The sequence below is a fragment of the Argiope bruennichi genome, chromosome 4 (assembly GCF_947563725.1).
Source record: "Argiope bruennichi chromosome 4, qqArgBrue1.1, whole genome shotgun sequence".
In the NCBI taxonomy this organism is placed as follows: domain Eukaryota; kingdom Metazoa; phylum Arthropoda; class Arachnida; order Araneae; family Araneidae; genus Argiope; species Argiope bruennichi.
This window is the reverse complement of record NC_079154.1, coordinates 63,204,515-63,276,603: the sequence shown is the minus strand read 5'-3', so window position 1 is coordinate 63,276,603 and position 72,089 is coordinate 63,204,515. Positions and strand designations below refer to the sequence as shown.

General features: G+C 28.7%; 5 protein-coding genes across 6 annotated transcripts; all 5 read left to right on the top strand.

Annotated features, from left to right (window-relative positions):
* Window positions 1–4,965: 4,965 nt before the first annotated feature.
* LOC129966688 (uncharacterized) lies at window positions 4,966–11,471 on the top strand. Its single transcript, XM_056081202.1, has 4 exons — window positions 4,966–5,051; window positions 7,689–7,958; window positions 9,228–9,543; window positions 10,524–11,471. Exons 1-4 carry the CDS (start codon window positions 5,037–5,039, stop codon window positions 10,766–10,768), a joined length of 846 nt encoding a protein of 281 aa, XP_055937177.1. The 5' UTR covers window positions 4,966–5,036; the 3' UTR covers window positions 10,769–11,471.
* A 12,752-nt stretch (window positions 11,472–24,223) lies between these two features.
* LOC129966327 (uncharacterized) lies at window positions 24,224–27,095 on the top strand (the record flags this gene model as incomplete). The annotated part of the gene is made up of 3 exons (XM_056080746.1): window positions 24,224–24,370; window positions 25,314–25,629; window positions 26,634–27,095. Coding segments are annotated over 3 exons (696 nt in total), but the record flags the coding sequence as incomplete, so codon positions are not given.
* A 9,925-nt stretch (window positions 27,096–37,020) lies between these two features.
* Window positions 37,021–43,858, top strand: LOC129966622 (uncharacterized). 2 transcript variants are annotated; one of them, XM_056081122.1, is made up of 5 exons: window positions 37,021–37,101; window positions 40,327–40,941; window positions 41,768–42,086; window positions 42,478–42,618; window positions 42,655–43,858. In XM_056081122.1, the coding sequence occupies exons 1-5, from the start codon at window positions 37,087–37,089 to the stop codon at window positions 43,203–43,205; spliced, it is 1,641 nt and encodes a 546-aa protein (XP_055937097.1). In that variant the 5' UTR covers window positions 37,021–37,086; the 3' UTR covers window positions 43,206–43,858. The 2 variants fall into 2 exon arrangements, with proteins under 2 accessions (XP_055937097.1, XP_055937096.1); XM_056081121.1 differs by having other exon boundaries at window positions 42,478–43,858.
* A 9,413-nt stretch (window positions 43,859–53,271) lies between these two features.
* On the top strand, window positions 53,272–59,021 carry LOC129966326 (cuticle protein 10.9-like). The gene is made up of 4 exons (XM_056080745.1): window positions 53,272–53,286; window positions 55,287–55,358; window positions 56,942–57,203; window positions 58,945–59,021. The coding sequence occupies exons 1-4, from the start codon at window positions 53,272–53,274 to the stop codon at window positions 59,019–59,021; spliced, it is 426 nt and encodes a 141-aa protein (XP_055936720.1).
* Window positions 59,022–61,470: 2,449 nt separating this feature from the next.
* Window positions 61,471–69,306, top strand: LOC129966325 (N66 matrix protein-like). Its single transcript, XM_056080744.1, has 4 exons — window positions 61,471–61,485; window positions 63,796–64,242; window positions 66,583–66,724; window positions 69,227–69,306. Exons 1-4 carry the CDS (start codon window positions 61,471–61,473, stop codon window positions 69,304–69,306), a joined length of 684 nt encoding a protein of 227 aa, XP_055936719.1.
* The last annotated feature ends 2,783 nt before the right edge of the window (window positions 69,307–72,089 follow it).

The following is a 72,089-nucleotide window of genomic DNA, read 5'->3' as shown; positions in this document are numbered from 1 at the left end:
CCCCTTAGGCTTAAATCGGCTGTCTTCGAACAGCGGGTTTGTCCGTGCCAAGTGCCATAAGAAATAACAACAGCAATTATGTTCTTCAGAGTCGTTCTTAAAAATAAATAATTTTTTAAAAAAATATACAAGCTCTAGGAAAGAGTGGAGGGATCATATGGTACATTTCTTTCTTTTTCTTAACCAATTTTTGCCACTGTGCCAATTTTTTTTCTTTAATGCTTTTCTGTCATTTAATCAATACAAAGCCAATTTTCATTACTTAATATATTACTAACAAACCGTCATCGCACAAATGTCTTAAGCACCTTGCATAAGACATGTGTATGGTGTTTGTACGATTACTTGCAAATGTCTTATGGTTTCAATGTCTTACGATTATTGCATACCAATGCCGTGTAAGACCATACTCTGGCACAACAAGTTTATTAGAGAATATACGAGAAAGTTTTGGGGCGACCATCCTACTGGTTTAAAAACTAAACTCAGTGCCACGACAGCCCATGTGAGCCAAGGCCTAAAGTGCTCATATCCTGCTGGTTTAATTATCGTTTATCAAATGCTCTCAAATGGATAGACAGATGGATTTTTCGATTTCATCAAAGCAATTTATGAATTAAAAGTACAAACTAAATTATGGCTGAGTAGTTTCTTGTATTTTGGGGTTATATAGTTCAAAGATATACATATAAGCATATATAATTACAAAAATATTTCATTCGGTTTTTAGGTCTGAAGCATGCAGATTTAACAATATTTCAAAGTCGAAATTTTGAATGTTTATAGTAATTAATTAAAAAAGAATTTAAAAGCCCCAATGTATATGTATTGCTAATTACACTCACATTTAATTTTATTCAATAAATTATGTTTTAGCATTTATCTTTCTAGAATTTAAAAGCTTCAATGTATATGTATTGCTTATTACACTCAAATTTAATTTTATTCAATTGATACAATCTGTAGTTTTAAGATCACGTTTATTACAAAAAAACCCACATGTTTATTATAAAAAACCGCACGTATAGTTTGCACATAAATACAAATAAATCAGTAATAACTATGAAGAAGCGATTTAATTTCCGTCAGTTGTGATGTCTTATTGCTGCCACGGGTCAGTAAGTTACATTTTGAATCAAATCAAATCTAATGCGTTTTAAGTAGGACAACCATTCCAATTATTTCTCTTGAAATGTTTCGTCGCGATGTGACATATTTATTACTCAACATTCACGAGAAGGTTCTTATTGTTATTTACTACTTCATTAAAAATCAGCAAAACTCATCACGTCTGTCCATTATAGAGCCATCACATGACTCAGAAAAGGCATTACTAATCAGCATAATTTTATAAAGCATGAACTAAGCCAAAAAAGTTGATTTTATATGCATATGAAACCGACAAATTTATTAGGATTATAATGAAAAAAAAAAAATGAAAGACGCAGAAAATTTTTTGTATTATTTTATAAACTTCAGAATCTACATTAATTGAAATTTAAGCATATAATTGATAATCTAGGTTTTCAATTTCAAAACAGGTATAACGCTGTTAGTTAAATTAATTTATCATACTGTAGAGATCGTAATATTAATATTTTAAAGTTTGTTTTTATTCGCTGATAGTTATGAATTTTTCATTAGCCTAAATGAAAAGATTTTACTGTTGTTTATTCTTTATAGCTAATTAATTCTATTTAAAATTTAAAACAAAGAAAGGTAAAAGTGATACGTCGCCGACAATAGAACACATTCATGTATGAATTCCTTTTTTTTTTTAAATCTTATATACGAAATACACAAAAACAACAATGTACTATCATTGAAAAATAAAATGAAAAATATTCATTTTCTGAGATTACTAAATCATTACGTTTTAAATTGTTCTATGTAAAAAAGGCCCATTTTTAGGAATGTCTCTCTATCTGCTTGTGAGCGATGTCTCGAAAACACAAATAACTAGAACGATGAAATTTGGTTTGCGGCTCTTAAGCAAAATTTCAAGATTTCTAACAAATTGGAACTGATGCATACAGATAGCAAATAAGCCTTTACATTTGTCTGTTCGAACTGCTATGTGAATAGGGTAATTCACAAATGAAACTATCTAGATGAATAAAATTCAGTATAGAGATTTTCTGCTTGCTTTATAGATTTGCGGCGAACTATGAATCATATCCAGAAATGGAATAAGTGATTTTCGGTCATTCCATTCATGTACATGTGAAAACAATTGTTCAGAAAAGAACGAAAAAACAAAACATATCCTTAAATGAATTGATTGAGTGCTGGCCCATTCTCTAGATTGCAAACCAACACAATTGTCCAAGAAGTACGTAATTATGTCCACTAACGGACTGGATATCTGCTGTTTTCCATGTGTATACGAATTCATGCGCATAAAATTAAAAAAAAAACCCATATCCATCAATGGATTATGGCATATTTTCTATCCATTCCAGGGCAAGTGAGCACAATAATTCAGAAATGAAAAAAAAAATGAATATTTTAAAATGAGTATTCACTTGTGACGCAACATTAATAGACTCACATTAAAATCTAGGCCCAATTGATCAGTGAGAAAAGATATAAAATATTTACTTGATTTTAGATATTATGCTACTTAACAAAATGAAAAAAGAACCATTCTGTAAAAACACTGGTATCATTTTAGATTATTTAACGAAAACCGCTTTAACATATCTATCTAAATGTGTACTTCAAAAATTTTTGGTAAAAAGAAAGTACCATTTTCTCTTGGTCAAAGCAACTATCGAATATCCAGGATACATAAGAAACCTAATTAAGTTGTGAAATATGGACATTGCTTGTCTTTTTGAATGTGTTTCAAGGAAAATATTCATCCACATTTGGGTTTCATTTGTAAAAAAGCCTATAATCCTTGAAACTCATTCATTTCTATGCATTGAATCAGTAAGCAATAGATATTTTTATCCATTTATATGTTTTTCTTAAATGCATAATTTTTTTCGGAATTACAATAAAAAATGAATTTGAACTACGATTCCAAAATGATATCATTTCTCGATCTTCTATAAATATTAATAATACTGAATTATCTGATTTTATAAAAAAAATATTATAATATGATTATGAATTTCATGAATGGAAAATGAGCAAAATAAGATGAATGCATGTATTTTTAAATTCCACGCAACTTTCGGTTTTAAAGAATATCTATATTTTTTGAAAACAAAAGTAAATTAAATCATGATCATTTTTGCAGAATTATTAGGTGTTACCATATAATTAAAAGGACTACAGTTTCTGAAATTTTTATGAAAGAAAGGGAAAATTTAAATTAAAATAACCTAAAAGAATTTCTTAAGAAATTTTATACAGTTTGAGAGACAAATAAAACTGTTCTTATTTACTTAATTACTGGGCGGTTATTGAATTGTATAGAACATAATTAATTTTATTATTATTTATAAAAACTTAAAGTCTTAATTCGTCGAATTGTTCATCAAAATGCATTATAAGCAGTATAAGAACTAAACATTTTGTTGAATGAATTATCAATAACCTTAAAATTGATTATAAAGAAAAAAATCTTCAAAAAATTAAAGAAAACAGACAATATTATTTTTTATAATTATTTTTAATGCCACCTGTGTTTTGAAGATATGAAAGATAATAAATATCACTAACTATTCATTTATACATAATTAATACCCTTTCATTTACTTGATAAGAATTATATAATTATTATTTCGTTACATTATTAACATTCAACGTATTATTACTTTTTTTTTTTTTTTGAAATTTCCTTCAGAAAATGATATGGGAAAATGTTTCAAATGTTAAATTTTAAAACAATGAAGATCAATGAATAAAAGGTAATTTCAGATTCTAAATTTTATTTATTAGTTTCAAATTTTCTCTTCATTTCAGTCAAGTAGGTAAACTTTATAGATATAATAAACAATATAATTTATCGAAATGCATATTTGCATTTTACGATGTTTTGTTATAGAAAGTATTTCAACTTGATGCACGTTTAGTATTTGCCAAAAAAAGAATAGTTAAATTATTATAAAAATATTATTAAATTAATATTTATAATGTTTCTTTTCCGCATTCCTTAGTTGTATTCTACTTAATAATCGGTTTATCACACATATGTTGTCTTCATGAAAATAATATTATTTTTAAACTTAATTGTTCTAACGTGTGTTTACAATAACCTGTTTTAAAAATCAAATGCTTATACTTAGCTTAAACTTATCAAAATTCTCGAATTTCGACATGATTTATGATTGATAGCTTTCAAATTAAACTTTTCCACAAAAGTTCACCCAAAATTGACGAGTGTCGAATATTGATTGATCAGAAAATTACCCACAATCCAGTTTTTCATGTTCGGAATGCTCCAAAAAAGAAGAAACCCACCGTTTAACCGAACGCCTCCACACGCTCTGGCCTTACAAGGAAGAACGTACGTAACCCTTTAATTTTCCAAAAATGCCATCCTCCAAAACCTCTTCCGCCAAAAAACAAGTCGTAAATAACCTATTACACGCCGACCACGACAAGGCATGCAAATTCAATCGCTCAAAGAAAAACGAACAAGAAAAATCACTTTCCGTTTTAGCCGTCTCAATCTAGATGAAAAAGAAGAGAGAAATCGAAAGTGAAATTAAGAGCGTCTTCAGCCGCGAGCCATCCGCTCACCTATTTCTTTATCTTGCGCCTTTCCTTTTACCCTAACGAGCGGTCAAGGAAGAAACAAAAGAAAATAAAAAAGAAGATCCGTAGAGAGAAAAGGGTGAACAAAACAGAAATAAAACAAATAGAGCCCTTTAGAAAGTGCAAATTAATGAGTAGGAACTGATGAGGTCAGGTGAGAGGGGATCAGTACGGCCCTCTATCGTGAGTAACTGGATTGGGGATGTGTATAAAAGCATGTTCGGCAGTCGGAGAATCATCAATCGAAGAGTCATCTTCAGTTATCGAAGCATCTTCTTCTCTCTCTTCTTGGATTCAGTGTCCATTTGATCTCATACTTCTTCAGCATGTACTTCGCTAAGGTAACGAAAGCTCTTTCAAATTTTCCTATATTACTACTAATACAAAACTTATACGTATAGGAAATGAATAGTTGACTTATGCTTAAAAGTAAAATATTCAAAAATCTAAAGCAAATATTTGTGAAGCGTGATTTTTTCTGAATATTTTCAATATTCAATATTTATATATTTTCAATTTATAAATATCTAATTTCTTAAAAGAAATCTTCTTCTTAATCTTCTTATTTATTTCAATAAATTCTAAAAATCTAATTTCTTAAAAGAAAATTTTTATTTCAATAAATTCTAAATATATAATTTTTTAAAAGAAAATTTATATTTTCAGCTTATTTTATATTCTCTAATTGCCAAGTTCTATTTAACTAAACTTTCCACTCTGATAAATAAATGTTTAATAACTTATTAATTTTTAAATTTGTAAGAATAGATAATTAACCTTTTAAAATGAATAATTTATTAAGAGTTTTAATAAAAATTTAATTAAACTTGATTTTTTATAAATTTACTTTAAAATAAAAATTATCTTTAAATTTGGCTTAAAAATAAAATTATTATTGAAGAGTGATTAATTTCTTTATAAATTGCAATTTCCCTGCAACTTCATTAAAATTTATTTAGCCTTTATTAAGACAAGCTTAATTTGAAATACACAAATAAATGTTTATTAAATTTATTAAGGAGACGAAATTTTGTTTGCATTGTTTCCTAATTAAAAGCATCTAAATTTTAAAATTATTCAAATTCCTTTCGGTTTTTATATTTTACTATTCTGGTATATAAGGCTTTCAAAAATATAGTACGGTCTCTTTTTAATTAGATACAAATTTAATTCATATACAAAATTGATAAAATCCCACATTTTTATATGAAACGGTTGGTTATATCACAGGAAAATAAATAAAAGAATTATTTATTAAAAATATTGATCTTTTTGTCTTTCATAAATGTTTGAAAAGCAGAACTAGAAAATTATTCCATAATAGTGTGATTTAGACAAAAAAAATATTAATATAATATTACAAGACATCTCCAGATTTAAAAAAATAGCCATGTTGAAAATATTTAAAAATTTAACTACAGACAATAATTATTGAATGTATTCTGACGAAAGAGTTAAAATATATATAAAAAAATTGCTCCAAAAATTGACTTAAATAACAAAATGGACAGTTCAAATTAAAACTCAAATACAGTATATGATATTACTGTTTGGAATGTTTTTTGCTTTTCCTATATCTTTCATTTCAGAAGTTAATATTGTTTAATAGTTTTATAATTTCATTGTATCATTCAACATTAATATAAAGATTAATTTTCTCCTTGGGAAATTCATTGATTTAAAAGTTTAAATTATCAATGATTGTGCTTATTATATTTTTGAATTTCAAGGGCCAGCATGTAAAATTAATCCTTCTTATGGTTGAAAAATCAGTAAAAAGCATTCTAAATCTTTAAAATGTTTTGTACAATTTCCTATTTTTATAATTTATTAATTGATTTTCCAAAATCTAGTAATTGAACTAATCCTACATCCGAAAATTTTTTTTAAATAATAAATATCTTGATTTTTTTTCATATATCTAAAATTTCAAATATTACTATTAAAAGTTTGAAAAATTATTTCTGGGTAACAATGCTGAAAACATATTAAAAATTTGAGAAATCTTTAGAGAACATTCCTTATTTTAATTGAAATCCATGAGAAATTTTGTTTCTTAAATAAAACGCCAAGAAAGCCAAAATTTTAAGAAAATTAACGTAGGACATACATTCAGATTTTTCCTTTCGGACTTAGTAGCCTTGCCTTAATGCCACTGTTATATTATCAAATAATTTAAAATGTTCTTTTAAATATTTTCTTCTAATTTAAATCCTTGAAAAATTTTGTTTCCTCAAGAAAACTGAAAGAAAGCCAAATTTTTAAGAAAACTAATGTAATAATTCAAAATATTCTTTTTTTTTTAAATTTAAATCCTTGAAAAATTTTGTTTCTTCAAGAAAACCGAAAGAAAGCCAAATTTTTAAGAAAACTAATGTAATAATTCAAAATATTCTTTTTTTTTAAAATTTAAATCCTTGAAAAATTTTGTTTCTTCAAGAAAACCGAAAGAAAGCCAAATTTTTAAGAAAACTAATGTAATAATTCAAAACATTCATTTTTTTAAATTTAAATTCTTGAAAAATTTTGTTTCTTCAAGCTAAATCTTTCAGAAAACTAATGTAGGACACACATTCATATTTTGCCTTTAGGATTTATATAACTTTATATAACTGTTTTCCTTAATACCACTATTTTAATACCAAATAATCCAAAATGTTCCTTTAAAGTTCTTAAGCCTTCTTTTAGTTTAAATCCTTGAAAAATTTTGTTTCTTCAAGAAGAAAGCAAGAAAGTCAGATTTTTAAGAAAATTAACGTAGGACAGACATTCATGGTTTACCTTAAGCCTTAGCTTTGTTTTAATACTACTATTTTATTAAAAAATAATTCAAAATGTTCTTTTAAACATTTTATTTCTATTGGCAACATATACTTTCAAACTGCCTAAAACTCAGAATTTCTATATTTTGGATAATGTATTGAGTAACATTTTTAATAGAAGTCACTAACTCCTAAAAAATATCTTAAATTATATAGGTATCCGTTGTTATGATGGCCGTTGTTGGCTACGCTTTGGCCACAGGAGGAGGCTATGGAGGTGGAGCAGGTAGCGGAGGTTACGGAGGTGGAGCTGGTGCCGGTGGATACGGTGGTGGAGCTGGAGCTGGTGCTGGTGGATTTGGAGGTGGAGCAGGAGCTGGTGGATACGGTGGCGGAGCAGGAGCTGGAGCAGGTAGCTATGGAGGAGGAGCTGGAGCTCGAGGAGGATACGGAGGTGGATCAACTGGTGGATTTGGAGGACAAAACGTAAGAATTTTTAATATTTGATAGAAAACTTTATTCTTAAATTTCACTAGCTTCATATATGTCTCGAAAATTTAAAGCTAAATTTTATAACAGAATTAGAATCCTTAAATTATTACATTTCAAGATTGTTGGGCTTTTAGAAAAGAAACTCCTTTGAATTGGAAAGCTAGCAGGGTTCCATCTTCGAGAATCGAAGGTTCCAGGTTCGAAATCTGATTCCACTGAAGAACAATCATGCACGTTAAATCCGTTGGGTCCAAACGTCCTGCCACTGGTGTGGTGTGGACGTTTGGAGAGCACATGCCATTCAAAATTGCGAGATCCGTTCCAAAATAGCCCTAGATTTGCTTTAAATTTGGATCTTAATATAACTGAATTATGATTAACTTGATGTGGAAAGCATTTAAGCTTATAATAGATTTGTACCAATTACTAAATGTACACACTTTTATATATTACTTCGATTATAATTAAATGCAAAATTTCATTATGAAATATTAAATCTTTCGACATTTGTCATTCGAATTCTTTGGATTATTGACTGGCATAAAATGAAAGTTTAACATATCTTCTTGTCGTAGCAGCTAAATATATCCTTCGATGAGCAATTATTAGAATGTTTCTGATTTTCATTCACCTCAACTATTTTTGTGTTAAATACAAACTGCAAAAAACGAAATACGAAAGCAATTAGTATCAGTTTAAATATATTTTGCATTACGAATATTTCAATTTTCTTTCAACCTCAATTTTCATAATTTAAATTAGTCTTGAATAGCAGCTTTAAATGAAACAATGCGAGATTTTTGAAAAGAATAAACGTTTTCAGAGATACACATTAGTCAATAATGAATGCATTTTCAGTACTGTAGAAATTAGAAACATATTTCCCTTTTGGTACTGAAAATTATTGGATGCTTATTAATACAAATTAATTAAGCACTGACATTCTATTTTAGTAGAGAAAATTCACATCTCTCCAAACTTAACCAATTACTTAATAAATTCATTGTCCTTTTATTTCTTGCAATATTTAAATACATAATTTAGCTATAAAATAATTTATTACAGTTTCGCTTTTAATTTTACATCATTTGAAAACAGATTTCCATTTTATGTAAATATAATGCATATTTACAATGTATGTCTCCAATGCGTTTACAATATATTCATAATGTATACTTCCAATATGTTCCATTTTATGTATGTAGATGAATACTTTCACCTACATACATTGGTTATAAAACTTAAACTTATCTATAACTGCAGGAAGCTCCCAAACCCTACAATTTCGATTACCAAGCTGCTGATGAACAAGGCAATGTACACTACCGAAATGAAGAAGGAGATGCCAGTGGTAACGTCAAGGGAACATATGGATACACTGATGCTCAGGGACTCTACCGAGTTGTCGAATACTACGCTGATGCCAGCGGATTCCATGCCAACATCAGGACCAACGAACCAGGAACTGACGGCAAAGAAAGCCCCGCTGATGTCCAACTGACCGCTGAACAGCCACCTGCAGGTATCCAAGACAGGTACACCCCAGCTGGAGGTGCTGGATCCTACAGAGGAGGCGCTGGTAAGTTGAAATAAGTTTGAAATTTTGTCCATGCAGCGTTCAGAATTCTTAATCATGGATATTACCACATTTGCTTAGATAGTCAAATCCCATTTTGTCCATGCAACGCTGAGAATTCTAATCATGGATATTGCCATATTTGCTTAGATAGTCAAATCCCATAATATTATTGAAAATCAGACTCATAATTATCCATAAGAAGAATGATTCTGTAGTAAAAATAGTGAATTTGAGTGACGTTCTCTATGTTATTAAGAGACCCCTCAGTTGAATTCGCTTGGTAATTGATTTTTTAATTGAGGAATAAATAAAGTATTAAATTTTGGAAGATTCTTAAATATTTATATTATAATTGGTCTTTGATTATCGCTTGATGCAATAGAATGGTTTTAAATTACAAAGAAATGTAAAATTAATATGAAAAATATTGTAAAAGTCAGACAGTTAAACATCAATAATTATTAGAAATTGCAAAATAAAAGATTAACGCATTAATACTTCAAGTAATTATTATTAAGCAATTAACAAAAATGCAAGGCAACATGTTTTCCAAAATAGAAGCCGGTAATATCAACATTTTCTAAAAATTAATTTAACCCTTATCTGGAGAAGTGCGGTATCTCAGACCGCTAAGAATGCACTTTCGGGATCATACAATTTGAGGAGAAAATATATGTTCAAATGCAATTACTTTTTTCATTGATTATATATTTTGAAAAATCGCAAAACATATTTCCATATTAAGAAAATTATCTACAGAATAAACTGGTTAATTTTCATATTAATACTCTCATTATAAAATTTAATTTGAGTGTAAAGAAAATGCGGTCTAGTAGACCGCACACTCATGTTAAGTCCTAAATTTTCACCTCCCCAGTTAAGGGTTAAATCAAAAGATGCATATTTCAATACTAAATTAAAATTATTCCATAAAATTTAAAAAATGGAAAGTTAAGCAATATTTCATCTAACAATCTCAGGTGCTGGAGGTTACGGAGCTGGTGCTGGAGCCGGAGCTGGAGCAGGAGGCTATGGAGCAGGAGCTGGAGCAGGTGGATATGGAGCAGGAGCTGGAGCTGGAGGTGCTGGAGCCGGAGCAGGAAGTGGATTCGGAACTGGAGCTGGAGTCGGTGGTGGAGCACGAGGCGGATTCGCTGGCGGTCGAGGTGGAGCCGGCGGTTACGGAGCTGGTGCTGGAGTAAGATCTGGAAAATCTGGATACTAAACAACAACCTAAACGGATGATTTTCGAGTTATGAACAAAAGGACTTCGAAAAAGTGCCAAATGGGGATATTCAATTTTATCGAAGGACTTAACTCTCTTTCAGAAGGAACTTATTAAAACGTGAATTGTCTCTGAATAAAATTGCTGATCAGACGAGCTTTAATATATTCACAGCACTGATGCACTTATTTCAAAACAAGTACTTCCGTGTATTGGATATTTAAATATTTAAGGTGTATCTTTTTCATGCTCAAAATATATCCTCTGGGAAGAACAGCAATTTTGCCAGAGACCAAAATATGTTTTTATTAGATCACTCTGATTAGGAGTAGAATCAATACGGCATTTATAAAAGCTTTAAGGTGATCGAAAATGGTATTTTGTATACTTGTGTACTGCTGAGTGTGCGTGTGTGTTACCTTTCGTTGCTTGACAATCAGTCGTTATAACGGCATTCATTGTCAAGCAATGGAATGCTTCTTGTGATAACAGATCTTATTTAAGTTTTTCACTTTATCATATTTCATGTTTGTGTGTTATCTTCTGAGTAATAGACAGCGTCACGGGTCTCCTGGAACAAAGAAAGGAGTGATATTTCAGTTGGAATGTCACTTTCTCCTTTGTGTCTTCGCAACTAGCAAATGTATATTTTTCTCATGTGCTTGTGCATAACATAATGGTTGCCAGTTTTTGTATGATCATTTTCTGCCATTGTATTATGTTGCTCTGTCAATGAAATATATTTCATTCAGAAAAAACTAGTTTGTGTTTCTTCTTTTCTTTTTTTTTCCCCTTATCCTTTATGTTCATTTAATTTCACCCGATGCAGCTTTGCCGAAATTACTTCTATTTCACAAATAAATTTGATTCAAATAAAGAATAAACAGCATTTAAAGAATTGGAATATTAATTAAAACTAATAATAGTAATATGAATCAAATGCATTCAATATTTCATAAACAGTATTTAAAATATTGGAATATTCATTAAAACTAATAATACAGTATGAAGCAAATACACGCAAAAGAATAAAAGGAATATTTATTAGAACCAATAACACTAATATGAATCAAATACACTCAAACGAATAATAAAAATTTCTGAAATAAGATTAAGTTTACAATCGATTTCAACACGGCTTACAATTTGACTTAGGTATGAGAACTTATTCATTTAGAGATATTCTATTGAAATATCAAAATCGTAATTTCAAATGTTGGAAAATATGTCATACAAAATAGTTTTTATTATTGCATAAGAATACTGTTGAAAATAGCTGGCGCCATCTATTCTCAAAATTCAATAAACATAACATTTAAAAACTTCTTTAGCTTTATATAGTGCTAGCCGATTATAGCAATAAACTCATTCGCTCAGTTTATTCACTTTTTAAGTTTCTAAACAGCGTGCTAACAATATGTTATTTGTGAAATAATCCTAAGGGATACATTTATTTTAAAGATTTCACCTTGATATTTGAATAAGATTGAAAAATATGAATTGAAATCTTCTAAAACTTATCATACGTACAAATTAAAATAGTATGTATGTTTCAATATAAAAGCATAAATGAAATTCTACTTAATTCTAATTAATATCCGAAAAAAATAATTCTTATTTAATGTTAATTCTAACACTGACTTTTGCAATTGAATATTTTGATGGATTAGTTTGAATTTTATCATATCATTAAAAACGTTGTTACAGATTAGGCATCAAATTAAATTTCAGAAATTTTTTGAAAATGTAGTTGGAAATAGTACAAATATGAAATTGATTCATTTAAAAATTAATTTTTTTTAGTTTTAAAATAATGTAAAAGTCAATTTTGCAAAAAAAAAAAAATAAATAAATAAATAAAAAAAGATGAACATTCATTTCTTAAGCATGTGATAGCAATCTTCTGTCTAGTCTCAGTAAACACATTCACTACCGCGACTCACGCCATTAATTTAGACTTTCTATCTAGTTAGATAACCTTCTTCCGGTTGATGTGGTGTGGAGAGGGGGTGCCAGCTAAGGTGTCGCCCTCGTCACCTGACCGCGGTTCAAAATTACGAGGTCCGTCCCAAAATAGCCCTTGTGTTGCTTTAAACGGGACGTTAATATAACTCAACTAAACTAGTTAGATAACCCCATCTGTACTATAGTTTAACTAAAATAAAAGAAGTGTAATATAATTAGATAATAGATTAATTGCAAACACGCTTATATCATTATTAAAACCAATAACAGCATTGTAAAAATATGTATTAAAATAAAAGAGAAATTTAAAAAATATTGATAAAATAGTTGAAAGCATAAACGAGACAACTTTTTTGTTAGTTTCCGATTAAATAAATATTTAATTAATTTTGGTAGCTAAAAAAGTTGATAGTACTCATTCTTATATTTTCTATAATAAATGTGCAAAATTTAACCTTCCATTGGGCACAATAATCTGTGAGATGAAGTCACATTAATTGAGTACTCATATATACTCAAATACTCATACTAAATATACTCAAATGTAAGTGAAAAGTTCTATTTAATATGTTTTTTTTAACATACATTCAAAAATTGCATTAATTTAGTACATTAATCTCTTAGATGAATTGCGCCCGATCGTGTTAGGATTTGCATTGCGCCCGACGGAAGGTTAATTGCATTCAGGATAGTTGTTAAGGAGGAGATGTAGAACATATAGAGAGAGTGAGAGAGAGAAAATGACTTCTATTAAGAAAATTACGGAGATGTAGAGAAAAAGATGTGGCTATATATTTTAACAATTGGAAGTGGCATTATCATCTGCATTTACTAATATAGAATTATAAATATTGCATACTATTTCAAGTATTTGATTATTATTTCTATTTCAAGAAGTTGTATTTTTCAAATATCAATGTAATTTTATTATCTTATTAAAGAAGTTTTCTTAATAATAGTTTAATTGTTTTTTCAATGATACCAATTTTTAGCTATAAATTGAACTTCTATTTTTAATAAATTTATAAATATTAGCCGACTTTGTCGATCAGCTTGCTTGCCAAGATTGTTGATTTTTAAGTTATTAAACGATTAATTTGGAACAATTAATTTCATACGACTTAAAAATAAGACTTTAACTGAATGATTCTTCACCAAATTATTGTGAGCACAAACTGAAAGAGTATATATTGTGATATATAAACGGTAGTGAAAACCTTATTTCGAATTAAAGACAAAAACGGGCAACTTCGACCAGCCCAAAAGCACACGAAACATTCTGAAATACTAGACCGCCGAGACAGCAACATTGGTGGAAACTGTGTCTGAGTCCTAAGGACCATCACCGGCCATGGTACTACCCTTCCCGTAGGAAGTACGTACCATCATAGATTGGAGGTAAACAACCTTCAACATTTCTATACCCAATAGGGAGATGAGAACCAACCACCATACTGGAGGCTTCTCATCCTCATTTCTGAGATGCTCTACCGGTTGGAGAATAGACAATTGTAAACTTTATGTATCATAACGTATAACATCACGCACTAAAACCCTCATTCTATAATCTTCTATGTTCCTGTCTGTCATTCTCTGGAGCATTATTTCATTTTACTTCAAATTATATAAAAGTTGTTGCCAGATTTTTTTTCTTTAGATTGATTACTATATTGAGAGTAAAATAATTCCATTCAACAACTATACAACAATTTTTGGAAAGAAAAAAACAAGAACATTTGCTCTATGAGTTTTTTAAATGCTTATAAATAAGCAGATAATAAATTTGAAACTTTTGGCATCACACCTTGAGATTTCTTGGAGTTGTATTAGAGAATGTAAGATCATAAATAGCGCTCCTTATAAATAAAACTACTCTTAAAATTTCTTATTCTTAGAATTATTCTTTAAAGATGTAACCTTAATATTCTTAACACTAGATTGATTAGAAATTAATGAATATGAAGTACATTTAGGGTGAATGAATGCGGATGCCGATTAATTCGATTTAATAAAAAAACTTATTTTACATTTTAAGTTAACTTAAACATTTTAATATTTAAAGTACACTAATCGATTTTAGAAGATAATTTGTATTTACTACAAAAAGTAAAATTTTGCATGATATATATTTTCTGTTTAATTAAATATGAGAAATTATATTTTATCAGCATAGTAATTTAAATGCTAAATATTGTGATTATTCCCTAAAAGAATATAAAGACATATAATATGCATAGAATCTTCATAATTAATTAAATGAGACCTAAAATAATTTCACAGGAAAATCAAATGATAGCTCAAAATTAATGTTTATTTAAACAGTATAATTATAGAAATAATATAAATTCATGAATTCAGAAATAATATAAAAAAATTTCTGAGTCAGCATTTTTTTTTTTTTTTTCATACATGAATCCCTAGATTTTACTGATGAAAATAGTGTTTTTTGTCAGGTGATATTTCTTCACCTTGAATTATCTAGTCAAGGATCCTTTCAGTAGCAGTTGAATTTATAAAACAAAACGATTCACCCACGCACACACACACACACATCGGAAAATTTGAGAAATTATCAAAAAGGAAAAGATTTGCAAAGCAATAATTTGGCCATCTCAACTACTTTTATGACTTCGTTCTATTTTCATATGGCAATAGAGATTACAATTAATATTAAATTGGTAAAGAATTTAAAGAAAGGATATTAATATTAATAGAGAGATTTGATAGCTAATAGATGCGTGCTTCATTTTAGTTGTTTGATATTCTTTCATATCAATTTCAGGGAATTAATCAAGAGAGCGATAGGAATATTTTTAGAGTTTATGCTCTTAGAATTTAAATAAAACTAAAGATAATCAAACTAAATACTGATTGAAGAAAACGACCGTGATTTAATTAAAAAAAATATGTTTTTGTGTAACCAAACTTCGCTCGGCAGAGATTTTTTTTATATATATAAAATTGTGTTTTTTGGGAGAAAATATTTGGATACGAATCACATACTGATTACATGTGAATATTTTTCAATCTTACCTACATATGAACTGGTCATTTAAATAAAAAAAATTCATGAATGCACTTAATTTAACATGTTAATCGAAACAATCTGCTATATTACAGTATACATTTTACAGTTTATCTACCATTAATTATATTTTTGAGCTTATACTTAGTTTTATCATTGGGAAATTCGAGTCTTAACGCAATGCAAGTACACAAAAATTCACGAGATGGCGCTGTATGATATTGTCAACATGAGAACAGATAGAAAAAGGCTCTGATAGTTAGTTATAAAAATTGTTTGTGTGTGTGTGTGTGTCAAATTTCACTTTTTCATTAAAGGCACCTATATTGATAAACTTAAAAAGCAAAAGATTTTATCCAAATCTTTAGAGCCGTTTCCGAGATGCACGAAATAAATTCATGTATATACAAGAATTGCTCTTTAAAGCTATAAAATGTAAAGGACATATGTTCTGTATAAGACATGATCCTGTATTTGCACTTTCTATGAAAAAATATGCCATGTATAAGACATGAATTAAAGCCAACTGAGCCAGTTGCATCTGTTAAAGTAGAGTAGACATCGCTAAGGCTGCCTTACATTTATATAATTTAAAGTTAACTCTCTAAAGTTATTATTGTCTTTTTTAAAAAGTAATTAATCTTTATAAATTACTTTTTTGGCAACGTTATTTCTCTTCTGACGTCATTATGTTTGTGACATCATTATGCTTACTTACAGATGTAATCTTGGCACGAAGAGGAGTTGCTCGTTGTAAATTCTTTTTCCTGTCAATATTGAATTTTATGCATTTAAACCTGTGAATATTTGTAAATAATCACTGCCATAGCAGAAATTTTAAGTATGTACTTAAATTATGAATGAGTTTTAATCAAAACTGCTTCATTTGTTCATGAAGTGCAGTGAACTATTTACTGGCGTCCGCATACAATTTATCAGAAAGCTAAGTTAGTCAGTGATTGATTTGATACGCTTTAATAGTGCCTTCTAATTTCGGTTGCTCTTGTTTAAAAAAAACCATCAGTTAATCCAGTAATGCAGGGTGGTAATAATTAAATTTCCCCTATAAACAGCATCATACAACGCAAACGGGTGAACGGATTGCAACGAAATTTGGTATGTAGACTATATACGAGATGCGCTCATGGAATTTCAAAAAAAAAATATTATTTCCAAAATGTCCAACAGAAAGCGCCTTTTCCAGAAAAACATTAAATTTAACATAATAAACGATCAAAACGGAATACCGAAACATTATTAACAATCCAGAATAAGAACTATGAATAATAAAATGTAAAACCGGGAAAAGTTGTCAGTTCTCGGAAAAAAATGTCGAGATCTGCATGCTTTCGAAGAAGAAGAAGCTTTATGCAAAACAAGTTTGGATAAGAAACGTTTGCGGTCATTGTCTTGTTTTATGACGATGTTTCCAGCTCTAATGATGACGATACCTTGTTGCAACGTTGAATGACTTAAAAAACTCCAAAAGCTTCATGTACGAAGCATCACAACTGATCAGTTACGATCTGTTGTTAAAAAAACTGTCCATCGACTTTAAAGTTTGCAAGTGTCCACATGGAGCACCTTTTTTTTCTACATCATCCTGGACACTATTAACAACTGTTTCTCTTGTGCAGTTTCGTCCTAATCTGTTCTTGTTTCTGTAAACTGAACTGTTTTTTTTTTTTTCTATTCTTAAACAGCGTACTGTTATTTTTCCTTACCTTTACTTAATGTGGTTCGATGACAAGGTGATCAAAAACTAGTCAATAAATGTTAATATTGTTTCCCCATTCCATTTTGGTCGTTTATTATGTTAAAATTAATGTTTTCCCGGATAAAGTGCCCTCTGGTGGACATTTTGGAATTTTCTTTTAAATTCCATGAGCTCATCTGGTGTATAGTCTACATACCAAATTTCGCTGCAATCCGTTCACCCGTTTGCTTTGTAAGATGCTGTTTATAGGGAAGTTTAATTATAACCACCCTGTAGAATCGCAATTTATATTTATTTTGTTGTTAGATTTGTTTTATTGTTGTGTTATTTTTTTATATACCGATGTTACGGTTGTGTTATTTCCATCGTTTTCATAATTCTGTATGTATAGTTTATATGTAAAACCTTGCATAATTACTTTTTTTGATATAGAATAAGTTCTTAAAATTTTCTTAAAAGGAACAATGTTTAAAAATTGTTCCCTGCTATAATGTTTTAGAGCTTAACTAAATTTTAAAATGCATAGTATAAAGTATATTTACCAATGTTGAAGAATAAATGTAATAGAACAACAAAATAAATATAAATTACGATTCTACAGTGTGGTTATAATTAAACTTCCCTATAAACAGCATCTTACAAAGCAAACGGGTGAACGGATTGCAGCGAAATTTGGTATGTAGACTATACACCAGATGAGCTCATGGAATTTAAAAGAAAATTCCAAAATGTCCACCAGAGGGCACTTTATCCGGGAAAACATTAATTTTAACATAATAAACGACCAAAATGGAATGGAGAAACAATATTAACATTTATTGACTAGTTTCCGATCACCTTGTCATCGAACCACATTAAGTAAAGGTAAGGAAAAATAACAGTACGCTGTTTAAGAATAGAAAAAAAAACAGTTCAGTTTACAGAAACAAGAACAGATTAGGACGAAACTGCACAAGAGAAACAGTTGTTAATAGTGTCCAGGATGATGTAGAAAAAAAAGGTGCTCCATGTGGACACCTGCAAACTTTAAAGTCGATGGAAAGCTTGTTTAACAACAGATCGTAACTGATCAGTTGTGATGCTTCGCACATGAAGCCTTTTGGAGTTTTTTAAGTCATTCAACGTTGCAACAAGATACCGTCATCATTACAGCGGGAAACATCGTCATAAAACAAGATAATGACCGCAAAGGTTTCTTATCCAAACTTGTTTTGCATAAAGCTTCTTCTTCTTCGGAAGCATGCAGATCTCGACATTTTTTCCGAGAACTGACAGCTTTCCCCGGTTTAACATTTTATTATTTATAGTTCTTATTCTGAATTGTTAATATTGTTTCGGTATTCCGTTTTGATCGTTTATTATGTTAAATTTAATGGTTTTCTGGAAAAGGCGCTCTCTGGTGGACATTTTGGAAATAATTTTTTTTTTCAATTCCATGAGCGCATCTCTTGTATAGTCTATATATCAAATTCCGTTGCAATCCGTTCACCCGTTTGCGTAGTATGATGCTGTTTATAGGTGAAGTTTAATTATAACCACCCTGTAACTTATATGTAACTGTTGAATCGTAACTTATATTTATTCTGTTGTTCTACTACATTTATTCGTCAATATTGGTAAATTTACTTTATACTATGTATTTTGAAATTTAGTGAAACTCTAAGAATATTATAGCATGGAACAATTTTTAAACATTGATCCTTTTAAAAAAAATTTAAGAACTAATTCTATATTAAGTAAAGTAATTATGCAAGGTTTTATATATAAACTATACATACAAAATTATCAAAACGATGAAAATAACATAACTGTAACGTCAGTATATAAAAAAATAATACAACAATAAAACATATTGCAAAATTGAAAAATAAATCTCATTAATTAAAAAAGCAATTTTTTTTTGTCTAAGTGAAAATGATTTTAAGCTTTAAAATAACCCCTTAATACTGAATTACTTTTTTTTATTTTTGCATTTTTGATTTTAAGTTGCAGTATGTATGTAAATTTATATAAATCATTTTCCTTCACCACTTGCTAATGTAAGAAATTCATAAAAATCAATCTTCATATAGAAATTTTGCTTGTCATTATAATATTAAGAAAGTGATTATTTATTTGAAATTTTTCCAATAAATAATTTCAACTTTATTTTATTTAATGTGATCAGTTTTCATACTTAAATGTAAAACGTCAATTACCTAATGGATGAGCATACAAGTTATCAATTCCTCAATCGAGGTTTTCATAAATAATATCTTACGGAAGAGTGTGTGTAGTGGTGGTGGTGGTAGGGGGTGGCTCCACTGATGAAAATTTGTCATACTCAGTATGTCGATCTTCGCGACCATGGGAGATTGATTATTTTGACTATATATCTAATGGTAGGATATACGCCTTCAGAGAGAATCGGGTAATAGTCATTTCATAAATTATCATTATGCTTGTGTATCTCTTGAAGCTATCAGATACCACATATGGGTAGGGCTGGGTGAGGTGTAAATGTTCTTAAGCAGCGTTCACACGAGGCTAACTATTGCGCGTAAGGGAAAGCCACGCCTACTTCAGGTAGATCACGTGACCCCAACAGGATAATAGCAAATAGTCGATTTGCTATTGTTCCATTGGGGTCACGTGATCTTCCTGAAGTAGGCGTGGCTTTCCCTTACGCGCAATAGTTAGCCTCGTGTGAACCCTTCTTTACAGTTGTATAAATAAACATATGAAGCAAGACAAATAAACAAAAGCAATAATTTTTGAAGATAAATTTTGAGAATAAATTATTCATTAATTATTTGGAAATTATTATTTTTAAAACTGTTAAAAACAGTTTTAAGTGAAGTAAATATGCAGCGGTTTGTAATTTTAAATTAAGTAAAGATTATTGCCATTTTATTCAGGTTTTCTTCATAAGTATTTTAAAAGTTTAAAGAAAACTGTGCTCCATGTTATTTTACAAAAAACATCCATTCATTAAAAGCTTTCCAAGAAAGAGGTGTTTTTTTTTAGTATGAAAAATTTGTAAATTTGACACAAAATATACATCACATCTGTTTTAAAGTATAAATAAACTCACGAATTTCTAAAAGTAAAACAAGCATATATATTTATTTCCATGACTTCTGATTTGTGTCATAACAACAAAATGAAAAGAATTCATGATTAAGATTATGATTATATCGAACATTTAATAGATTCAAGAGCAATTCTGATTTAAATACCTTGTTAAATTGTATAAACTACTAATCTGTATAGTTACAACTTTTCCGAAACACGGCTGTTTTAGAAAACAAATAGTGCTTTAAGCTAATTTTATATAAAAAATAAAATTCAAACGAACAATATTTGCTGCTTCCAAGAACACAACGCACTTTCACTATTAGAGGAACAAACTTTTAGAGGAGTTAAATAGTAGCTTTAAAATTAAGTTGTAGTGTTAGTAGTAACTATATATATATATATGTGTGTATGTAAACTCAGTGGCACAGGAGCCCATATGGGCTAAGGCCTAGAGTTCCCATACCTGCTTACTTGACCGAGGGCCCTGGGGTGCAAGGCATATGTCCCGGTTAAGTGGTCAGCCTAAAACGGAACCCTCAATATTTAATTTCCAAGCATGCTTGGTCCTTAGCTAATCAACTCACTGAAGGTACTGAAGAGATGGAAGACCAAGTCGATCTTGCCCAGCCCGGGGATCGAACCTGGGAGCACGCGATACATAAATATATATATATATATATATATATATATATATATATATATATATATATATATATATATATATATATATATATATATATATATATATATATATATATATATATATATATATATATATATATATATATATATATATATATCAATCTAGATGAAAAAGAAGAAAGAAATCGAAAGTGAAATTAAGAGCGACTTCAGCCGCGAGCCATCCGCTCACCTATTTCTTGATCTTGCTCCTTTCCTTTCAGTGCAACGAGCGGTCAAGGAATAAACAAAAGAAAAGCAAAGGAAGATCCGTGGAGAGAAAAGGGTGAACAAAACAGAAATAAAACAAATAGAGCTCTTTAGAATGTGCAAATTAATGAGTAGGAACTGATGAGGTCAGGTGAGAGGGGATCAGCACAGCCCTCAGTCGTGAGTAACTGGATTGGGGATGTGTATAAAAGCATGATCGGCAGTCGGAGAAACATCAATCGAAGAGTCGTCTTCAGTAATCGAAGCATCTTCTTTACTCTCTCCTTGGATTCAGTGTCCATCAGATCTCATACTTTTTCAACATGTACTTCGCTAAGGTAACGACCGCTCTTTCATTTTTCCAATATATCTACTAATACAAAGCTTATACATATAGAAAACGGATATTTGATTTATGCTTTAAAAGTTAAATATTCATTGTATGAAATATAATATAAAGCAAACATTTTTTAATTGTGAATTTTACTGAATATTTTCAATAAAGTCTAAATTTCTAATTTCTTGAAGGAACATTTTTCTATTAATAAAATCTATATATCTAATTTCGTTAAAAAATAATTTAAATAAATTCTAAATATATAATTTCTTTAAAAAAAATTATTTCAATAAAATCTGAATATCTAATGACGCTCTTTCAGTTTCTTCTATATCTCTACAAATATAAAGATTATACATATAGAAACTGAATATTTGACTTGTGCTTTAAAAGTAAAATATTCATATTATGGGATAAAATCTAAAGCAAACATCCGGGAAATATGAGTTTTACTGAATATTTTCAATAAACTCTAAATATCGAATTTCTTAAAAGAAATTATTTTTTATTTTTATAAATTCTAAATAACTAATTTCTTAAAAGAAAATTTAAAATATGAGCTTATTTTGTATTTACTAATTGCCAAGTTCTATTTAACTAAACTCATATAGAGCTTTTTAATATATTTATGACTTTATAAGTATAGATAATTAACTTTATAAAATAAATAATTTATTAAGAGTTTTAATGAAAGTTTAACTAAACTTGATTTATAAATTTACTTTAAAATATTAATTACCTTTAAATTCGATTTAAAAATAAATTTATAATTGAAGAATAACGAATTTCTTCATAAATTCTAAATTTAAAGCAAATTATAATTTTTCATTAAGTAAGCTCAGACTTGCATCTAATCTTTACTGGGATGACAAGCGTAACTTGCAATACACAAATGAATGTTTATTAAATTTATTAGGCAGACGAAATTTCCTTTGCATTGTTTTGTAAATTAAAAACATCAGAATTTTAAAATAACTCATTTGTCTTTTGGTTTTTATGTTTTATATTTTTGATGTTTAACAGCTTTTAAAAGTGTGGGTAGGGCCTATATTTAATTAGAGCTACTTTACTTTATATACAAAATCGATAAAATCACACATTTTTATATGAAACGGGTGGTTATATCACAGGAAAATTATCAAAGAAATTATTTATTAAGAATACTGATCTTCTTGTTTTTCAAAAATATTCTAAACATAATGCCTCTAGATATTTCCAATTTTCAAAAAATAGCCGTGTAAAAATATTTAAATATTTAACTATAAATCATAATTACTAAATGTACTTACACAAAAGAGTGCAAAAATGGATAAAAAAAGATTGCAAGAAAAATTACATTAAATAATAAAAAAAGCAATGCAAATTAAAATATTGTAAATGATGTCTACTGTTTTGAGTAAATTTTACTTTTCCCATATCTATCATTTTACATATTAATATTATTTAATAAGTTTCATAATTTCCTAGTATCATGTATTAATATAAAGATTATTTTCCTCCTTGGGAAATGTATTGGGGTAAAGCTTTAAATTTTGAGTGTTTGTGTTTGTTATATTTTTGAATTCCAAAGGCGGCATATAAAATTAATCTTTCATATGATTGAAAACTCGGTAGACAGCACTCGAAATCTTTCAAGTGTCTTGAGAAAAATTTTCTATTTCTATAGTTTATTAAATGATTTTCAAAAATTCAGTGATTGAACTAGCCCCTATACACAAAAAATAAATTTAAATTAATAAATTTAAAATCTTAATTTTTTTCATGTATCCAAAACTTCAAATAATACTATTAAAAATCTGAAAAATTATTTATCGGTAACAATAAGGAAAACACACCAAAATTTTGAGAAATCTTTAGAGGGAATTACAGCTTTTTAAAATTTAAATTTATGAAAAATGTTGTTCCTTTAAGAAATCTCCAAGAAAGTCAAATTTTAAAGGAAATTAATGTAAAAGAAACATTTATATTTTGCCTTAAGCACTTGCATAACTTTTCTTAATACCACTATTTTAGTATGAAATAATTCAAAATGCTCTTTTAAATTCTCTCAAAATATTTTCTTTTAATAGAAATATTTGCAAAATTTTGTTTTTTCAAGAAAATTGCAAGAAAGCCAAATGTTAAGAAAATTAACGTAGGACAGAAATTCATATTTTGACTTAAGCCCTTATGTAGCTTTGCCTTAATACGATTATTTTATTAAAATATCATTCAAAATGCTGTCTAAAACATTTTTCTATTAGCAATATATTTCTTAAAACTGAATAAAATTCAGAATTGTTATTATTTGCAATAATATGTGTTAAGTGTCATTTTAATACAATTAATTAACTCATGTAAAATAACATATCCATTCCTTATTATTCCTTATAGGTATCCGTTGTTATGATGACCGTTGTTGGCTATGCTTTGGCCACAGGTGGAGGCTATGGAGGTGGAGTAGGTAGCGGAGGTTACGGAGGTGGTGCTGGTGCCGGTGGATTTGGGGGTGGAGCAGGAGCTGGTGGATACGGTGGCGGTGCAGGAGCTGGAGCAGGTAGCTATGGAGGAGGAGCTGGAGCTCAAGGGGGATATGGAGGTGGATCATCTGGTGGATTTGGAGGCCAAAACGTAAGAATTTTTATATTTGATAGAAAACTTTATTCTTAAATTTCACTAGCTTCAAACGTGCCTTAAGAACAATTTTCATAATAATATTAGAAATGCTAAATTATTATATTTAAAAACTCTTGGGCTTTTAATTAGAAAACTCCTTCGAATTTTAGAGCAGTAAGCATATAAAAGTTTCTTATTAATTTCTCATCTATAATAATTGAACAAATATAAAATTTCTTAATGAAATGTTAAATCTTTGGCTTTTTGTCATTCGAATTCTTTGGATTACCCATTGACATATAATGAAAGTTTAATATTTTTTCATGTCGTTTTTGCTAAAACTTAAAATAATACATATTTTCTGGCTAGCAATTCTTAAAAATTGGTATAAGATTTTCATTCATCTATCAGATTTTATGCTACAAATATTCATTTGCCACTACAAAAAAATTAATGAAATACGAAAGCAGTTTGAATATATTTAAATATATTTTGCATTAAGAATATCTGAATTTTCCTTTTTACACAATTTTCCTAAACTGAATTATTTTTGAAGGCAAAGTGTAATTAAAAAATTGTGAAGCATTTGAAATGAGCATATTCTCTTAGATATACATATTGGTTAATGTCGAATACATTTTCATTACTGTTGAAATTAAGAACAACTTTCTATTTTATAGCTGAAAATTATTTTATACATATTAATTCAAATTATTTACCCACTCGCCTCTTTTAGTAAAACAATTCCGCATCTCCCCGATGTAAACCAATTACTAAATAAATGGATAAATCCTTTTATTTGTTGTAATAGTTAAATATATAAATTTAATTCAAATAAACTTATTATAATTTCGTGTTTAATTTTGCTTCACTATAAAATAGATTTCCATTTTATCCTTAATAAATACATTAATCTTCATGTATTGGTTACAAAACTCAAACTAATCTATCATTGCAGGAAGCCCCCAAACCCTACAACTTCGACTACCAAGCTGCTGATGAACAAGGCAATGTACACTACCGTAACGAACAAGGAGATGCCAGCGGTAACGTCAAGGGAACATACGGATACACTGACGCTCAGGGACTCTACCGAGTAGTCGAATACATCGCTGATGCCAGCGGATACCGTGCCAACATCAGGACCAATGAACCAGGAACTGACGGCAAAGAAAGCCCCGCTGATGTCCAACTGACGGCTGAACAGCCACCTGCAGGTATCCAAGACAGGTACACCCCAGCTGGAGGTGCTGGATCCTACAGAGGAGGCGCTGGTAAGTTGAAATAAGTTTGAAATTTTGTCCATGTGATGCTGAGAATTCTTAGTCATGAATATTACCAGATTTGACTATATAATCAAATCCTATAATGTTATTGAATTGTCCGTCTTTAATAATCTATTAAGAAGAGCGATTCTAAAGGTGAATTTGGTGAATTCGAGTGAAATTTGGTATGTTATTAAAAAACGCCTTAGTTCAATTCCCTTACTAATAGATTTTTTAATTGAGGAATAACTAAAGTATTAAATTTTGAAAGTTTCTTAAATATTTATATTAAAATTGACCTTTGATTATCGCTTTCTGCAATCGAATGGTTTAGATTACAGAGAAATGTAAAATTAATATGAAAAATAATGTAAAAAATAAAATAATAATTCTTCTCAGATTTTTTTGCGCACAAAATTAGCAAATATAATAATCGACAAGAATTTCAGAAGAATGAGTAAATAAAATGCCGTCCAAGCATATCGAAACTGTGAGCAATGTTTGTTATCAAAGATGAACCAACTTATTACTTCGATCTTCTAAATTGAGAATATTAGTATGTAAGTTGATGGCAAGTCAGTTAGAACATCAATAATTATTAGAAATTGTAAAAAAAAATATATATGTATATTAACGCATAAATACTTAAATTAATTATTATTAAACAATTAACTAAAATGCAAGGCAACATGTTTTCCAAAATAAAAGCCAGTATTATCATCATTTTCTTAAAAATAATCTAAACCTTATCTGGAGAAGTGCGGTATCTCAGACCGCTAAGAATGAACTTTCGGAAACATGCAGTTTGAGAAGAAGCAGAATATATTGGTCAATTTGCTTATTAATACTTTCATTAGAAAATTTAATTTGAGTGTAAAGAAAATGCGGTCTCGTAGACAGCACCTCCCCAGTTAAGTCCTAAATTTTCACTTCCCAATTAAGGGTTAAATCAAAAGGTGCATTTAAAGTTTAAAAAATGGAAAGTTAAGTAATATTTCATCTAACACTTTCAGGTGCTGGAGGTTATGGAGCTGGCTCTGGAGCCGGAGCTGGAGCAGGAGGCTATGGAGCAGGTGCAGGAGCCGGTGGATATGGTGCAGGAGCTGGAGGTGCTGGAGCAGGTAGTGGATTCGGAGCTGGAGCTGGAGTCGGTGGTGGAGCACGAGGTGGATTCGCTGGCGGACGAGGTGGAGCCGGTGGTTACGGAGCTGGTGCTGGAGTAAGATCTGGAAAATCTGGATACTAAACGACAACCTAAACGGATAATTTTCAAGTTATGAACAAAAGGACTTCGAAAAAGTGCCAAATGAAGATATTCAATTTTATCGAAGGACTTAACTCTCTTTCAGAAGGGTCTTATTAAAACGTGAATTGTCTCTGAATAAAATTGCTGATCAGAGGAGCTTTAATATATTCACAGCACTGATGCACTTATTGCAAAAAACAAGTGCTTCCGTGCTTTGGATGTTTAATGATTTAAGGTACAGCTTTTTCATACTTAAAATATATCCTCTGGAAGGAGAAGCAATTTTGCCAGAGACCAAAATACGTTATTATTAGATCACTCTGATTAGGAGTAGAATCAATATGGCATTTATAAAAGCTTTAAGGTGATCGAAAATGGTATTTTGTATACTTGTGTACTGCTGAGTGTGCGTGTGTGTTACCTTTCGTTGCTTGACAATCAGTCGTTACAACGGCATTCATTGTCAAGCAATGGAATGCTTCTTGTGATAACAGATCTTATTTAAGTTTTTCACTTTATCATATTTCATGTTTGTGTGTTATCCTCTGAGTAATAGACAGCGTCACGGGTCTCCTGAAACAAAGAAAAGGGTGATATTTCAGTTGGAATGTCACTTTCTCTTTTGTCTTCTTCGCAACTAGCAAATGTATATTTTTCTCATGTGCTTGTGCATAACATAATGGTTGCCAGTTTTTGTATGATCATTCTCTGTCATTGTTTTTATGTTGCTCTGTTAATAAAATATATTTCATTCAAAAAATTCTAGTTTGTGTTTCTTTAATTTAAATTCAATCTTTTGTGAACTTATTGAATTTCAACCGATGCAGCTTTGACAAAATTACTCCTGCTCTGCATGTCAATTTCATATGGGAATTGATTTGAATAAAGAATAAATAGCATTAGAACATTTGGACATTAATTAGAACCAATAACACTAATATAAATCGAATACATTCGAAAGAATAATAAGAATTCTCATAAATAAGATAAAGTTTACATTCAATCACAACCGGAATATGAATTTGGCTTAGGTATGAGGTTTAGGTGTTTTAGATATTGGTTTTTGTAAATATTCCATTGAAATATCCAAACCGCAATCATAATTCCAAAAATTTTGAAAATACCTGGTTTAAAATAATTCCATTATTGCATAAAAATACCGTTGAAAATAGCTGGCGCCATCTATCCTCTAAATTCAGCTAACATAAATTTTAAAATCTCTTGAACTTTATATAGTACTAGCTGATTTTAGTAATAAGCTCATTTGTCCAGTTTATTTAATTTTAGATTGTTAAATAGTGTGTTAACAATATTAGTTGTTAAATAATATTAGGAAATATTTTTTTAATAATCACCTAGTTATTTTATTAGATTAAAAACATGAGTTTAATGAGTCTACTGCAAGTTATTGTGCTTACAAATTAAAACAGTTATATGCAACAAAACAAAAGCGAAAATGAAATCCTACTTGCATTAAATTAAATGTCTGAAGAAAATAATTCTTTTTTTTTCTAATCTTAATTTCAGCTCTGACAAAAACATGCAAATGAATATTTTGATAGATAAGTATGAATTCCATCGTAATATTAAAAATGTTGTTACAGATATGTTCAAATTAAATTTCAGAAATTTATAAAAAGATTGATCGAAGATAAAAATTCTAAGGAAATGAAATTGATGTGTTTAAAAATTAATTTTCTTGATTTTTAAGGTAATGTAAAAACCAATTTTTTGAGAAAATAATTTTTTTAGATAAAAAAAAAGGTCAATTTCCATAAGCAAGTGATAAAAATTGCTTATCTAGCCACAGTAAAAACATTCACTGCTTCGACTAACGCCTGAAATTCAGACTTCCTATCTAGTTACTTAACCTTTTCTTTGCTCTCTTTTAACTAAAATAGGAACAGAGTAATCTAATTAGGTAAATAATTCGATAAATTGAAAAAGTAATAACCACAGATGAGTTAAGAATCAACATGCTAAGCTTATAACGCTCGAATTAAAACTTCTGTTAGACATCTACATGTATGATCTTGATTTTTTTTAACATTTTCTTTCCTCTGACTTTACAGAAATTTTGGGGAGTTCTTTTCCCAATATTTTTATAACATCTTGCAGCTTTACTATTACCTATGAGAAGCAAGCTACAATTGCATGCAACTGTAAAATCTTTCAATGAAAATGTCTAAAGCACTCGTACGCATTTGTTTAATCTAATTATTCCATTCGATGAATATATGAGTATTTTACTCTTAATTGCTTAATTTGTGTGTGTGTGTGTGTGTGTGTGTGTGTGTGTGTGTGTGTGTGTGTGTGTTTGTGTGTGTGTGTGTGTGTGTGTGTGTGTGTGTGTGTGTGTGTGTGTGTGTGTGTGTGTGTGTGTGTGTGTGTGTGTGTGTGTGTGTGTGTGTGTGTGTGTGTGTGTGTGTGTGTGTGTGTGTGTGTGTGTGTGTGTGATTTCTTATGATGAGGCAAATGATATTTCAAAGGTTAATACTCAAAGAATTTCAAGAAAAGTAATAATCGAATTAATGTAGTTGTAAATATTTGATATACTTAGCGTTGCTCGATGTTTGAAATCTTTTTACATATAATATTTATTTTAAATGTAAAAATCACATTATACAAAATCGTTTTTAGATTCTAAAATTTTTATGATTTACTTTTAAGCAAACTTAGAAAATCAATTGAAATTAGCTATTTTTAAAAACCATCGATAATTGACATTTCTGATAAATTATAAATATTTATTACAGCAGTACTACAAATATTGCTCACACATGCTGAAGTATTAAAAAAGTGTCTTTGTTTGAGTAGCTGGTTTAATTCTAAGCATGCTTATATCATTATTAAAATCAATAAAACATTGTAAAAAGATGTGTTAAAATAAAAGAGAAGTTAAAAATGGGGATACATAGTTCAATGCATAAAAGATACCTTTTTTGTTAGTTTCCAATTAATTAAATATTTAAATGATTTTTTTAGCTTTAAATGTTGGCGGTGCTCTTTCTTGTGTCTTCTATAATAAGTGTATCGAATTTAGTTGAATCCGACACACTTGTTTAGGAAGAAATGTGGAACATACAGAAAGAGAGTGAGAGAGATGGAGAGAATGAGGAGAGAGAAAATGACTTCTGTTTATAGTAAAAATAAAGAAAATTGCTGAGATGTAGAGAAAAGATGCGCCTATGTATTTTAACACTTGAACTCAGTAACTATATCATTTGCATTTTCTAATATATAATTTAAAATTGTACATTATTTTTGATATTTGATTATTATTTCTATTTCAAGAAGTTGTATTGTTCAAATATCACAATAATATTATTATATTATTAAAAAAGTTTTTTTTATAATAGTTTACTATAATTTTAGCAGACTATTCCGATCTGTCCGAAGGCACAAGGTAAAATCTGAATGAACAGACGGCCGTGATAGCGACACTGACGGAAACTATGGTTGAGTTCTAAGGTCCATCGCCGGCCACGATACAACACTTCCCTAAGGAAGTGTGTCCCATCATTGATAGAAGGTAGCCAATCCCCGATATTTCTGTACCCACCAGGGTGCGAGACCCGACTACCATACCAGTAGCTTCTCGTCCTCATTTATGAGATGCATCCCCGGTTGGAGAATAGTCTACTATAAATTCTATGTATCGTAACGTACTGAGATCATCATTCGTCAATTTACTATGTTCGTATCTGTAATTCACTTAACGCATTATTTCCTTTTACATCAAATTATATAAAATGTTTGTCAGATGCATTTTCCTTTTTTTTCTAATAATTTAAATTAATTTTCTAATAAAATATCGAATCGTCTGTTGGCCTTGTTTGTCTAGTAGAAAACTTGATACAATTCTTACCAGATTAAGAATTGGCCACACACACAAACATTTGCTGTTTGTTGAACCCACACCCCGATGTATAGTATGTCAGTGTCCTATGATGGTTTATTCATATTTTAATGGAACAATTTAACAATGAACGCATCCGCTACTTTCATTCTCCCCACATCAAATTTTAAAAGGCATTCTTCATAAAGTTCCCCATTCCCATCTTTTTACCTTTTTAAAAATGATTGGCTTTTACTTTTTGATATGATTCTTAAATAACTTTTAGATTATGTTTTATCATGCTATTATTTTTAGAAGATTTTACAGGTTTACAGGTCGATGATAATGATGCAATTTAGATACAAACTTTTAAAACAAGATTAACTCTCACCATATGTTTGGAGCAGAATAATCAAAAATGGTTCTTGCGCCAATATACTCCATCAAACCAAACCAAAACTTTTTTTTGTCTTTCTAAAATTGACACGAATATTGATAGTAAAATAATATTCTTCAACAACTGTGCAACAATTTCTAGAAATAAAAAAAGATCATTCGCTCAGAATTTTTTTAAATGCTTATAGATAAGCAGATAATGAAGTTTTAATTTACTACCAGCCCTCCTTGTAAACTTTTGGAATTGTAAAGGGTGTTTCGAAATTAACGCAAGATTTCAAGATTTGCATTTGCCACCATTCGTGCAGTAAAGTGTTGGCAGCCCTGTTAAAAAAACCATTTGAGAGCTGATGGTCTAGGATTAGTAAAAATGGAACGTTACACGATAGAAAAACGTGTTTTCATTGTTGAACAATATTTCAAAAATAATAAAAGTCTGGCTGCCACGATTCGACAATTTGAGAATTGGCCCCCTAGATCGTGCGAGTCAACACCAGTGGATTTCTTTCTATGGGGTTATTTGAAGTCAAAGGTTTATACTAACAAGCTCAGAAGCACTCGTGCATTGACAAAGAAAATTCAACGCTGCATCAACGAAATTCAGCCACAGTTATGCAAAATGGTCATTAAAAATTTCGACAAAAGAGTGTATATGGGGCAGTCCAGCGTGGGGGCCATTTGCTTTAGGTGTTGTCCCATGCATAACCCTAATTTTTGTACTTTACGATACAATAAAAATATAACAATTTTAAAAAAAACTATGCGATTTTTTTATATACTTCAAATCTTGCGTTAACACGTTGTTCTATCGTGTAACGCCCCATTTTTACTACACCTAAACTATCAGCTATCAAAGGATTTTTTAATAGGTTTGTCAACGCTTCACTGCACGAATGGTGAAAAATTCAAATCTTGCTTTAATTTTGGAACATCCTTTATTTAGAAATGCAGGATCATAAATAGTACTCCTTATGCACACACAAAAAATCATTCTGAAAAATTATTATTCTTAAAATTATTTTTAAATTAATATTAGTAATAAATTATTCTTAGTATTCTTAACACTAAATAAATAGATTAGAAATTAATGAATATGAAATACAATTGGGATGAATTAATGGCTATACTTATTCGATTAAATAAAATAACTCTTTTCTTTTTAATTTAAAGTACACTAATTGATTTTAGAAACTTTTGCAATAAAGATAATTTCTATTTACTGCAAAAAGTAAAGTTTGTTCGACTGCATGATATATGTTTTCTGTTTAATTAAACATAATAAATTATATTTTATCAGCATAGTGATTTAAACGCTAAATATCGGGATTATTCCCTAAAAGATATATTATATGCATAAAATCTTTATAATTAATTAATAGATCCTAAAATATTCCCACAGGAAAATCAAATGATAGTTCATGATAATGTTTATTTAAACAGCATAATTATGGAAATAATATAAATTCACGAATTTAAAAATAATATAAAAAATTTTCTGAGTCAACATTTTATTTTATCCGTGAATCCCTGGACTTTACTGATGAAAATGGCGTTTTTTTGTTAAGTGTTATTTCTTAGCCTTGAGTGATCTCATCAAGGCCCCTTTCAGTAGCAGATGAATTTATAAAATGAAACGGTTCACACACAAACATCGGCAAATGTGAAATATTACCCACAAAGAAAAAATTCATGAAACATTAATTTAGCCTTCTCAACGAATTTTGTGCCCTTTTTCTATTTCATATGCCAATAGAGATTACAGTTAATATTAAATTGGTGAAGAATTTAAAGAATTATTATTATTTAATTTATTTCTGTAAAAATAAATTATTAGCATAAATAACGACAAAAAAACTTAATTTTATTGTAAAAGTTTAATGAATGTAATTATGTTCAGTACATTTTTCTAACATTAAAACAACATTATCGAGAAAGAGAATGCTCTATGGAAATGCTTAGATGTGGAAAAAATGTTTTCGAAAATTAAATCAATGATTTACAGAAGAATATCATTATATCAGACTTCAATGATATATTTTCGAAATGATTCCGTCATCCTAATTTCCTGCTAACCTTTGTAACAACTTGCAATTTGTCCAAACTAAAGGCAGTTAAAATTGCATTTCAAGGTTGGTACGATTGAATGATATGAAATATTAAAAAAAAATAATCAATTGCATTTCTTTGATAAGTAGACAGCTATAATGATTCTTACAATAATACATAGTTATGTATTGCATGATATTTGATTGTAAAAAGACTTCTTCGCTTTCATTTTGAGTGGTATGTAATTGCATTTCCAACGATGCGTCAATTTCTTTTTATGGCCTTGCTCTCATTTTCTGTTTGGCAGTTTTAATGTTTTGAAATAAAACGAAAGAGAAAAAAAATCATAAATTTCTGGGAAAGATTACTTTTGTAATTTAAAAGAAAGTACTGAAATCATATTATAAACAAATGTTGAATTTTTATAACTAATTGTAATTTTTAATATTTATTACACACCAGCTCATAAAAGAATATTTAGATAAGATAAAATGAAATTCTTGCCTTAAGGAATTCAAGTTTAATGACACGTCTTCTTTATTCTGGAAAGGAAATGAGTAGTCAAATAAACATTTAAGTTATTTAAATTACTTTTTAAATGTTATTTTATAAGTACAGCATAAAAAAATTTCTGAGAATTGTGTGACCACCTTAATACAGAAATAGGTAACGATTCTCAGCTATTTCAGCATTATTTATGAAATAAATTGATTTACAATGCATTATTTGTTAACTGTTTAAGTTGAGTATCACATTTTTCTGCATAGAAACGATATTATTTCATAATAAAAGTCATATTATTCATGATATAAGTCATATTATCATGTCCTGTTTATTTTAGCTTAGTTACCCGTTTAAAAGCAACACAAGGATTATTTTTGGACGAACCTCGTAATCTTGAACCGTAATCAGATAACGAGGACGAGAAATGATTGGCACCCCTTCTCCAAGCTTCCGCATCACACCAGCGGGAAGGCGTCTGGCCCTCACGGATTTGCCGTGCACCAGACCCGCTTAGACTACGATTCTTCGTTGGAATTGGGTCTCGAGCCTGAGGCCCTCCGGTTCCGAAGCTGAGACCTTACCACCAGGCCACCGTTTCCCCACCAATCCCGTAAATGACACTATTTAAAATTCCACAGTCCAGTCTTCTCTTTTTTCAAATTGTTCGATATATTTTTTTTTGGGGGGGGGGAGTGGTTGAGTTTTATCCAAGCTATGGTTAGAGTTTTGTCTGGTGGTTAAGACAAAATTCCAGCAGGTATTCTTCTTCTTTTTTTTCACATTTTTATACTGCATCAACGGCAAAATGTTTGAACTCGTCAGATTTCACGAAAAGCATGACTATACTAATGGTGAATTTTGATAAAATCATTGCACGAATCTGCGCTCAAGAAAAAAGAAAATAAAAATAGGAAGAGAAACCTAAGAAAAAGCAAACGTTCTATCAGTCTGCTATGGCTTTCTTTCGAGCAGATTACGCGCAAAAATTATTAAGAAATGTATTAAATAGCTGTAAACAACTTATCTATTTGTAATGCAATTGAATATTTGTTTAACTATATTCAGCTCGAATTCTTCGACATTGAATTACGTAATGAATCTTAAAAAAAAAAGAAATAAAGGCAAAGAAAACTTTTTAAAGATCCTTTTAATTTATAATACGGAAATATGCCCAATATAACTTCCAAATCAACAAAATCGAAATCTGGTTATTTTATTTTAACAATACTTTTGCTAATTATTCTTTCTTAATCCACCAAAAATACAAAATAAATGTGAATGAACATTGTAAAGTAAAAGTAAAAGTAGTTTTATGATCCGATATGCTATTACATAATATGAGTTATGGATGAAAATTATTTTATTTTTTATTATGTTAAAATACAAAGTATTAGTAGTGTTTTCGCTTCAAAATTAAAACTTCTTTAATAATTCATACATATATTATTCCTTTTTGATACTAAGCCAACCAATAAATCGTATGGTACGTAACTACGAATATTGTTATATTTTTGAATTATTTGAATATAAAAGATTAGAAAAATATATATGAAACAAAATGTGCCATTTAAGAGGCAAAAGTTTTTTTGTTTTTTTTTTAATTAGAAAAAAATGGCTTCTTTGGCTAAACAGCGGTATAAAGCAAACATTTTTTAATTTAGAAATTTATCAAATAATTTACTTAAAATTTGAAGATAGCTTAAGAAATATATGATAAAATCTTTGAATTAAAAAAAATGTATTTCTATTCATTCTTTAAATATTGGGGTTCAAATGATAAATAACACAAAATTTTCCAACTTTTTTTTTCACACTGTAAAACATTAAAACAACTCCAAAATATTTTTTAATGAATAGATTGCCTATTCCCTTGCTCAGGAGACGCAAAGCGTATTGAGAAATTATTACACGAAATTTGAACAAAAAAAATATGCATTAGATTTTAATTTACAATTTTCCGTAATAAAATTTTATCAAAGATTAGAATTTGAAAAAATAGGATCTATAGATATGAAATAACATTAAAACGTGTGTAAATACAAAAAAAAAATCTATGCAGATCCTAAAAAAAATAGATTTAAAAACAAAATTCTAACGGTTTTTATAAAGAATCCTGTGCAAATATAAAAAATATTAAATATAAAAAAAAAATGTAATTTCGAAAGGGAAAAAAAAAAAACGATTTTTTATAACGCAGTCATATATCTTAAAAACGAATACTCGTGATGTGATCAGTTACAAATTACCACCACTGGTTAATGCTCTTACACTTTACGTCACACCATAGGAGAGACATAAACACAAGAATACTATTATATATATACCTTAAGGTTTCACTTCTAATCCGACATCTAATTATTCTTTTGAGGTTGATCAAATCGAATGTTGCTTACGGAATAATAAAAAAAAGCTGATAGATTGACCATAGGAATAATTAATGAAGACATTTCAGTGGAAACTACAAAACTTCGACGAGAATTAGAACAGCGACTATAAGATTTTTTTTAAAAAAAATTGGATGTTCGAAAAATAAATTTTCGACTTAATTTTGACTTTCTTTAAAAACAAATTCTTGAATTTGCATTGAGATAATAGCGTTTTAAAGAATAACTTTTTTTTCTCTATCAAATTTTATTCATGCCATAAAAATATACATTTTTCCCATTAAAAATTCAACGAAATTATCTTAATATGTCACAAAGAAAATGCATTTGAAACCGTATAATTTCAACTGAATAAATGAGAAAATAAAAGCATTTATCTTTACCATCTGAGGGTAGAGATTTAAAGATAATATTTATAAAATATCATATTCGAATAATATAAGCTAGATTGATGAGTTCAAATTTTTATGGAAAGCCACCCATAATTTATTTTTATCTAACAAAATTAAGTATTTCTACACTTTCACTGACCTACTTACGAAAATCTAATTCATAGGGTTTCTTCCCCAACTTTAAAATTACCATAATTAGCAATGTGCAGTGGTCATTTTGTTCTAATTAATGCAGTAAGAATTCATTAAAAAGGTGACGGTTCTTTTCTCTATCCTCCTCTCCAGCCACATCCTCCTATCAAACCGCAACCTTCTCATCATGACAAGTTTGGACACAATTGCACAAAACAAGCATTTTGCTGAGATTAAAATTAAAAAGAAATTGCTTCGAAAAACAAATTTTTTCCCTCTGAAAAGTATAATCATTTTCAGGTTAACAAAACAGCAATTTAATAAGATGAAGGCAAAAGAGAATGAGATGAATTATTAAAAAGAAAATTTTAAATTTTTGATAACATTTTTGTTTTAAAAACTCTGAGGTCGAATGTACAATTGTCCTCGTGACATCCGACTATATATAAAAGGGTGCCTTTTGGAGGATGGCATGAGTCGTAGTTGAAGCTTCCAAGTTTCTGGAACCTTCTAGACATTGACTGAATAATGGAATTTTTAAAGGTAAGACATTTTTTCTGACATGCTTCCTTATATTTCATTTGGTGTACTATCAAAGTATCTAGATATAATTTGTAGAGAATATAATTGAAAAAAAGTTAGTTATGTATTTACTTTCATCAATGAATTATTTAGCCTTATCATTGGTATATACTAATCAATTTCTCATTTAGGCCATATTTCCCTTATCTTTAGAGGGAAATACGGTTCATTGCTTTAAATGAAAAGTTAGTTATGCATTTGCTTTTACCAATGAATTATTAGGACTTATCATTTATATCTACCCATCAAGTTTGTCATTTCGGCCATATTTCTCTAATCTTTAGGGAGGATATAATTCATTGGTGACTTATACTTGAAATATAATTATATTACAGTAAAGACAATTTAGTATTTATACAGCTGAACTTTACTTTAAATCGTCTCAGAAAAAAGGTTGTAGGACTCAGAAGTATAAATCTCTGTCAGATCTCAAATTAAAGCCATATGCAAAAATTGATCGGTCATTTTTTTCCAATCCATTATCGGATTTGCTGCTTTGATAATAGCAAAGTATTCATTGAGTTTGACTTAGTTACTTGGGTTATTGGGTTTCATTTGGGTTACGCAAATCCCTTAAAATTGATAATCAACACTTTTTTTTTATTTCATTGCAATCCATTAACTACACTTCCCTTTTCTATTCCACGTTATTTTCGTTTTTACCAGTATCCTTTATTAAAGCTTCTGCTATGACTGCGAGGAATCTTTTCTAACTGTTTTGGCAAAGATGATCGAGGGTAAAATTGAAACATCAGTACACAATCAGAAAGTTACTTTAGCCATTCATAATCTTGAATTTATATGGGAATTGCCGAAGAAAGGCATTCTAAAACTGAATTAAAACTTTGATAATGGTATACCATTCTAGACTCTTTCTTTCTTGTACTCTGTCATCATGTTACGATTGAATTATTTTTTTTAATATTGCTATGTCGGTTGGTATCGTTTTAAATTATTATATGTCAGTAAAGCTTAACTAGAAGTTTTGAAATTTCTGAAAGTAAAAAAAGTTTATTTTTGCTTAACTTTAATGGATGACATTTTTATATTAAATATTTAATTGGAGAATCTATTTATTAATCATTTAGATGGACTATTCCCATTTTATGATTATTTATGATTATGAAGGGTTATGATTTATGAATGGATTATTCCATTTATTATGAAAAACTATTTCCAGGAAACAATTTCCATGTACTGCAAGTGCAAATATGATCACATTTCTCTTTAAATATTCTATAATACTTTTTGACTAGTCTTTAATAATTAATGCTTTAATTAATTATTAATAATGAAAGAATTTATATTATCTCTAATTTAATATTAATTCTTTCACAATATTATTTAAATAATCTTCAATATTGGCAATCCCTGTAAGAGTACTCATTATAAATATTCTAAAATTGATGTAATGCAGGTAGAAAGGTCATTAGATAATTATAAAATAACTCTTCTGCAGATTTGAACGCCATATTTAAATAGAATATTTTTAAGTAATTATATTTATTATTTGACATTCTTTGAATCTACATTAAAAGGAAGCTAAATTAAACATTTCATAGCATTGTGTTTTTAGCAAATGTTCAATTCACTCTGCTTATTTTCTTATGCATTCTCTTTTTCTTAATGAATCCACTTTTTCAGTTCTTCCCACATTTAAGTCATTTTGGAAATATTTTTTTTTTTCATCTGAATCTTCCAAGACTCCTGTTGTAACTTTTTATAAAAAAAAATTGCAAAACAAAATTTTTAAAAACATAATTAGTGACAATGATTTTGCTGCATTTTTTAAAGTTTATAATTGTAAAAACAAACGGCATTGTGGAATCCCAACTTGTTTCATAAAAAATCAAGAACTTTTTAAAGTTTGTTAAGAAGCAAATGAATGTAGTATTTAAAATATGTTATGTAAAATGAATTTCATAAAGTCGTAACTATTTTTGGCTTACATTTTTTTAATATGTAATTTAAGTTTGATAAGGTTAGCTATACCAAAAAAGATTTCTATTCTAACGAGTGTTTCTCTTTTTTTCATATGTTTAATGAAAGGCAAAAAGCAATTATTCCTTAGAGAAAAACAATAGTCTTGTCATTCAGAAAAATTTGAATTAGGGAGTCTCATTCTCTAAATAATATAACAGAAATGAATTGCTTTTAAAACCTGTAGAAAAAAAAATAAAACGCTTTATAACAAACATGAATTCTTTCAATCAAAAGTTAATTGAATTCTTCTATGATCAACGCAGAATTTCTTGTATTTTTGAATTAACAGTAAAATAAACAAAAAAATGTTCGTCTTTCCCTTAGGAAACTGAGATAAACAAACCAAGATTAATTAGTTACATTATTATTTTTAAAAAAATTCTGTATTGAAATCGTTTTTTTTTTGTTTGTTTGTTTGTCCTGATAGAAACAAAGGGAATGGGAACATATCCTCCTGTATATTGTTAAAGGTTCGATATAGCAAAAAAGGATAGTATTTTTATATAGGAATATTGAGTTTAATAATCAATATTTTAAATACACGAAGATTGATAGTAAATCTCTATTTTCATTAATAATTTATAAAATATGTCATTTTTACTAAGTGACATTTTAATTATTGATTTCAGTTGTAATAATATAATTAGATCAGAAATAACTATACTACAAATTGTATTTTTCAGAAATAAATTATTCGAATTCTAAAATTGTTCCAGTTTCAACCCATTTACTGCCATTTACGACATATCCCGTAGGAAATTACTGTAAAATTAAGCGTTTATAAACTTCGCTGGCAGTGAATGGGTTAATATTTAGTTTACTTCTAACCAGCTACCAATTTTTAGTAGCTTGGTTAGCAGCTTTGCCAGGTCTGTTATTCAAAGTAAAATAACTTCTTATATAAAAATTTCCAATATAGCAGCGAATCTATTTTAAACAAATATGAATCAATAATCGCTTCTAATTTATGGCATCGTGTTTATTTTTTGTTATTTGTGATAATCTTAAGTTTATTTTAACCTTTCTTGTTCCATTTATAAATTCTGTTGTGGTTTTATCTGAATAAAAATCGAATTTCACCATGGTTTAAAAAATCAGGCAATTCTTTAAAAAAATGTATAAATTCTAAGAATGAAAATATACAATTCACATGATTATTATGAGATTCTTTAAGTTAATGTTCACTATTTTTTTTTCTTTCAGATTACGATAACAATTCTTGCATTGGCATTATCCGTATCTGGCAAAGGATATGATCTTGGTCGCAGTGGTGCAGGAAGTTTGGGAGGAGTTAGTGATGGAGTTGGAGGATTAGGAGGACTCGGAAATATGGGTAGCGGTGTTGGAGGCATTGGAGGATTGAGCGGCGGTGCTGGTGGTCTTGGTGGAATGGGAGGAGGTGCTGGTGGTCTTGGAGGAATGGGAGGAAGTGCTGGTGGCCTTGGTGGAATGGGAGGAGGTGCTGGTGGCCTTGGTGGAATGGGAGGAGGTGCTGGTGGCCTTGGTGGAATGGGAGGAGGTGCTGGTGGTCTTGGAGGAATGGGAGGAGGTGCTGATGGCCTTGGTGGAATGGGAGGAGGTGCTGGTGGTCTTGGAGGAATGGGAGGAAGTGCTGGTGGCCTTGGTGGAATTGGAGGAGGTGCTGGTGGTCTTGGTGGAATGGTAGGAGGTGCTGGTGGTCTTGGTGGAATGGGAGGAACTGTTGGAGGCCTTGGAGGAGTGGGAAGAGGTGCTGCTGGCCTTGGTGGAATGAGAGGAGCCGGTGGATCTGCATATGGATTTGGTGGGGGAATTGGAGGAGGAGCTGGAACTGAAGATGTAAGTAATATTAATTATTTAATAACAATAATTAAAGCATTAAATGTCATGTTTATAATAGCAAATAAAATATCTCGAATTTCGATATCAGAACTTATTTATTTTCAGCAAGATTCTTGCAGATTAATTTTTAAAATTTTTATTTATCATCCCATTATTTTTCAAATTTACTCAAACGATGTAAAATAAAATTCATTAAGTGGAGTTCCAATTTTGGAAAATTCATTTATTGAAAGAAATTTTATTTCAAAATCAATTAATCATTTCGTTTCTAAAAAATATTTCATTAAAAAAGATTTTGCAATCGAATTCATTCAAATATACTATAAAAAGAAGCAAGAAGCTGGCTTTGCCTTAATACGTTATTCCAAAATATCTCTTATTAAACATGAATCTTGAAATATTTAAACAAACGTATTGATTATTCTATAATTCATAAAGTTCTCAAAATATCAATATTTTAAAATCCAATCCATTTTTTTATATATATATTTCTGTTAGCAATCTTCACCAATTCAACATTTGTCAAAATAAATCTACAAACGGCACATTTAATTTCAGAGCAATACGTATTAATATTTTGAAATAAAAAGAATACTATAGACTTTAATGCAAAATTATAATCTTTACGGACTTCTTATTATTACGAACTTTTAGTTATTTTTATTACAGATTAATTAAAAAATTTTGGAAATAACTTTTTGAACTTTAATTTATAATTTCTTATTAATCTTAATTTTGGTATTTAATGATCATTTTAATTTCAATCAGATTGCAATTTTTTTGATAATTCTGCCTTTTTAGTTTATTTAAATTGCTTTTTCAGACCCAGCCCAAACCTTTCAACATGGGCTATCAATCAACCGATGGACAAGGAAGTGCCGCATTCAGAACCGAAGAAGGGGATGCCAGCGGCAATGTTCGAGGAAGCTATGGATACAAGGACGCCCAGGGTCTTTACCGGAAAGTAGATTACACTGCAGGGTCTGACGGATTTCAAGCCCTTGTGAAAACTAACGAACCTGGAGTTGACGGAAAAGAAAATCCTGCCGATGTTGTCATGGAAGTTGAAAAGACACCTTCAGGAATTCAAGAAAGGTACAATAGACCAGCAGGAGGCGCTACGGGTGGTGCTGGAGGACGAGGTGTGTATTGCTTCAATTCATAAATTCTAGGAATTAACAATGAGTCCGATAAACATATTTCTTATTGTATCTTCATGTAATTTAGATAAATTTATAATTCCTTTTATTATTTTTTGTAATTATGAGTTGTTGTAGTTATTTATTGAATTGAAATGAGCATTCTACAAAAATAAAGATATATTTTAGTCAAATAAAGCAATAAAATATAATTAAAAAAAGGTTCTTATATTAATATAATAAAATTTGATATACATATGATTGAGTTTACATTTGAAATATTTCGTTTTGCTATAAACACACATCGATTTCTTAAAGTTGTCTTTTGAATCCCTTTTCACTAATCAGCATTATGTATGTCACTGCATATTTCATTACAATGATTATTTTATAGGTGGAATGAGAGGACCCTCAGGAGGAATCGGGAGCGCTGGAGGACTTGGAGGAGCAGGAAATTTTGGATTTGCCTCTGGAGCAGGAGGTCTTGGAGGAGCAGGAAGTTTTGGAGGTGCCTCTGGAGCAGGAGGACTTGGAGGTGCAGGAGGACTTGGAGGTGCAGGAGGACTTGGAGGGGCAGGAGGACTTAGAGGAGCAGGAAGTTTTGGAGGTGCCCCTGGAGCAGGTGGACTTGGAGGTGCAGGAGGACTTGGAGGTGCAGGTGGACTTGGAAGTGGAAATAATCTCGGAAGTGGATTTGGAGGCGCCGGTCTTGGAGGCACAAGCAGTTATGGAGATGCAGGACTTGGAGGCGCTGGTGGACGTGGAGGTGTCGGAGCAATCGGTGGAGGATTTGGAACTGATGCTGGTGGTGTAGGGGGAAGAGCTGGAGGCATTGGAGGGGGAGCTTTTGGTGGTTCTTCTGGTATGGCAGGTGTTGGCAGAGCTGGTGTAGGAGGAATCAAAGGAGTTTCAGGAAGAATGAGTGGATCTGGAGGGATGGGAGGTGCAGGTGGCTTAGGGGGAATAAGTGGAGCCTCTGGAATTGGTGGTATCGGTGGAGGCATGGGAGGAATCGGTGGGGCCTCAGCCATTGGAGGAGCTGGTGGGCGATCTCTGGGTATGGGAAGCCCTTTTAACGGAATTCCACGAGGTGGATCTGGAAGCAGAAAAAGTGGTTATTAGAAGTAGAATTTGAAATGTTATCGAATATGGTACTTATTTTTCTTGTTAATGTTTTGTTTAAAATAGAAAGAAATAATGGAAAAACCAAGAATATATATTATATCATATTCATTAAATCTTTATAGTCGAAGGATCGCATATACAATGGCATACATTACGTTCTTTTTTTATGTTAAAAATAATAAATTTAGGACATTCCGAACTAAATAAAAATATTTTTTTTCTTTTTTTTTACTTTCTTAGCAACTTTCTTTCAAATACCAATCGATTGCTGCTGTCCGAGATTTTAACAATCTTGAAGTTTCAGTTTATATGTTTATCCTCCAAAGTTATACTCCTTGATATTTGAAAGCTCTAAATTAATTTTATTCAAAAGTAGCAAATGGCGTTTGAAAAATCATCTTACTATAATCATACCTTTTTTATTCTGAAATTCAATGGTGTATTTTTAATCGCTTAGTGACGGGAGATGGCGCCACGCTGCAGAATAATTCATCGGCTGTAACGAAAGTGTTCAACTGTTTTTATGTACCTTTTATAAGTTAATTTAGAATGTAATTAATTCATTCTAAAACCAAAGAATAATTTGCACATTTTCATTTAAAGTGTTTACACTGCCTTTCATTTCTTTTTCTCTTTTGTATGACTCTATATTGTGGCATTGCTTTTGTATTTATAGCTTTTAATTTTGCAATAAATGATGAAAAATTTATTTGTTGACAATTTATTTTCTTAAATTTGTTCTACGCAAATACATGGTATAAATATTAAACATAAATCAAAGCAAGCGTTTTGATAACGCATACTTTCTTCATGGTCTATGCCAAAGTCTTACAATTTAAAAATAAAAAAAGAACTTAATTATTTACAAATGTAGAAAAATTATGATATGCGTAGATTGAAGTCTATATTCCTTCAAAAGATACTTTATTTAAAATGCATAGTAACTGTGATTTAAATGTATTATAACTAGGGGGGGGGAAGTGAGTGAAAGATTTATTAAATATCAGAACATGACATCCAGTTAAGTAAAAAATATAAAACAATTATCTCATACAGCAAATTGTGTTCCCTTTTCCATTAATTCTTTTAAAGTGCTTGAATCAATAATTTTTAAATTTCCTGTTTTAATATGTCCTTTATCAGAATCTATAAAATCTCTATAATTTTCATTATTAAAATTACAGTCTGCTTTGTTCATTTTATCTAAATTTTTGTTATAGTAATTATAATCACAAATTCATTTCCTTGAAGCTGTTGAATAACTAAAAGCTATTGAAGAAACTGCACTATCTTTTAAAGGAAAAATTCTTTACTGCTGTGCACAATTTTTAGTAACTTCAGGTTTTCGAAACTTATATCCAAAAATCTCACTACACAGAACTCTCTATTTATATTATTATTATTATTAAATAGTAACTCGTTTTTTTTTCTTACATAGTTTGAATTTAATCAGATCTAAAATTATAAATTTAGTGAAAGAGTTCTCAAATTTGAAATCTCCAAATTTATTATTAATAAACCCTTTAAATTTATTTTTTTTCTGAGGCCAGAAAGATATTTTTTAATTTAAAAAAATGTTCTCACTTTTATGATCCAGATTAAAATAATTCTGAAAATCCTCAAATATAATATAATTGCCGCCTCTTCTTTCACCTCTCTTTAATTTTTTTATTATAATTTTCTTTACCCAAAAAGTTTTAAGCGTTAAACTTGTTATAAAAACAGAAGTTATCTAAATTCCCATAACCTTCACCATTTATCTTACTGTTAAGTCTATATGGAAACAAAGTTTTTAAACTGCAAATTTGAATATTTTCTAGATTTAATATTCTCTTTAAATCAACAATATTATTTTCCAAAATGTAAATATAAATATTATCAAAAATATGATATTAAAAGTGTAGAAGTTCATAGTGAAAAGACTCACTTTTTATAAATTTTTAATAGTATATCTATGACTATTCACTCTTTTATTAAGTTTAGTACTTGTTTTTCTTATATAATTCAACTCGTGTTTCTTACATTGCAATAAATAGATAAGATTTTTGTTTTACAAAACATTTTTATGTATTATTTTTCATTTGTTCTTTACCAGCTTGTGGACAAGTATTACATTTTTTGTTACCATGGACTCTATTTTTTGTATTTTTACAATTTTTGAACAAGTAACTTTTTGTTCGTGAATGCCCCAAGCACAAAGCTATCCACAGTGGCTCTTAGCAAAGTGCACGACGGGCCATGGGCTATGAGAAATTCTTTTATAGACATTCGCATAGTTTTATTTGATAAGTACCTAAAATAAAACCGGGGATATATTTTATGGACCTAAAATGTTCCAAAAGAAAAGAAAATTCTAACTTGTTTTAAACTTTTGCAGTTAGTGGAAAAGTGCAAATGCAATTTTATTCCATCAAAGTGCACTGCGAACCAAAAATGAAAGCAAATTTTTATGAAACTCACTTAAAAGTAAATATTTCCTGTGTCGAAACTATTGAGGAGAAAGATACGGTGTATTTAGAGCGCACTAATGTTGTTACATCTAAAACATAATGAACTCATCCAAATTAGAAATAAATATTAAGTTTAAAAGCAAAAAATGAAATAAATTGAATAAAAAAGAAGAAAATGAAAAGTCCGAGCCGAAGACTTCAAACCGGATCCTTCATTTCCTCCTTCCTCGATCCTTCATATACTCTTGATCTTTGCTTGGAAATTTAAAAGATCCTGTCTTTAAGACACAAATAATAAAATCGATCGCAGGTGCATAAGACTTATTTAAAAAATGCAATTTTGAATATTTGTCGCAAGTTTTCATTTTGATCAAGTTGCTTAGCATTTCAATTAATGCATTATCCGAAAAAAAAAATCAATGAAAGTCAATAAAGCGTTTTTATTTTCTGATTTTGTCCTTTTCATAATTTTTTGTGATATACATATATTATCTCAGAAAATTACAATGAAACTAAACTCTTTCCTGAACACCGGTTGAAAAAATGGAAAAGCTGGGAAGGCTGCGAAAAATAATCTAAATCAATACACTTCCGCTTTATTATCTCAGCAAGTTTTAGAGACAGAGGCGTATTATTATATGCAAATGCAAGAAAAACACTTAACTCATTGGCATTATTTTTCCCATTATAGAGGCTATATAAAATTTTAACTTTTGAATTTCTTATTATCTCTTTCTATTGAAAATAAAGTATTTTCATACATCTGGGTACATTGGGGGCATACATTTGCTTCATTTCATAAAACTTAGCATTTGTAATTCTATATCTTTGCAATAGTAGATAAAAAAAATATGCGTTTGTCATATTAGAAGATCTTGAACTTACAACAATAGTAGAGCATTTTAAAAAATTAGCCATCAAATACTACCAAAAACTTGATAGCAATAGCAATGCAGCAATAAAAGAAATACCCGTATACGACCCCAAAAGTAACAGAAACAGGAGAAGGCCTCGGACGCTACTTCATTAAGAGACCCACCCACCCGCACCACGTCAGCATGAAAGTTCCCTGCCATTGTCCAATGCATCTATTCTAGTACATAGATATTAGTAACGTTAGGTAAAATGATATTATTTAATAATTAATAATTTTTTTATCATTTTTTATCATTTATTATTTTTATTTTTCTCTTTCTTAATTTTAATTCTTTTTTTTTCCTTCTTTCTTTCTTTATTTTTGTTTATTTTTTAATATATTCCTCATAATTAAAATTAAATAATACAGCTTCAAAATTGCGTTCAACATATATTGTCTGTTACTTATCCATCAAATTCGCCGAATAGAGGATGAAAGGCCATCGTGCCTAGGAGCTTCTCAAAAACCCCATATCACTGGTCATTGGTCCATTATGAAAGGCCATCGTGCCTAGGAGCTTCTCAAAAACCCCATATCACTGGTCATTGGTCCATTATGAAAGGCCATCGTGCCTAGGAGCTTCTCAAAAACCCCAAATCACTGGTCATTGGTCCATTTTATAAGGGCGCTTTATACTTCTATTCATTTCAAGGATACGGATATTTTCCTAGCAAGTTGCATAATTGATATTTGAGGTATGTCTCACAATAACTATTCACAACATTTCTTGAATCAATTGCATTTATTTTCCTATTTCCGTTTTTTTTTTTCACTATCTGCACAAAAAAATTGCATTGAAATTAGACTTTATGACTTAGTCTAGTTAGTACTTTATTAGTTTTATGAAATTAGTCTATACTCTGTGACATGAGTTGTTAATACGTATAAATGAACAAAACGTATATATAATTTTTTATTTTATATTCATTTCCACCACTTTTTCTATAGTCAATGATACGCTTGTACATTCTTAGAAACTTGAAAAATTTTTTAGAATTCTGTAAATTCCAAATATTTTTCCAAATGTGCGTAGAAGTTCAAAGAAATGAGCCAAAAAATTGTTTTTTCCTTCTAATTCTTACTCTTTATTTTTTAGCATATCCAATCGGCCTCCACATGTTAAAGATAAAAACATTAAATTACTTTAATTAGAAATGGCAATTAAATTTTTGTGGAATTTCACACTCAATTTCATATATATTTAAAACTGAAAATTCATTTTGAATTTAAGGAAATACAATCCATTCTTTTAAACACCTTGAATCAGTTTCTGTTTCAATAGTAGTCTCGCCTGCAATTTTCAAAGCATGATTTTCTAGTTAATATCAAGTTAAAAGTTTCACCATAACTAACTGTAAACTAATTTCCTTTAGTCACCCTTTTAAGTCGTCATTAAAGATAGAGAAGTTTAAGTGAAAGGATTTCTTTTTAAATTCCCTGAAAGTAGGTCAGCATAACCTTCTACGCTGTAATTGGAAATACCATCAAAATTACACCAAAAGTCAAACATTACTTTTAATGGAGATGTTTTTTAAACATTATAATACAAGGAAATCATATCGGATTTTTATTTCTTAATACTTCGAATCAGATCATTGAAACTAATTATATTGCGTAAAATTCACCACATAATTGTTCAAACATAATGTTGCTTCAAGTAAAATAAAAAAGTTAAGCATTAAATTTAAAAATAATATATTATATGCACATTTCAAATACATTACTATGATAAAAAAACTAACCAGAATGATGACATAAATAAAAGTTAACAATTTATTAATCTATACACTTGTGGTAATTTTTTTAATTATTAAAACATGCCTCTTTTTTTTTTTTTTTTTTTTTTTTGAAAAATTTTTTATAGCCACTGGCGAATTTTCTTTTACCAAAATAATGGATTCAAAACGTTGGTCACGGAGAGGTGATTTAATTTGAAAGATAGAAAAAGTCTCAAGGTTTCGTATCAAGTGAATACAAAGCTTGAGGATCAGTATTTGTTGAATGTTTCGTTATCAACTCGGGTATAATAACTGAACTGTGAAAAAACGCTTGATTGTGGTGAAAAACAAATGCGATTTTTTGCCATATTTCAGGTTGTTTTCGAAGAATATCTCATATAACAATCTTTATTGACTGTAGGAATAAATGTTGGAAGTTTATAATGATTTTTGAGTGATTTTGAGAATGTTGTTTTTGGTCTTAGTTGACCTTTCTATCACCATTCCCCTATTTGTTGAGCTTTTTTATAACAAAAGTATATATCCAAATATCAGCACCGGCAACAATGCAATTTAGAAAAGAATCGCTTTTTTAAAAAACATTTCTCTGGAAACTTGAACTCGTTATTGTTTTTAAAACAACTCGAGAAGCGATGGATCATAGTTCTATTTAATCTTTTTAATTGATTGAGAAAAAACAAATGATATAAAAACTTATTCAGTAATGAGTCTTGTGGTCAAATGATTATCGACAAGCACTGATTACTCTGACCTCATGGTTCAGAGTAATTGATCATTAATTGATCAATTAATCGGAACAGTTGGTTTACAGATCATAGACCACCAATGAAAGATTCTCTGAAATCGTTACTTTTTATGTCAATCAAATAGGTTGCTTTTGATAAACATTGGTCTTTAAAGTCTTTTTGTTGTGCTTCAAGTTTTTATGTAACAGTAATGTCAATATGAAAACGAAATTTAATGTACATTTTTAAGTTCAAGAATTTTTGGAAAATCAACACAGAGAGAATTTTTATCTCACTAAAATCAAACTTAGTTTTAGAAATAAATTCCTGGCTGTTTCAGATAGAAAACGTGATAAAAATTATGAGAGGATATTTATTATAAATGTATGTTAAATGGAGTATTTCATATACTTTTGGGCCACAGTAAATCACATTTTGGCCGCAGTATATCAGATGCTATGCCTCCTTCCTGACTATGCACTGCACAACAGGTGTGAGTGTGTACGTGCGTGCGTGAGTGTGTCATAAGAAATATATGTAAAAGCTAGAACTTAAGTATGAATAACATGAATGAAATTGCAATTGTGAATAGAAAACATGAATAAAATTGCAATTGTGAATAGAAAACATGAATAAAGTTACAACAAAACTGTAGTGCATTATTCTTTCAATTTACTAATTTTCAATAGAAAACATGAATAAAGTTACAACAAAACTGTAGTGCATTATTCTTTCAATTTACTAATTTTCAATAGAAGGTATTCGCGTAAGACCTAGACAAAGTTATTAGCATAATTTAGATACTCGATGAAATTTTGACAGCACATACTTTCATATGAATGTAACATGCTATTTGTTGCTCGAAAGAGAAAAAAACGGAATAAATTTGAATCATTATCAGTTTAAAAAGCACACTTTTCTTAATATATTAAACAATTAATATATTTTTTTATTTTAATTATTTTCCGCTTTTAATTCTTGAAATAATTTTTTTTTCTTAGGTGGTGGTACTAGAAAAGAATGAAATCGAAATTCAGTTAAATAATTAAGCTTTGAAAATATGACAAAATGTATTATTAAAAAGAACACATAATTACTGAAAATTCCAAAACTGTAGCACATTAAGAAGTGAATGAAAAATTCATTACAGAATTCCATTTTTATAAATGTAACATACATAAGCTAAATAAAAGAAATTAAAGAAATTTTTAGCTTTAAAAAATTTCTGTAAAATACAAAATATTATAATGAAATTTTTCAGTAACAGTATACATTCTGTTTCATAACAGTCGTATCAAAGTACTCAGGATGTTGGTTTTTGTATTTGTGGTGAAATGTCGGTTGAAAATGATTTATTATAAATTACAGATCTATTTTCTGTTTCAGTCAAATCGAATTTCGATTCTAAAGCTTTCTGCTTAGTTCATAAAGCTAATTTAACACATTTTTAATTACTTACAGTACAATAAAAACTTTAAATAATTATAAATATACCTATCTGTTAATAGAGCAATTTCTTCTCGATTATGTATTTGCTTACCTTTTGTCCATAGAAATATATTATTTCACAAATACTTTGCTTTGCTTAGTTAATAATGCATTTTACTTAGAAAATACTTCTGTATTTCATAAGTCAGACATAGAGAAAAGAATCTAACTATATGTGTACAATCATATACATTTGAACTACATGATACCTGATTTATGCTACTTTCAAAGTATACCATTTCATTTTCAAATGCATGTTCTAATATGGAAGGCCAACCATTTTCTCAAATGCTATCTGAACTATACTAGATAAAAAGAAACATGGAAATAGAGGAGCGGTAGATGAATATTTTGTAGAACTAGAAGTTTATGATAATTTCAATTCGAATCAAATTCATCTAGTTTTGTTGTTTCACACATGAACTAATTAAACTCTTATTTAAATACATATATAAGAGAGACAATAAACTGTGACTTCCTAATCGTTCGGTTCTAGATAAGGAGATAAGCAACAGAGATATGATTTGAAGTAATGATTTGATTGCAAATCCCATTATAAGAATCCTTGCTGAACTCTTGAATAATGAAATAAAACGCGCAAATTCATGACAAATTTAAAATAAAATTCTTATTCATTCAATTAAAATTTATTGTTATGTTATTTATATTTATTTACTTTATTAAAAATTAATTATATATTATTTCATTTAAATTATACATTATTACTGAAGAGCAAGCTTCAAAACCCTGATGTTAAGAAAATTGGATGTATCAATAAGAAATGAACTGAAATAACTGCATTTATTATTTTCCAGATTTCTTAAAATTTTTCTGTTATTTATAATAGGCATAAAATTTTAATTGCATTAATAAATATGTATTTTGTATGTACCATAAATCACATTATAAATACACAATATTATTAAATAAGAATTCAGCAAATTTACTATGTATCTATTTGCAAAATTAATTCAGTTACAATGTTGTGTCCATATGCAAAGCTAATTTTAAATGTAATATTTTTTACCATTTAAAGAGAGCGTTGTTTTTTTTTTTTTTTTTTTGGGGGGGGGGGGTTTGAAAATATCCTTTTTAAGCAAATTTATGTAAAGAAGTTGTAAAAGAATACTTTGCATTTAAATGGAGAAAAAAAAAGACACTTTCTTAAATGAATTTTTAACGTTTCGCGATATTAATTCAAGCGATAAAGCGATATTAATTCAAAAACTTTTATATCTCATTTAAACGAACTAAATATAAATTTGTAAAAAAATGCATTAAAAATAAATAAAAGATCATGGTTTTTTTAGAACTTATATTTCATATTTTTCATACAAACTTTTATTGTGCATTCTAACTCCTGAGGGAAAAAAAGTAATATAATCAATATTTTCTATTTTTAACCATATATTTTTAGTTATATTGTATGGTATAGATTACAATTTCTTTCAAATGTATTCATTGAGCTTATTAAACTTTAATGAGTTTTATTGTTTTTGCCTTACAAACGATGTTAATTCCATTTTTTTTTTCTCAATTAAGCGAACTAAATATAAATTTGTAAAAAATGCATTTAAAAGTGAATGAAAGATTATGACAATTTTTAACCTATATTTTTTATTTTTCATATAAAAATATTATACATCCTAACTCTTGATAAAAAGAAGTAACATTTATATATTTCAAACAAATATTTTCAGTTGTTTTGCATAATATTGATGACAATTTATTTGAAAAAACGTTCTTTGGATTTATTAAACTTCATTGAGTTTTAATGTTTCTGCTTTGCAAGCAATATTAATTCACATTTTTTTTAATCTCATTTTAGCAAACTAAATACAAATTTTAAAAAAAAATGCATTTAAAAGTGAATGAAAGATTATGACTATTTTTAACTTAGATTTCATATTTTTCATACATTCATAAATTATCCATTCTTATATCTGATAAAAAGTATTCTAAACGTTATTTTATACATTTCAATCATATATTTTCAATTTTATTGCTTAATATTGATTAAGATTTCTTTTAAAAATATGCATTGAGGCTATTAAACTTTGATGAATTTCAAATAAATAAATTCATTTAAAATAATTATTGTTTGTAGATACAAAAACTGGATTTATTTCTTAATTTCATGAAGAATTTGGAACTTTTTTTAAAGATTTATGCCTTCATTTACAGAAGTTCACGAATTTCCAAGGAATTTCCGATACAGAGCAAGAACGCTTTTCTAACCTACATTCCACAGGCAGCGATTACAATCAACTCCAGATGATGGTTTTGATGACTCTTTTTGCTCTTCCGTTGACCCCACCTGTTTGATTTGAATTGAAAACCAATCAAATATTTCACCTTCTTTTGGTATTACTAGTAAATAAACTCAATACTACGAGCAAATTAAAACAATGGGAATCGGACAAGTTATGTTGAAATTTCAAACATCGTTCTAATGAAGAATTTTTGAAATTTTTCTGGAAAAGAAATTGGGACAATATGGAAATTAAAATTAAAGATAGAAAACTAAAAAGGAATTTTAGATTGAGTTTTGAAATGCATTTCCTGACCCGATTTGATCAATCGGGCTTATGTATATAAATTCTCTCCCTCAGCTCTTATCATCAGTGAAACATACAGTTCCAACAGTGCAGCATCAGTCTTGCATCTAGAAGGGATATTCAAGAAATAATATTCTCCATAAGTTCATTTCTGCATCCAAAAGTTACGTTGTTACCTCTGCTGAAAATGAATATGCTCAAAGTAAGTACTGATTTATTATACCTTACTTTTTCCAACAGAAATATATGCCTATTTGTGAAAAATTAACACATTTGTTTGGCAAATGGTTGATAGGTTCACAATCTATTCCGTTAAAATCGACAGAAAACTAATCTCACGGAAGGGCCTGTTTAAGCTTTTAGTTTAGTTATGTTAAAGCCCCGTATTAAATCAACATCAGGGCTATTAGGGCATCAACATTGGGACGGATCTTGAACCGCGGTCAGATGACGATGACGACACCTGAGTTGGCAATTCTCCCTACAAACTTCCACAGCACACCAGAGGGTGGATGTGTGAACCGACAGATTTAATAGGCAGCAGGCCAGTTTACACAGTGGTCTATCGGGAGAATCGGACCTCGAACTTGAAGCCCTTTCGTTCTGAGACCTTACTACCAGTCACCGCAGCCTTAGGAACTAACTGTTAAAATTGTTTAATGAATTAAATGCTAAAAGAACCATTAATCATAAAAATTAAATATCCTGCTCAAGCTGAATTTTTCAATAAGAATTCGTTTCTTCTTCTTTGCTGAAAAGGGTTTGTTCCAAAAAAATTATGAGTTTGTTCTGCCTTTTTTCTTCGAATTCAAATTACATTTAACTCGAGAAAAATCAAAGTGTCATCTAGATACAGTGGTTATATTTTCACATCCCAAACCATATAATGCATAAATTGTGCTACCAATTTTGATAAAAACGTTTATTTGTGTTGTTCAAAACTTTGAATTAAAATTTTTGATTCAATTTCCATAAAGTATTTTAATTAAAAAAAATTGCTTTTAGTGAACTAACTAATATTAATATACCTGATGAAGCAGTAAATATACCTAATATAACTAATACCAATTAATATACCTAATGAAGCAACTTCAGTAAAGTAAATTAATTAATGCAAATTAAGCTTTAAAATTTACTTCTCAAAATATCAGATAAATAGTATTTTTATAGAAAAGAATTAATTATTTATTCAGATATAAACATACAAATTTGCGAATTCCATAGTAATCAGTATTGATATATTCTTATTCAAAGCAATAAAAAATTAAGCATTCGGAATTTGTTACTTATTCTTTTAAAAAAATCTATTATATAGTTTATTTTGTCACTCTGAACAATTAATTTTTTTTTCATTTTGTTTAGATTTACAGTAAAAAAAAAATGATTACTATATCATATGTGTTTTACACTCATCATTTTTTAAACTGTTTTTCAAAAAATTTTCCAACATTTTTATTTGTTTATTTATTATAATTTATGCAGGTTATTTACATTATTTTTAATCGAAATAGGAAAGAATCGATATTTTGAAATTAAAAAAACCAAACTGCTGCATCATTTTTTTTAAGTTGAAATTTTTTTCCTGAAGAAATTTTCCCATTATCATCGGTAAAATGTCAATTTGAAATGATTTTTATTTTCATTTAAAAATTTAAGTTGTTTTGATTTGAGCTAATGTTTCTGAAAGTACAGACCGACAGACAATCAATCCGTAATTGAATTTGGCTCAGAACTTGACAGATGTCTACACTACAGATGTTAAATCTGTGACACCGAATTTCATCTGTCTAGTTCTCCTCATTCTGTAGTTATCGTGTTTATTTGTATTCGAACAGCCTGACGGAGGGACTTCCTCTGAACAGATATTAATCAAAATTTGTTACAAAAATCTGCAGATTTAGTAGTAGACTGTATACCGAATTTCACCCATTCTAGCTCAAAGCATCTTCGAGTTATCTTTATCGAGCCACGGACAGATAGACGAACTTTTTCCAAACCTGTGTTTTGCGATTTCAGGTTGTCTGAAACGTGGAGAATTCGTCAACATCTCGAGTTCGAATTTTTTGACGATTACTATACTTTCTCTATATTGCTTATACGAGAAAGTAAAAATGTCAGTTTTTCTTCTAAAATAACCCGCGTCTAACCTCAAAGATTTTATTCGAAACTTACTAACTAATTAATGAATATTTTCTATTACAGTTCTTGTGTGGAGCTCTAACCCTTGTTGGATGCGTCAATGCCTTTGGAGGATTTCCTGGAGGAATGGAAGCAGTAAGCTACTTTCAAATATTTTGAAAATTGAATATAATATTTTCTTCACCTTCAGGAAGATATTTTGTTATTTTTAGCAGTACCATTTAGCAAGACTGAGCCCTAAAAATAACAATGTTAGAAAGATAATTTTGTAACTTGTTAAAAGCATTATTTAGCAAGATTGAGATCTAGAATTAAGAAATGTTAAGAAAATCTAAATAATTTAGAATTCCATACGAAAGCACATCTGTTCGTCTATTTTTTCCCTTTCAGTGTTAAGATAACTTCTGGACTTAAACTATTTGTATATAAAATTTGACGGAATTCTCAGAGATGTCGCTAGAATTTTTTTTTTTCAACTTTCATGTTTTTGACTGCTTGAAGCTCAGCATTTAATAATTGAATTCCCTAATCTACGGTGAAAAAAACATCATTGTCTTTGATAGAAAAGGTTTTAAAAAAGATATTAATTTTTTTCAGTATGCTATCATTGTTTTTGAACATTTTAATGTTAAATCTTATATTAAATTTCTAAGCTGAGTTTTCTAAACTAGAGTAGATAAAACAAAATCATTCATTTTGAAATATTTTTTTTCAAATAAAAAAATGAAATTTTTGATATATCGTGAAGTTACTCTAAAATTAAATCAATCTTTTTTAATTAATAAAATTACAATGCTTATAATGACGATAATACCAAATTTTGTATCTTGCATAGATTCAAATTTTGGTTCTTTTGAATCGATTCAAACTCTGATAAAATAATTCAATAAAAACAATTGTGAAATCAGTTACTGTGTGCTAACTTTCTCCGCAATAATGAAGAGCACAAATTTGAACCTCCTTCCTATTTAATCATACTTCAGATTTACAAGATATTTTTGACCCCTGGGGGGGGGGCACCTCGAAATGAGGATGAGATGCTTCCGGCATGGTGGTTGGATCTCGCCACCCCGGAGGGTTTACAAATAGGTGGGGGGTCTGACTCCTCCCATCGATGACGGGATGTACCTCCTTCGGGGAGGGTTGTACCATCGCCGCTGATGGCCCTTAGGACTCAACCACAGTTCCCGCCACTGTTGCTGTTGCGATGGTCCGGTCATTCAGCCTTATGGTTTAAATCCGTGTGCCTTCGTGGCGGGTCGGAGAGTTAGTTGGTTGACTTACAAGATATTTCTTCATATGGTTTTCAAGTAGCTACAAAGCTAGACATCAGTCTAATAAAGGTTGAATGATTGAAATGGGATGAGAATGGGATTTTTGGCAACAAAGACCGTTACCCTCCTATTATCAAAAGAGTACATTCAAAGGATATTAAAAACTTCAGAGGTGTCTATCTAAGATAAAATACAAATTAAAAATTAAATAGGTGTTTATTGGAAATATCGTTATGATCAGAAAGGACATCTTATCCATTGATTTCTATTTATATAAATTAACTTTATTCTATGTAACTTCTTCAGACGATTTTTCAGTTACAAATGTATTTTAAATTCTCCCATTTAATTTATAAATTAGGGTATAAATCCACAAAATGAGCAATCAATCACTACATTCAGTCATCAAAGACATGACAACAATCTTTTTCTACTTTCTTCCAGGGCGCTCCCAAACCTTACAACTTCGGCTACAATGTTAATGGCGCGCAGGGCAATCACTTCCACAAGGAGACCGGAAATGGCCAAAGTGTGAGTGGTTCTTACGGGTACACTGACCACAAAGGTTTGCACAGAGTTGTGGACTACGTGGCTGATGCAGGAGGTTTCAAGGCCAGTGTCAAGACCAATGAGCCTGGCACCGATGGAAAAGAAAATCCAGCTCATGTTAATGTGCTGGCCAATTCAGTATCTGTAGGCATGCATGGTAAGTGTTTAATAAAATGAACTATCTGATAAAAAAAAAATGTCTTCTAGAATTCTAGACAAAATAGGACCAACAGTTAAATATCGGAATTTTGTAGAAAATGTTGTAGATTTATTTAAACTGATCATAAGCTGATTGTTACACATTCTTTGAAAGATTATTGTTTTAGAAATATGGTATATAGTATATGCTTGAAAACTTTCAAAATCAAAATGAAGAGATTATACAATTTTATATACAGTTGATTTATTTAAATAATCTCACTACATTTGTGATTCTGAGCAATTTTTTACACTATTCATAGTCAAAATGAATTTAAAAATGATATCTATAGTAAAATATTACAAATTTTTCATTCTCACTATGCAACAATTAATCGGCTATCGGTTCAGCGATCCTTTATTTATAAAATGCTTTTAGCTATATATATAAACTATAGAGTTAAAATCCATGAATGAAAAATAAAATATCCTACTGCCATTACAAAAAATATAAGAAATAAGGATAATTTAACTTCCGAAATATTATGAAAATATTCATTTGATCACTCATCTACATATATAATTTTTCAAAGAGAAAAAGAGATTCCTATTTATATTTAACTCCAACTCAGGTTCCAAATGATTTTTAACGGTAAAAGGTATTCACTTAATGATAGGAATTCATTTAACGCTTCTATCTTAAAAGTAAAGAATCATATTTATATTTTAGATCATTCAGAAGGAATTCATTAGTATAGCGGTTACATAACTATTACCTTCTGTTTTGATGCAACAGATGGCGTTACCTTATTAACATCAAATATATTTCCCATGATCCTTCTTGGAGTTCATTATTTGATTGTATTCTAAGTTATTGTCGTGTATATTCCTGTTCATGTCTGTTTTTTTTTTTTTTTTTTTTTCGTCTTGTGTAATTTGAAACATAGAAAATAATTAAATAACGGTTCCTGAAATTCGTCTATTATTTTCATCTACATCATAATGATTAACATTCTACAAATCATATGATTCTACATGATTCCACATCAATGATGCAAATCATATGATTCTACATGATTCCACATCAATGATGCAAATCATAATGATTCTACATCATAATGATTAACATTCCAAAATCTTGTCCTCTGCATTAGGATATATATCCGAAAGCCGATCATTGTATAATGAATTTCCGTATTCCTGAAATACTATTATATTTTAAAATACATTATATATATATATATACATTATATACGTAGGAATTTATTAATAGCTTTCGAAGAACCTGCTTGCTTTTAAAAAACTGTTACGGACATAATATTCTAGGATAAATAAGACAATTGTAATTCATCTTAATAAATGGAGATTTAATTTCTGTTTAAGTACATTGGAATACCCCAAGTATATATGCAGATGTATTTGGTACTTCCTAGGATCTGAAAGAAAGTTATTGATTAACATTCTACATTAGATTCATCTTAATTGACTCTAAAACAACATATTTAAATATTATTGCTTTCATACACTAAATGCTGGGAAATATTCAAAGAATCATTTTTCGAAAATTTCATTTTTGCGTAAGAACCACATTATTGTCCTATGAACTGGAGAGGATTCAATTTAAGATACAGAAATATACGCATTTCAGAAGGCATATAGTAATGAATCCAAAATCCTAGAAATTATAGTTTATTCTTAGTTTCATAATTATATCCATCCTAAACCATATCAAAATTTTAAATCTTTATTATACCTTATAGGTTCAGGAGGAGGCTTTGGTGGCTTCCAAGGTGGATTTGGAGCTGGAGGTGGTAAAGCTGTCATGTACCAGTGGTAAAAAAGTCTGGATCAGCCTTTTTCAATGCTTAAAGATGGATTGTGCACCACCTAAAATCTCATTTGCAGGAGCTTTTTCTTCAGTTTTGCGTTATTTTCCTTTGTACTGCTGTAGTATTAGCGTTATTGTCATGTAGAGTTATTTTTCCTCGTCATTTTCTTTTCATATTGGGATGATCTATATCGTAATTTACGATTTAAAGCGGATAATCGATACGACCTTTGTTCTAGAGAAATACAATAGATGCAATAATCAATATTTCTCTGCATCTTTTGTAGCACTCGAATTTATATTTATATACTAAAGAAAATGTTACAAATTGATTACTATCTATAGAAATGGAATTAATCTTTTTCAGTAAGCATATTCTCTTTCTGAAATCAAATGGCACATTATTTCAATTTCTGAAATCATGTGCAAATGTTATTTTCACTCATTTTTAGTCCTTCATTCTCCTATCTTTCACATAAAACGACATGATATTTTTCAGGGATTCAAAGAAAAAAAAAATAGTTGGATTGTTCATTGCCTGTGCTTAGAATCTCTTGTGGCTGCATTCTTTTCTATATGCATGGTTTGGGGTTCTTTTTCCTTTCATTCTTTCGATCGGTAGCAAGAAATATAGATACTATTTGTAATAATGCTTGTATTTATATGGAGTATATGTGTATAATTTAATTTATCATTCAATAAAGAAACTTTTTTGCATTATTCCTTGCTTATATTTATTCTTTGAAAATAAGTATTATTCCTAAAAACAATTGAAACAATAAAATTTGTTTGCTTTTGAAACAACAACGAGAAAGATCCTAAGATTGCATTAAGGTTATAATATTAGATAAAAATAAGATTCATAGGAGTCAGAAAACGCGATAAATGCACCAATTCTGTAATCTTACGTTGCGAAGTTAGAGATACTTTGACAGATTTTCTTGATCAAGATGCACTTGAACATATTTGATGCCAAATGCGCCAAATTTTTCGAATTGCGCAATTAGAACCATTCGGACCTATTTGGCACATACTAGATTAATAAGAAAGTCATTTTTCCGTCTAAAAATCATACCTTACTACTAAAGATTAATGATAACGGCTGATCAAAAGATGGAAAAGTATTAATGAAAAAATTTTATTCAAAATGACTGAGAATGACATTAATGATGTCTACTTTGAAATAAAATTTAGCTTCAATGGCATCATGAGTTAATCAATAAATTAGGGCTCACTAGGGCATTTTAAGTATAAAGAAAAATTAATGGCATTTGATTTATTACAAGTAGCCCGCAATTAAAATATAATGATTCTGAAGTGAAATCAATTCATTTGGTTTCTCTTTTTGTGATTAACTGAAATAAATATTTTAAGACTGAAATCTAACTAAGGCATTAGTGTAAATAATTAATCTTTCATTCAACAGTAAACTGTGGGAAATAATCTATGAAAATATAAAAGAATCGAAAAGTACACTATTAAAATCCTTTCATTAAATGTTTGTTATTTCGCACTTTTTATATTATATTAAAAAAACTCATTTAATTTTTATTATAAACATTAAATTTGAAATAAAAAATAAACACTTAAATGTAATGATGAGAAATTATTAAAAGTTCCAAATCCATTTTTTTATTTAACAATTATTTATAAAAACTATATTACTTTTTTCGGTTTTTAACAGAACTTTTCTAAATCGCTTCTGAACCTAAAATTTGATTTTATCACTATAAAGTTTTGCAAATATACGTGTTTTCCGCATCAAATTTCTTATAAACATTATTATGCATTATTTTCTATTTTGTTTTCAGCAGTTGAATTGATATTTTGTAACGGAATGATGCTGACAAAAAATTTTGTAAAAGTCACTGGACATTATTTTCCATTTTGTTCTTAGTAGAAGGATTTAACAGTCTAAAACGGAATAACGCTTGCAAAAGGTTAAAAAAAATGTGTATTTCTGAAAATCATTGGATAAAATATTTTTTAAACTAGTTCCATTACTTTGAACATATTATAATTAAACAGAAAGAGAAGGAAATTTTACATTCAGTGATAGTAAAGAAGATGCGTTAAATATTCTTGAAGTAAAATTTGCAATTTTTTGTCCGAAACGAGAACAGATTTTCTTTCAACAATGAACATTGATCTTTCTTTTCTAAAATATAGTGTTACACAAAAAGGCTTTAAATTTTATTAGTGAAATAAATAACTCCGTTTTACTATGCACCAGAAACTAACAAAGAGATTGCATCGCACTTTTCGCAATTGCATCGAATTGATAACAGGATATTAATAAGAATATCAGCCATTTTAGGTCACACCAATTTCAGTTCTTTTTTTTTTTTTCTGTTTCTAAGCATTTTGTGTGTGTATATATATAAGTCCAGCAGAGAAGTGATATTCAACAGATTCCTTCAGCACTTTGGAAAGAACTGTAAGATCTTTCACCGTAATCATGCAGTTCTCTCAGGTAAAAATTCTTCCTTCATTTTCCTAAAAATAATTTTCCAATAACAATTATACATATAAACTTCTCTTCATTTAATTAATAAAAGTATAAGTAACTATCTGAGTTGTCTTAGTTAAGATGATTTAATTCATGTAAAATTTAACATATTTTTGTCTGAATTAGGCTTAGTGGAGTTAAATACTTATGGTATAAATTATTCTTTGATTTGACTTTGGAATGAAGATAATAATATTAGCATGCTATTTAAATAATAGAATGTACCGGAATTAATTAATTGTTGCATAAGTCATTTATTAATAAATCTTCAATTACGGAAATAGAAACTGTATTTTTGCTTCAGCACATGAATAAGAGAATTAATTAATTAGTGTACAGAATACTCATTGATTTGCCTTTGATTGTGGAAATGAAAATAGTAATGTTCTTCATTATGTAAACAAAAGAATGCATTAGATAATTAATCAATTATTTTGTAGGTATCAATTTTTTTACTTCCATCTGTAAAAATTTTGTACAATATTTTTAAATATATTTTGAAATAATTCTTTCCCTTGCTTACTTATAGAATTTATACTTACATAAGCTGCATCTTTATTAAATAAACTTTTTGTGTGCACGTTATCACCACTGTGTAATTAAGAGCAAATTTGAAAAATATTATGAAAAACTGAAAGCCGAAAACTTTAATAATAAAGTGAATAAAGTCTAAAATTTTATCGACTTCAAAATTTCACAATATTTCGGACTAAAAGATTCAGCATCTTTTAATTTTTTTTTATTTCTTATGTTTAATATTGATTTGATTGAGAAATATGAATTAATGGAAGAAGGTTACAGTTCGATAAAATAACTGTATTCATAACCAACATTATTCAAAAATTCGTAGACACATGCGAACTTTTATAACAAATTGAACTCTGGGGCCAAAATGGTAATAGTTGGTTTTCCACTAAACAAAACGCAAATATCAGATGAACATTTAAAGATTTCCAAGCGCCATATCTCTATACGTTGGCTTAAGTAATTTTTTATCTTCAAGATAGTTTTGACGAAGAGCACTTTTTAACCCTTCATCACGTGCTCTTAACGCTCGGACATGATTAGATTTGTTAAATCAAGAAGGATAAGAACCATTACCTCATTATTATGAACTTAATTAATTAATTAATATGAATATTATTCTTCTAATTAATCAAAGTCCTGTGTTTTATGTTTTCTTTCTTAAATGATTCTTTATCATTAAGTCGAGTAACACAAAGGCACCTCTTAAAATGAAGATTTTGGCAAAGAAACAGACAGATGTTTTTGGCCTTTTTAAGTCATTTGAAGATTGTATTTCTTTTCTTTTAAATCTTAAAGGGTTTTATATTCATTTTGTTTTCATGTTTAGTTATCAACCATACAATAATATCAAAAGACAAAGAAATAAAACGATGTTTAAATTTTCAAGTAGTTTAATATCATGGGGAAAGAAAATCATAATAATGATTTACTGAAATGTCGTTCATACTAACTGTTAACTAGAGGGAGATCCATCTAATCAATTCAGCTTTTGCACAGTTTGTGAAAGGAAGAATAAATTAATGAATATTAAAAATAAATAAATACTATTTTCTATATGAATATTGCACAGAATCTTTTACCAAAAGCAGAATCTTGAGAAATAATGCTTCATCAAAGGTTTTTTAATAAAGCACGTTTCACTTTCAACAAGATTGGGGAAGGTTTTTTTTAGTATATTCTTATTTAATATATCAGAAGTATTAACAATTCAGCCCAATATAAAGCATCATTTATAATAAATTCATTGTTAAGCTTTTTCTCGGTTCATGGATTTAGTTATAAATCGTAAACTGTTAAAAATTAAGCTAAATTCTTTTATAAAATTATTAGACCTGAAAGATTTATTAATAATTCATATTTTTTTTTAGATTAGGCAACCTAAACTTTCTTACTTTGATATATTAAAATAATTTTTATGAGAAAAACTAGTGAAATCTTCCAACTTGTAAGATTTCATTTTTCCGAAAGACATTTTTATGTTATTTTTAAAAACATATATCGTGATGCCTTAAACTATATTTATATAATTATCTTGATAAATATTAAAAATTATAATTTATCTTAATATTTTCATACATGTTTGATAGTTGTCTGATAAAGTTAGATGATATAGACAAGCTGATAATTTCAGAAATGAAATTCAATTTTTCTTAATGGCCAAACAATTGGCATTAATAGACAGTGCTTTAAAATGTATACACTTTAATCAACAAGAAACCGAATACATGCAATTTTATTTCTCTTCAGCTTGCAATTGTCATCGCACTGTTGGCTGTAAACTCCTATGGAAAAGGTTATGGTCTTAGGAATTCTGGAACTGAAGGCCGTATAGGAGGATATGGTAATGGAGGAAGATTTGTCAGCAGTTATAGTGATGGAAATAATGGAGGAAGAAACAGTGGAAATGGAGGATACAATGGTGGAAATGGAGGATACAATGATGGAAATAGAGGTTATGAAAATGGAGCTGGGAATTATGGAACTGAAGCTGGAAACAATATGAATGAAAAAATTAAAAACTATGGAAGTAATGCAGGTGGTATGGGATCACAATATAATAATGGAATGAATGGTTACGGTATTGGAAATGGTATGGGGAATCGAAACAATGGAGCTAGTGGTTACGGAAATGGAGTAAGAACAGGAAATGGAAATTATGGAGGTGGAGCTGGTAAATTCAGCGGCGGTAATAGAGTAAGTTTCCTTTTTCATAAAATTTTAGGAAAAATACGGGATAATTAATTTTAAAAGACTATTATTAGGAATTTAAAACTACTTTGATTTTATCTTTTTTCTAACTTGGATATATATCCGAAGTTTTTGTAGAAATCCGTTGTGATCTGTTATTGAAAAAGTATTAATTTTACTCTTTAATGATGTGTTCCATTTGAATTTTCCTGGGAATTTAGATACAAAATTCACTTTTCCTTAATTTTTTGCTTTGAATTTTGATACATATATTTTAGATTGTATCTAAAATACTCATGGATGGTGTTTGAATGCACTTACGACACATTTAAGTAATTCAAAATTTGAAATTCAAAACTGGAAAAAATGAATATAAATTAAAATTCTAGATGGTGTTTCTTTTTAGAAATAAATATTTCAAGCACAAATACTCTCATTAAATAAAATTATTCTTAGATTTTTTTTATTTATTATTATTTATTTTTTATTTTGAGAAATGAAACGAGGAATAACTAAATATGCTTATTTTCAAATACAAGAATCATACCATTCAACAAAAAACATGTATATATTTTTCATTAGTTTATTATATATAATATATAATGAATATAATTCATTATATTTTGTGATATTCGCTTATTTCCTGTATTTTGATTTTGCAAATTTGGTCTCTTTTACGTAATTGTTTTGCCGTCTATAGAAAATATTTTTCCGTCTTTTCTTTCTCAATATATATATATATATACCATGTTTATTAATGTGTTGAGAGTGCATATAAGTATGTCTATATATCTATGCTTCTTCCAATATTAAATAGATCAAAGTGATGTCATAATCAACCATATACACTATGAAAAATTAATAATTATTATATACTTAAAAATTAACAGAAAAATTGTCTAACAAAGGATTAACTGCTCTAATTTATGGAAGAATTGTCCAAATAAAAGAATAGATTTGAAATTGAAAATATATGTTCAAAAATAGGAAGAAGACAGGTTCGATTTGTAATTGCAGTTGCCATTTTATTAAACCATTTACTATTACATTAATATTACCAAAATTAGACTGATTAAAACTTTTATTTTAAATTTGTGAATAATATAAAACCATTATAAAATTTTATGCAGAAAAACGCCATTATAAAACTTTGTGCAAATAAAAAACAATCCCTTTACATATGTATTTCTTTAGCATAGAATAGTTTTTTCTAAAATTAACTTAATAAGTTTTTTTTTCCACTCCGAACTTTAATACATGGGAAAAGTAATTAAATAAGCTGGAAAAGTTTCAGCACTCTAATTGTTTTGACATATTAAACATTTATCTTTTATAATGTAAAATAGTTAGATAATGCTGTATAGAGATAGTGAAATGTTCCTAACAATTTTACTTAAAGATTCTTTAAATCTTCAGAAATGTTTATTACGAATATTTATATTAAATATAACAAATGAAAATAACGAATTTAGAATAGAAAAGAAAGATACGAATTTAATAACAGGAATTCCAGGCAGCACATCTTCTTTTACAATATTATACAATATTGTGCGATATTATACTATTAATATTCAACAATATTATACAATATTGCGAATATTGTTTAATATCATACAATATTGTACAATATATGTGTGCTGCTAGAGATATGAATTATGAAATAAAAATGCAATTGTAGCAATTTATGGTGGGTACTGGGAATCCGGATTCACATATAACGTCACAGAATACTCTATGTTCTGAAAATAAAGCATCTTGAGACCTCTGCCAATGACCTATTTTAATTTCTGCTCCATGTAGATTTATTCATCTCTAAATTACAGCATTACCAGTTTTTTCACAATTATTTACCCAAACTAGGATTTCATTAGAGAGTGATCTAAATCATCAAGCACAAGAATAAAATGAATTAGAAATTAAAGTTCCTTTCACTTTTTTATAAAAACAAAACAAAATGTCTGCTTAATGAATTAGTTTTGTTTATTATTTCTCAATTCCATCTTAATTAAACACCTTTACTAGCCAATGTTTTGTTTTCCAGAGGAAATAATTTCTATTTTTTTCCCTCAAATAACTTTCAGTTTTTGAAGTTTTCGTTATAGAGTGGAATCATAATAAGAGGAATCGTATTATTTTTCTTTTGCGTTCTAAAGTCAGTACGAATATATTATTATGAATTTAATGAGTATTATTTCAAATTGTATTTAAGAATGTATTGTAATATTGCTAATTTGATGAAATTATAAACAGAGATAATTAGATTGTTGCACTGTTGCATGTAAAATTATTAGAAACATTTTATTATGACTGGAATTATTTATAACATTGACATTCATTTTCTTATAGAACCAAGCTCAAACAGCCATTGCTGACTACCAGTTCCTTAATGGACAAAGCTTTCAGAATGGAAATGGACCGAATGGCGCACAGTATGGAAACGGTAATGGCAATTCTGGCAGTCCACCCTCACAAGGGAATACTGGTGCTAGTAAGTTTTTATTATCTTTTTATTCTATTTTATTTATTTATTTATTAGATTTAGAACGTTTTTATAAATTTCATGAGACAAACAGGACCACGATCGATCCATATTGACTACTATAGTATAAATTCCTATTCAAATAAGAATCTAAAATTCTCAAGCATCCAGAAGAACATATCAGTTTTTACAGTTAGCTTTTGAAATCTATATGATTAACATCAATTTTGAAGACACACCGGGATAATTTGAACCTGGCCAAAGCATCATTTGAACCGTTACCAGATGATGAAAATGATACTTCCACCAACATTCTTTCTCTAAATTTTCCCTTTCATATATTCGTTAAGAAGTTAGATTCAAGAAAAATTTACCATGAACTAGACAAAAATGCATGTTGGATCTTTGGTGGAGCAATATTTTGAACCCTTAACTCAGAATATCAAATTCTGTATCAAGCTACACCACCCTATTAATTTAATCGAAACCGAAATTTAAAATATTTGAATGAATAATAATGGATGGTTAATACAAATTTGTGATAATAATTGTAATAAATGGACATGAATAACTGTTAAAGTTAGAGAAGTTTAACTAAACAAATATAATATAAAGAGGAAATTCAATAATTCATTATGCATAAAAAGTATTTTAGAAAAATTACGTGTGTAGGGCAATAAGAACTGTTATTTACATACATTAGAATATATTTTTTTATTTATTTAGGGTCCAATTTCTTACTTTTTATGAAATAGTATATATTATGAAAAGTTAAATTGGGTATTCTCTACATCACACAGGTTTTCAGCTGTGTACCAAGCTAGGAAAAAATTCCAGTGCTTTCAGAAATAACTTTAAAAATATTTCTTGTCGTAATTCTGCAAAAATTCTTAATACTTGAAATTATTCAAGTTATTCTAATTCAACTCAGCATAGTTGTTAATTTTCCTCTCGATGTTTAGAAAGTGTAAACGCATTGTTATATCGAAATTTTATTATAGTATTTTTAAATAATGCATTTTTATATCCAATAAATAAAATAACGCCTTCTGTTTTACATAAATATCCATTAATTACATAAATACTTCTCTTCTATAAAAAATTCAACGATTTTTATAAAATAGAATACCGGCTTAGCAATTTCAGCATTTTTAATATTTAATTTATCACTTGAATATTCATGACATAAAGTGAAAGGAAATATTATTAAATTGTGTCAGGAAATGCTATTAAATTGTGAAAGTGACTACTTTTAGGTGAAATGATTGAAATTTTATAAATAGATTTTTACATATTAAATTTATAATAAAATCAGAATATAAATGTGTAAAATCCTTAACATTTAAGTTTCATTTACAATCAGAAGAGCTTGAATCAGATAGTCATAGATCAGTTACACTTTATAATGTCATATTCATAAATCAGTTACACTTTATAATGTCATATTCATAGATCAGTTGCACTTTTCTTATGAATATGACATTATACAGTTAAATTGGACAAACAATATTGTTGAAAAAAGTAATTTTGATCAGCTTCCAATCATTGCTATTGTATTTTCCTTGCTATTTTTCCATTGCTATTGTATTTTTCTTGGTCATTACCTGAAAATAGTTTAATATCAGAAGAAATTGATTAAGTTCATCATCAGATAAACAGTGGACCAAATCTTAAATTTTAAGCTTTACTACCATTCTTGAGAGATATCATATGCTAACCATATCATATCATAAGCTAATGGATAGATGAAATCTGAAAATGATCGTTCAAAATCTTCAAGCATTTCCCTCTTCTTAATGAGATATATATTGGCGTTTTTTGTCGCCCTTACCAATTTTAGCTTTACAGCAATAAATCTAAGAATATCAAATAAATTAAATTTTATTCAAAAAGTAATTCTAGTCTAGATTGATTATTTCTTGAGAAAAAAATATATTATCTTAATTGTGTAGCGTCTGTATAAGATCCTATATAGAGAAAATTTTTGCTGTTTACCTGCCATAAGAAAATGCTTTATTTGCAGGCACATATTTGTAGCTTTTTATCTTCATCGTTTCTCTTTTATTAGAAAATTCTGAGAATTCTTCAAATTATGTTTTTGTTCAGTTCAGTTGTATTGACATCCCGTTTTCTAGCAATATTGAAATTATTTAGACGGACTTCCTTATTTTGAATCACAGCAAAATATGTTCATATAATAAGGATAATTTTTTACGTCTCAAAAAGTTAAGAGAATTTTTAGAAAAAAACTTAGTTAAATAGAAAGGAATCGTTGTTATAAGAATAATATAAGCTAAGAGTAATTATCCAACGAAATGGGATTTCACTTGTTAGATAACTAAATATATATTATGTTCCAAAAATAAGAGCTCATTTTGGCGATTTAAAAAGATTATAATTTAAGCTTTATGTCTTCAAATGAGTTGAAAGTTATTAAGTTGTACATAAAGACACAATTATTGAAAATAAACTTAACTTGACTTTTCATTGAAGATTTTATCTTTTTTACAGATGACTGGAATGAAAGAAATGGCGGTGGATTCAGAGCCGGATATGGGAACTACAAAGGAAAACCAATAGACAGATATTGAATTCTCTATTCAAAGAATACTTGGCAGAAAAAAAATTAAGACATAAATGTGGATGAAATAAATAATTGTTTTGAAATTTGTGATTATTTCATGTCCAAAATTGTATTGAAAATGTTTGTACTTTTGAAATAAAAATTACAAAAATAATTAATGATTATTCGCCTAATTTTTATTTTCAGCAATCCAGCAATATACATAGCAAGAATGAACAATATTTTAATAAAAGTTATTTCATTTATATGAGTTAAAGATGGTGACTATACTCGATTTGAATGTTCTTGAAAAACGTTATAAAATATTTATATTCTAAACTTTTTGCATAAAGTAGAAGAAAATACATATGAAACTAAAATATATTAATTAAAAGCAAAAAATGTTTTAAAAATTGGGCAAAAATTTATTTAGATAAAAGACGACTTGAAGCAAAAAGAGTAGCAAATTTCAAAACAATCATTTGAAGCTTATGCAAATTATTTATCAAAATTTTTGGATAACTTTAGAAACATAATACCTAGTTCAATTTAAGAAACATAATATAAAAACATATAAGAACAATTAACAATAGAAACGACATAAGAAATAATTTTAAAAAACATAATAATATATTTCGATCTAGTTTTTATTCACTTGGGTTCAGATGATATATAACATGAACATTTCAATTTTTTTCGCATTCTGATATATATAAAATATTTATAAAATATTTTTAAATAAACGAATTACTTATTTTATTGTTTTGGAACAGAATAAATTATTGAGAAATCATCAGACTAAATTTGAACAAAATTAGGCATGAGAATTTAATAATAATTTTCATAAAATAATTTTAGCAAAAATTGGATTTGGAAAAATAGCATTAAACCGTATGCTATGCGAATTTAAAAATGAATACAACTTTCAAAAGATTTAATGTACAATCAAAATTAAAAATATTTTATAAAGAAAACGATTAATAAGTAAAAAATAGTGAATGAACCAATATTTGGTATTACCTTTAAAAAAATGGATTTTTTTACTTTGCCTTAAACAGTTTTTTGGTTCTGTTAATTTTGTTGTGCGGTAGAATGCAATAAAATATTGGAAAATTACACTTATCGTCCAATTTGTCATCAAAATATCTAGTTCTAATTAATATAATTACCTTTGATCTGTGATAGTTTTAATAATTGTTCTATACAATGTAAACACTTTATAAAGTAAAGAAATTCTTCCAGAATTTTTTAAAATAATTTTAATCTAACAAAATACTTAAAAGCGCAAAAATAAATTAATTAAAGGAATATAGAAAACTGAAACTCTAACTGTTCTTTCCATTATTTATTTTGCATTAATGTAATCAAAACATTTGGTTAACTTCTTTTCTCTCACAACTTTTGCATCAAGATGTTTTTTTAAACAAAGCAAAGAAAATCCGGTTTGAAGCGAAAGTTCACCATTCAAAACATCATTTGCTATTTTAACCTGATAAAGCGGAAATTATATTTCTTTTAAAAATTTAATCACCATTCTTCTTTTTTCGTCTCTGAAATGTAATCGTTTGCGAGTGTTTTCAAAACAATCGAAAAAGTTGATATCTATAGTTGGCCCTTAAACCTTAAATCGGGCATACGGTCAACAAAACAAGGTTGTGTTTCATTGTTTGATTTCACAGAAATTCTATGAACAAAGATGTAGCATTTTTATTCGTTTATGAACAAAATTATTATAAATCTAGAAATTATGGAGTGAGATTTGTATAAGATTTTAGCATATAGCACTGTAGCGATACTATTCGATTGGATTCAAAGTGATAATATTTATACGAATATTTAAACGTGATTTTAATATATCTTAAAGATTTGAGTGAATGCATTTAGATTAAACAATTACTTTTGATGTGGAATAAAACTATTCATTGTCGTGATAAAAAAGCATCTGATAAAGTTAAAAGTGGGATCAAAATATCTTTCAAATGTGATAAGACTTAAAAAAATTGAAAATTAATTTAAAATGGAAAATTTTGCAATCAAAAAATCGAATTGTAATTTATACATTAAAAGTTCAGTTTCAGTTTCTCTAATAAAATAATTATCTCCTGTTTCAGAAATCGAAATAAGTCATTAATTTAGATACTTCAATAAAAATCGAAATTAATTTTGTCACAAAAATGTATCTTTTAGTTTCTTTTATTAAATTAGATATGTTATATTAACCAACTAATATTTCTCTGAAATAAGTAACTTTCTCGTTTAAGAGATAAATCAGATGTTAGTGCGCAAATAAAATCTTTTTATTCTATTTAGAATGTAAACTTCATTTGCAGAGACTATACTAAACAGCGTGTGCTTTATTTGAAAGCATAATAAACTATTCAAATGGTATTATTACATTAAAAAGCACTATTTCAAGGGCAGCTATTCCATTTGAATATTTCTTATTTTTAGAGTTTAAAATCATAGCTTTTAGCTTTCAAAAAATTTTAATGCTACCTTTTTAATCGTCAAATCTTTTTTCTTTGGTCGGTTGTGATACATTAAAGATATGCAATATATGTATCAAATTAACTTAGATCATTAGTTCCCACACTTTTCGATTAGTGGTATTTTTGCTGAATCAAGGATTTTTGGAGTATTCATTTGTACTGTGGTGAAAGCTTATAAGCCAATTACGCCACACGAGCAATTGCTTTTGTATTGTGGTCATGTTACTGGGCAGCGAACCACAAGGTCCCAGGTTCTATCCTCGCTCATATCAATTTACCACATTGATGACCTCGGACGATGAACCTTCAACCTTCGTACAGC

Bases quoted from the DNA above. Each gene is read 5' to 3' on its own strand.
- LOC129966688 (XM_056081202.1), top strand. The intron at 7,959-9,227 runs GTAAGAATTTTT...CTATAACTGCAG, and splicing joins GTGGATTTGGAGGACAAAAC to GAAGCTCCCAAACCCTACAA. The intron at 9,544-10,523 runs GTAAGTTGAAAT...TAACAATCTCAG, and splicing joins ATCCTACAGAGGAGGCGCTG to GTGCTGGAGGTTACGGAGCT.
- LOC129966622 (XM_056081121.1), top strand. The intron at 40,942-41,767 runs GTAAGTAATATT...TTGCTTTTTCAG, and splicing joins GAGGAGCTGGAACTGAAGAT to ACCCAGCCCAAACCTTTCAA. The intron at 42,087-42,477 runs GTGTGTATTGCT...ATTATTTTATAG, and splicing joins GGGTGGTGCTGGAGGACGAG to GTGGAATGAGAGGACCCTCA.
- LOC129966326 (XM_056080745.1), top strand. The intron at 55,359-56,941 runs GTAAGCTACTTT...ACTTTCTTCCAG, and splicing joins TTCCTGGAGGAATGGAAGCA to GGCGCTCCCAAACCTTACAA. The intron at 57,204-58,944 runs GTAAGTGTTTAA...TATACCTTATAG, and splicing joins AGTATCTGTAGGCATGCATG to GTTCAGGAGGAGGCTTTGGT.
- LOC129966325 (XM_056080744.1), top strand. The intron at 64,243-66,582 runs GTAAGTTTCCTT...ATTTTCTTATAG, and splicing joins AATTCAGCGGCGGTAATAGA to AACCAAGCTCAAACAGCCAT. The intron at 66,725-69,226 runs GTAAGTTTTTAT...TCTTTTTTACAG, and splicing joins ACAAGGGAATACTGGTGCTA to ATGACTGGAATGAAAGAAAT.